Source organism: Cervus elaphus, chromosome 22, assembly GCF_910594005.1.
Source record: "Cervus elaphus chromosome 22, mCerEla1.1, whole genome shotgun sequence".
NCBI classification, from domain to species: Eukaryota; Metazoa; Chordata; class Mammalia; order Artiodactyla; family Cervidae; genus Cervus; species Cervus elaphus.
In genome coordinates, this window is record NC_057836.1 from 1,035,396 (window position 1) to 1,104,089 (window position 68,694).

The 68,694-nt window shown below is 59.1% G+C and overlaps 1 protein-coding gene across 6 annotated transcripts; it reads left to right on the forward strand.

The window, feature by feature from the left end:
- Positions 1 to 2,669: 2,669 nt before the first annotated feature.
- On the forward strand, positions 2,670 to 37,361 carry BRD1 (bromodomain containing 1). 6 transcript variants are annotated; one of them, XM_043881291.1, is made up of 13 exons: positions 2,671 to 2,800; positions 5,761 to 7,138; positions 16,921 to 17,077; positions 21,399 to 21,530; positions 21,877 to 22,005; positions 22,240 to 22,552; positions 23,950 to 24,210; positions 28,545 to 29,024; positions 33,739 to 33,880; positions 34,233 to 34,360; positions 34,616 to 34,725; positions 35,042 to 35,196; positions 35,969 to 37,361. In XM_043881291.1, the coding sequence occupies exons 2-13, from the start codon at positions 5,775 to 5,777 to the stop codon at positions 36,150 to 36,152; spliced, it is 3,555 nt and encodes a 1,184-aa protein (XP_043737226.1). In that variant the 5' UTR covers positions 2,671 to 2,800; positions 5,761 to 5,774; the 3' UTR covers positions 36,153 to 37,361. The 6 variants fall into 6 exon arrangements, 5 of the variants coding, with proteins under 5 accessions (XP_043737231.1, XP_043737230.1, XP_043737226.1 ...); XM_043881292.1 differs by having other exon boundaries at positions 28,920 to 29,024; XR_006336653.1 differs by lacking the exons at positions 35,042 to 35,196; positions 35,969 to 37,361 and having other exon boundaries at positions 2,670 to 2,800; positions 28,545 to 28,837; positions 28,920 to 29,024.
- Positions 37,362 to 68,694: the final 31,333 nt, after the last annotated feature.

Here is a 68,694-nt window from a genome sequence, read left to right on the forward strand (position 1 = left end):
CAGCATGCCAGGCTTCCCTGTCCTTCACTGTCTCCTGGAGTTTGCTTAAACTCATGTCCATTGAGTCAGTGATGCCCTTCAACCATCTGTCACCCCCTTATCCTTTTGCCCTCATTCTTTCCCAGCATCAGGGTCTTTTCCAATGAGTCCCTCTTCGAATCAGGTGGCCGAAGTATCAGAGCTTCAGCTTCAGCATCAGTCCTTCCAGTGGGCACTCAGGGCTGTGATACAAGAGCAGTCGGGTGGGCTTCCTTCCTGCTCCTCCCTCCTCTTCCCATAGTCCCGGTCTCACGTGGGACTTTCTCTCAAGTCGTTGTTTGAGTCTCTCTGAACAGTCTAAGCTGGTTTCTTTGTGGCATCAAGGTCTTACCCTTGGTTTCAGTTTTTATTTTCTAGGGCATATCTTTCAGTCCTTTTTGAGAGACCTGGTGTGTGGATGCTTATAGGTGTGAAGACACCTTTATTTTGCTGTCTCTCTTGAATGCTAGTTTCACTGTGTACGGAATTTTAGGTTCAGTTCTCTGAGAATGTTGACAGGTTCACCCCTTTGCCAACTGACAATCAGGTTCCACCTGATTAAAGAAGACCCTTCCCCACTGAAGCCTTTTGAGCTAGTCTCTTCATCCTTGGAACTCCAGAAGGCCACTAGGACATGCCTTCACTCCTGGCGTCACTCTGGTGGTGGAGAAGCCGTCCTCCCGGGCTCTCTGTTTCCTGTCTGTTCTTTCACAAGATTGTCTCCAGCTTCCTGTTGGCACCTGGCTTGTCCAGGGTGGACAAGGGTGCTTATTCTCCTCTGCTGCTCCCACACATCTGGACCCAGACAGCGGACATTTCTAAGAGAGGAGGACGTGGGTGCGGCTCCTGCATCTGGTGCAAATGTGATCGGGGGCCCACTGCTGGGTCTGCCTCACCTTGGCCCAAGGATGTGTCTGGAGGTTGGAGTTTGCTTAGGAACTTAATCACTGGGTGACATTGCCTGCAGTCCTTAGCCACCCACCAAGCTTTCACTGTTCAATCTGTACACTGGATGCACAAATTCTGGTCAGCAAAAGGCCCCCACCAGCACACGTGGGTGGACAGGGCCAGCCTACTCCCAATAAAGTGTTTGCCGGAAGAACCTAAGCAGTGGTCCCTGCCCTGCCTGCCCACGTGGAAGAAGGTCTCCTGGGGCTTTGAAGAACCCAGGCTCTGCCCTGGGAGCATGTTTCTTCTCTTACACAGGGGCCTCCCTGGCTGCCACAGACTGGGGGCTATTGGCTGCTTGACCCCCTGGCAGGGCTGGGCTCCTTCATGGCCAAATCCTCAGGGAAACAGCCAGGCCTCTTCCCCCTCCCCAAACACTTGGGGACTCATTCTGGAGATGAAAACTATCATGAAACCACTGAATTTTGGAGTTCAAGCCAAGGCCACAGTGGAAGCTGCCAGTGGGGACTAACTGGCTAACCCTCAGGCCTCTGAACTAGCGCTGCTCAGGCCCCTTCTGTCCTACCTGGATCCCGCGGAGGGTGTTCCCATCCCAGGCCCCCCACACCCGCACCCCAGTTCCTCAGGGCTCCCCCGCTGCTTGCCCCTGCCAGTACCCGTGGCCCCTGGTCTCCACCGAGGCCCGGCCGTCCAGCGCAGGGCCCTCCCGGCTGCCTGCAGCTCTGGGCCCGTGTCCATCGGGCGCTCACTCTGGGTTCCCTCCGTCCTGTGGCCCCCCCGTCAGGCACCCCCCCAAGGTTCCCCCAACACACAGCGGGGCCACCCCATCCAGTGCTCCCGACTCCTGGATCGGCCCCCTTCATCCCCTTCCCACTCCCCTCCCAGGCTCCCCCACCCAGCACCCCCTCAGATGCCCCCAGGCCCGGTGTCCGCGCCCCCCCTCCCTTGAAACCCGCGCCCCTCAGATGGCCTCCAGAGGGAATGTCGGGTGCCCCACAGCGGCCCGACGGCCCCTCTCCTGAAGCCCACGCCCCTCAGATGCCCCCGACCCGTGTGCGGTCCCGTCGCCCGCCCGACGGCCCCTCTCCTGAAGCCCGCGCCCCTCAGATGCCCCCGGTCCGTGTGCGGTCCCCGTCGCCCGCCCGACGGCCCCTCTCCTGAAGCCCGCGCCCCTCAGATGCCCCCGGCCCGTGTGCGGTCCCCGTCGCCCGCCCGACGGCCCCTCTCCTGAAGCCCGCGCCCCTCAGATGCCCCCGGCCCGTGTCCGGTCCCCGTCGCCCGCCCGACGGCCCCTCTCCTGAAGCCCGCGCCCCTCAGATGCCCCCGACCCGTGTGCGGTCCCCGTCGCCCGCCCGACGGCCCCTCCACTGAAGCCCGCGCCCCTCAGATGCCCCCGGCCCGAGCGTCGGCGCGCGGCCCTGCCCTCCGTCCCCTCCCCCGGCGGCGGTCGCGCGTCATGGCGGCGGCGGGCGGGGCGCGTCTTGCACGCAGCGCGCCGGGCGGAGCGCTCGCCGCATTGTTTGCTTCGCTGGGGAGCGAGCGGGCGAGCGAGCCGGCCCTGGCGTCCGAGCAGCCCCGCGCCAGCGCCCCGTCGCGCCGCCGCCGCTGCCGCCGCCGCCGCCCGCCGCCCGCCGGCCGGGCTCCCGCGCCGGGCCTCTGCTCGGCCCCGCCGCCCGCGCGAGCCGCCGCCCGCGAGCCCGCGGCCGCCGCGCCGAGCCGGGCCGGGCCGCCGCCGCCAGGAGCCCGCGCCCAGAGCGGCGGCGGGCCGGGCCTGCGCGGCCGTTGGCGGAGGAGCCGCGGGCGCCATTAGCGCCGCCTCGGCCGCGCCGGCCCCCGCGCCCGCCGCCCGGCTCCCGCGGCCGCGGCCCCGAAGGTGAGTGCGCCGGGCGGGCCGGGACTGGGGCCGGGGCCGCCGCCTCGCCCGCCTCGCCCGCGGGCCGCCGCCGCCGCCGGCCTCTCGGTGCTGGGGCCGCCGCCATGTTTGGGGCCGCCGCGGCGACGCATTGTCCGCGGGCGGTGGGGCCGGGGGAGGCCGCGGTGTGGGGGCGGCGGCGGGGAGGCCGGGGCCGGCGGGCGGCAGGCCGGGGAGGGCGGCCCGGAGGCCCGGTCGGGAGGCCGGGTGGCTTGGGAGTTCGACAGGGAGGGAGGCGAGGCCGGCGGGCGGGAGGCTGGACGGGGAGGAACGCCGGCCGGGTTGAGAGGCCGAGGGGCCGGCGGGGAGGGAGGCCGGCCGCCGGAGAGGACGGCCTGGCGAGGCGGGGAGGCCTGGGGGTCCGGTCGGGATGCTGTAAGGCCGGGGAGGGAGGGCGGGCCGGTTGGAGAGGCTGAGCGGCCGGCAGGGAGGGAGGCCGGCCGACGGGGAGGCCCGGAGGTCCGGTCGGGAGGCCGGCCTTGGCGAGGCGGGGAGGCCAGGAGGTCCGGTCGGGAGGCCGGCCTGGCGAGGCGGGGAGGCCTGGGTGGGAGGTCGGGCTGGGGAGGGAGCCCGGGCGGCTTGGGAGCTCGACAGGGAGGGAGGCGAGGCCGGCGGGCAGGAGGTTGGACGGGGAGGGAGGCCGGGCTGTGGAGGCGGCGGGGCCGCCCTGCCCGCCGCGCCTCCCGCCCGGCCGCCCTGCGAGATGGGGGCGGCCCGGGGTTTCGGCTTCCGCGGCCGAGCGTTTGCCCGAGGGTCGCGTTATGTAACGGACGCGCTGGGCTTGTTGAGCCTGGACGGGAAACTTCCTGTTCCAGGGCCGCGCGGACTCGGGCGGCCGCCCCCTCCCGCGCCCGCAGCGGGCGGCCTCCGGGCCCCCAGGAAGAAGTGACCTGGTTGTAATTTACGGGGCACGCGCTGCGGCCGGGCCCCGCTGGAGGAGCCGCCCACCGCCCGGGAAGGGTCGCGGGGGTAGGCGCCGTGTGCCGCCCATGCGCGAGGGTGTTCGTGGCTGTCCCAGGGCCAGGCGGGAAAGGCGGTGATGGGGAAGGTGAACCGGCCCTGGGTGCCGCGTATCCTCTCTCGTGGTCGCATGGCTTTTCAAAGGGCATTTATCAAAAGGGTCTGGAGGGGCTGCCGATGGTCTCCACGTGGGAACCTTTGTCCTGCACGGAAGCTCCAGGTGGAGGGAGGTTGAAGGTTTGGAGCCTGGGGTGTAGGGGAATGGTGGGCTGGTGAGGTGGTCTGCAGAGTGACCAGCGCCTTCTGTCCCTGTCACCGTGGAGCTTTCAGATTGCAGAGGTGCCGTGACCAGTAAGTGCTGTCCTTCTTGTAGCAAGTGGCCAGATACAAAGCCTCAGTCCCTTCAGGAGCATATGGGTTTTGAAGAGCTGGTTATGGTTAGTGCTGTTGGTACTGTGCTCTGGAGGAGAAAATTACACGTTTGCCTTTCATCTGCTGAGTAACCAACTGTGGCTTCTGCCCCACCCTGAAGGACCCCTGAGGCTGCGCGCGGCTGTGTCCCGGCTGCACTGGGGGCCTTCCTGCAGGCTGTGGTGCTGACAGCAGGGGGACTGTCCTCCTCTCCCCCAGAAGGGATGGTAGGGCCAGGGCCAGCCGGGGGGCAGCTTGGCTGACTGCACTCCAGGAATCCAGGGCTGTGTGGGCCCCTGGGACGCGGAGATGCAGGTGGGTTAGGGTTGGTTTGCCCATGGTGGCTCTCATGCTCCCTTTTGTAGGGCATTCTTGTCAGATTTCAGATAAACATTTCTGTTTGACAAAAGAGAAGGAAAACCACAGTCAGAAGGACTTGTCTTAAGGAGTGCATTTCGGGTCTGCTGCGATTTCCTTTCAGGTGTGACAGCGTAGGCCACCGTATGACGGCTTTTCCTGGGTCAACTCCCCAGGGCCTTGTCCAGCGGTGGGCCTTGGGCTCCACCTGGCTTGTGTGTCAGCCAGTCTTGTCAACATCACTCTGCTTCCTGGCAGTGGTGTGTGGTTGTCTGGAGGGAGGAGAGGGCATTGTCATCAGTTCTTAAGGTGTCATTCTGATTGGCGGGTGGTGGACCAGAGTCAGGGACTGTCAGGAGAGGGAGACTAGAAATAGAACTTGCTGGTGGTCGATGGCAGACGTCTGACAAGAGCAAATGCCCGAAAGTCTCCTTGGCGGAGGCTTAAGGCGCCTGAGCGTGTGCTGCGCCTGGTACAGAGGAGGAGCACTCTGTGGGTGGCGAGTCTCCGGGTTGCCCTCGCTGTGGCAGGATTACGGCCCAGCACTGTGGTCAAGCCAGCAGCTGAGAAGGCCCCCGAGGGGCAGGGCAGGTGGCGGACGTGCGGTGGCCACTTCTGAGGCCCTGGAGAGGCTGGGTGGGGTCTCCTAGGGGTGAAGCCTGCCCAGGCCAGCATGGGGTTGCCCTCTTGGGTCCGGGTGCGGCTGGGTGGCCTGTGCCTCCACATGGTGGTGGAGGGTGTGTTCGTGGAGACAGTGACGGGCTGAGGGCTCTCTCCTGGGTAGCAGTGGCCAGAGCCTCCAGGAGTGCAGGTCTGTGCACGTACTATTCTGGGCTTGGGACTACGACCCCGACTTGTGAGGGGTGTGGGTCCAAGGTGATCAGTAAGCAGTAGGTGTCAGCATTCTGGAGGACTTGTTCCTGCATGTGCCTCTGGGGGCCCTCCTGACCACCTCCCTTCTCCTCTGGTCCTGGGAGTCCCTGGGGGGGCAGTGGCCTGGTGGCAATGGTCGTTGATGGTTGTTGAGATATCTTCGTGAGTCCAGGATGAGTGATTTTGGAAACCTCAGAGGCAGGCTGGCTGGGAGTTCTGTTTTGATTTAGTGCAAGTTGGTTAGTTCTGCCCACGTGTGTTGCTGGTTTTCGCCTCTCACGCCTTCTGTGTGGTGCTCACGTGTTCTCTGTCTGTTTCAGGGAGTCAGTGCCAAATGAGGAGGAAAGGCCGCGGTCATCGCGCTGCAGCGAGGCACCCTTCCTCCCCCGGCAGCACCAAGCCCTCCCCGACGCGAGAGACCCTGACCTACGCGCAAGCCCAGAGGATGGTGGAGATCGAGATCGAGGGGCGCCTGCACAGGATCAGCATCTTCGACCCGCTGGAGATCATCCTGGAGGATGACCTCACCGCGCAGGAGATGAGCGAGTGCAACAGCAACAAGGAGAACAGCGAGCGGCCGCCCGTGTGCCTGAGAACTAAGCGGCACAAGAACAACCGGGTCCGGAAGAAGGGCGATGCCCCGCCCAGCACGCACGGCGCGCCCGCCTCCGCCAGCGCCCTGCCCGAGCCCAAGGTGCGGCTGGTGGAGTACAGTCCGCCGTCGGCGCCGCGGCGGCCGCCGGTGTACTACAAGTTCGTGGAGAAGTCGGCCGAGGAGCTGGACAAGGAGGTGGAGTACGACATGGACGAGGAGGACTACGCCTGGCTGGAGATCGTCAACGAGAGGCGCAGGGCCGACTGCGTCTCGGCCGTGTCGCAGAGCGTGTTCGAGTTCCTCATGGACCGCTTCGAGAAGGCCTCGCACTGCGAGAAGCAGAAGCAGGGGGAGCAGCAGTGCCTGATCGACGAGGACGCCGTGTGCTGCGTGTGCATGGACGGCGAGTGCCAGAACAGCAACGCCATCCTCTTCTGCGACATGTGCAACCTGGCCGTGCACCAGGAGTGCTACGGCGTGCCCTACATCCCCGAGGGCCAGTGGCTGTGCCGCCACTGCCTGCAGTCCCGGGCCCGGCCGGCCGACTGCGTGCTCTGCCCCAACAAGGGCGGCGCCTTCAAGAAGACGGACGACGGCCGCTGGGGCCACGTGGTGTGCGCCCTGTGGATCCCCGAGGTGGGCTTCGCCAACACCGTCTTCATCGAGCCCATCGACGGCGTGCGGAACATCCCCCCCGCGCGCTGGAAGCTGACGTGCTACCTCTGCAAGCAGAAGGGCGTGGGCGCCTGCATCCAGTGCCACAAAGCCAACTGCTACACCGCCTTCCACGTGACGTGCGCCCAGCGGGCTGGCCTCTATATGAAGATGGAGCCCGTGAAGGAGCTGGCCGGCGGCGCCGCCACCTTCTCCGTCAGGAAGACCGCTTACTGTGACGTCCACACGCCCCCCGGCTGCACCCGCAGGCCTCTGAACATTTACGGGGACGTGGAGATGAAGAACGGCGTCTGTCGGAAGGAGACTTCGGTCAAAGCGGTCAGGTCCACGTCCAAGGTCAGGAAGAAAGCCAAGAAGGCTAAGAAGACGCCCCGGGAGCCCTGCACGGCCCTGCCGCCTGTGTGCGCGCCTTACATCCCCCCGCAGAGGTGAGCGCTGCAAGGAGGCGCAGGGTCTGTGCGGGCCTGCTGCGTGCCGTCTGCCGGGCCTTGTTCCCGCTCCACTTGGCGGGAGCACGGATGTTGTCAGAGACTCGAGTCTGAGACGGAGGCGTGTGTGTGTCTGGTTTCCTCGGGGCCTGGGGCCGAGCCTGCCCTGGCCGCAGTCCCGACTCAGGTGTCCCAGGAGTCGTTGCCCTCTTTGCCCTTCCTCACTGTGCTCACACCAACGTTTCGGGGTGTCGTGGGATGTTAAAAAACGCATTCATTTATTTGGCTGCGTCAGATCTTAACTGCGGTGCACGGGATCCTCTGTGGCGTGTGGCTCCGAGCACGCGGGCTCTGTTGCCCTGCAGCATATCGGGGCCCAGGTCCCCGACCAGCGACTGAACCCATGTTCCCTGCACTGGGAGGTGGACTATCCCCCGCCGGATCAGCAAGGAGTCCCCTCGTGGGATGTTTAATTTGCTAGACTTAGGCAGTGTGGCCGGGTGAGGCCGACATGGTGGAGACGAGAGTGGGGCTGACGGGGACCCTGGCGGGAAACTGGCTTCCTTCCTTTCGGGGCTCTGGCTGTCTGGTTTCCCAGCAGTTTCTCTCAGACGAGCGTTGCCTGGTCGGCGTGCGGTTCTCTTTCTAGAGTGGTCCACGGTGGTGGGTCAGGATCCCACCGGCTACCCCCGTCTCTGGACTGTTTCCCCTTCTGCTTGTCTCTCTTGCTACTGACTTTCTGTCTTTATTTCATTGGATTTAAAAATGCTCTTGTTGGGAATACCAAGTAAGTAAGTGGCTTGGTGAATTTCTTACCAGACCTGTGAGTGCCATGTGGTTTGGGAAGACTTAAAACACAGCTTGAGTGTTGAGGGCGTGCCTGCTGCCGGCCCGGGGCCCCGGGAAAGGCAGGGAGAGCGCTTCAGGGGGATGCGTCAGGGTGTCAGGTGTGGTGGGCATGGCCACTGAAGATCCCGCCTTGTGCTAGAGGAGCAGGCAATTCCTGGGTGTTTGTTACAAGTTAGAAGTGTCCAAGAGGAAAAAAGTACATAGAATCAGTAAGTTCAGACAGTGACTAGAAAGCACTCATCATTCCTCTTACCTGGAGAAGACTTCTGGTAAAACCAACAGCGTTTCTTTGCAAATAAGTCGGTCTGACTTTTAAAAGACAGTTTCACTTGCGTTTGGAGAAGGAAATGGCAACCCACTCCAGTACCCTTGCCTGGAAAATCCAATGGAAGGAGGAGCCTGGTGTGCTAGAGTCCATGGGGTCGCAGAGAGTAGGAGATGACTGAGCGACTTCACTTGCATTTCTGCCTGAGGGTTGGAAAGTACAGGATTTGTATCAAGAGGTTTTGTTTAAGACCCCAGGGTTTTTAGGTTTACTAAAATTGAAGTAAATAAAAGTTGTGACTTTATAAATTGAGAATCCAGGAGTCCAAGGTGCTGCCCTCTGTCCAGTCCCATGTGCCCGTTGCCCGTCCGCCCATCCGTCCACCCGTCTGCCCGAGGAGCAGGCACGCGGCTGGGAAGCGCGGGCTTCTGGGGTCGGAGGTGCTGCCTGATGGGGAAGCTGCCCCGGCGGCCGAACGGAGGCGCGACAGGCCCTCGTCGTGCCCTCCCTGCTCAGAGCGGAGGTCAGCGGTGCACCTGGGCCAGAGCGCGCGGACCTGGGCCTTGCCGTTGGTGCTGCCCAGCGTCTCCGGAGACCCTGACATCAGACCAGCGTGTGGGGTGCTGGGGCGGCTGGGAGGCCCAAGCTCACGACCACTGCTCTCTTCTTGAGGCTGTGGTCCACAGGGTGGCCTTAGGATCCAGGCCCCAGTGCGGGTCAGTGGGGCTATAACCCCGCACTCTCTACAGCTGCTGGCGCAGGACAGAGCCGCTGCCAGTACGGTGTTTGGAGCTGGCTCGGGCGCCGGCTGCACGAGGGGCTCTGAAATCTCAGAGGAGGAGGGGCCCCCTCCCTTGGCCGAGGGACAGGTCGGCTGTGAGAAGGCAGGGACTGTGAGGGCTTCTGTGGTTTGCGTAGTTTGAAACGTTGTCTCCAGCTGAAGACGGTAGTTCAGACCGACTGATCTTGAGATCGCCATCTGCTCTCAGCAAGAGGCAGATAGTTGGTTTAGTTTTGCGAATCTTGCCGCGTGTTTACGCTACAAAGGTTGCTTTTTTTTGTATCTGCTAATAGACCCCAGAACAGAGGTGTGGATGCTGTGAGCCTCTGCCCACTCCTGTCTGAGGGCCCCAGGCCAGCCGGCTGTGTGGTCTCGGCCCTGCGGGCTGCTCCGCGTGTGGCCAGGCGTGCCATTGGCACTTTGGGGAACGCCATGCTCTGTCCTGGGTGGGAGGGTGGGTTGGATGGGGTCCTCGTGGCCTCCTGGCCCTGTTGCCGTGAGGGCACAGCCTTCAGCGAGCTTGGGCTGCTCCCGAGAGGTTGTCTGGTGGCCGGGAGCCGTGCACATCTGTCTGCCGCTCCCCTCCCTTCTCTGTTCTTCAGTAAGAGTGACTTTCCCCGACGTAGAAGCAGCGCATTTAAAGTTGGGTCAGCAAAGTCAGGGCGGAAGGAGAGAGCGCGGTCACTCGCCCTCCGCTCCAGCCTGAGCTGGTGCGGCCCTCCTCCTGGTGAAGCGTCCCTTTTTCTCAGTGGCTGCTGTTCTCCTTGGAGCCTGTTTCCTCAGCCGCTTTGTCTGCCTCTTGGGTGAGGGCAGAGCGTGGTGGAGGCAGGCGCGGGACGGCACAGGCCCGGAGAAGGGGTGTGTGGAGTTGGAGCCTCTGGGTCTCTGGGGTCATTAGCTGCATGAAGCTCCTGCGAAGCCGCAGGCTGTCTGCGCTGTGGGCGCAGCTCTGGACGTGGGGAGGGGGGCCTCGGGGAGGGGCTGTCCTGTCGCCTAGACGGCTCATGTGCCGCTGCTCACTGTGGACGCTGCCTCACAAGCTCTGACAGGGCCCTCACAAGGATAGGGGCACGGCGTCTCAGCTCCCTCCCTTCGAGGATGCAGCCGAAACCCCAGGGGAGGCTGGCCGGATGGCGGGGGCTCAGGGGTTGCTGGGCTCACTCGGTTAATGCTCGTTGAATGTAGCAACGAGGAGTCTGGGCCTGAGTCTCGTTTGTCTGCTTTTCATGTTTCTGGCAGCTAGTTTTACCATGATTTCTAAAGTTCTGATGGGCTGCGGCCTGGGGACACGGGGAAGCCTCTTGGCCCCCACAGGTGGGAGCCCGGCTCTAGGTGCCCCATGGGGCTGTTGACAGAGCCCGGGTCGGGGGTGTGGGCTGGACTGTGGCCGTGATGTGGGGAGCTGGCTGCGAGCCCGCCCCTGCCCCGCCGGGGGAGCGCGCGCCGGGGCCTGCGCCACGTGGCCGCCACGCGTCCATGCTGACCCTCCCCTGACCTCGCTGGGCTCCCTGTACGTGAGTTTGGGGTGGGGGCAGGGCACAGGGCTGGCGGCCAGCTCCAGACTCTGCCCCGAGGGCCTCCAGGGGTGGGGTGGGGCCTGGGCACGGGCCGGCCCGTGGGCACTGAGTCAGTGCAGCCCAGCGGGGGAGCCTGGCGCCTCACCGTGGCTGTGCTGCGTCGCGGGCACTTCTGAGCACCTCCCCCAGGGACTCCCGCGTGTCGGGCTGAAGCCAGCGCCGAGCGGGGAGCCACGGGCGGCGTCCCGTGTCCCTCGGGTGTGCGGACGCCTGGCAGGCCGGGGCATCCTGGGGGCGAAGAGTGGGCCCGGCCCCTGGGGTGTCTGTGCAGCCGGCCTGGGGTCTGGCCGTGCTGGCTCACGGCCCCCGCGTCTGCTTCTGCAGAGAGGGGCAGACACGTGGACGTTTTGCTTTGTCTTGCGCTTCAGGTCGCTGCCTGCAGTGGGTCGTGGGATGGGCCTGGTGCCTGTGGAGACCGGCCTTGGCATCCTGTCATGCCTTGTCCTTTTATCAGTTTCAGTTTTTTGTTCTGAAATAACTTCAGATTTATAAAACGTCGCAGAAGTAGGGGGAGGGAAATCTCCCCGTCACCCCCTGACCCCGAGGCCCCCTCGCTCACGGCTCACCCGTGTGCCCTCCCAGGGGCGGTCCATGTGCCCCTATGCACCTTCCGAGGGGGGCCAGCCTCCCCGGGCGCCTTCCTGCCTGCGGCTGGGAGTCCCGCCTGGCCTCCTTGGATTGGGGTCACCCTTAGACCACCTGTGCCTCCCCATGAGGCTGAAGGGCGTGCCCACCCCCTGGGGTTCTCTTCTCCTCAGTGCTGTGGAGGGAGGTGTGGTTTTCAGAGGGTTGGCCCTGCAGGCCTGGGTGCTGAGGTGGGCATCTGGGGGGTCAGTGCTGGTGGGGTTTCTCAGGAAAGGGGGCTCGGACCGGCTGGCTGTCACTCGCCTGCTTGGGCTCCGAGGGGCGGCGCCCGGTGCAGGCAGCTGCCTGGCTCGGGGGGTGGTCCGGCTGGGAGGTGCGCACAGGCCCCCCGGGCTCCCCGGCCGTGGTCTGCGCAGTCGGGCAGGGGGGCGCCCTAGGAACCAGCAAGGCCCAGAACTGCGCCCCTCCAGAGGCTGACTCTGGGCTTTTTGGGTCTGGCGGGTGGCTTCTCGTGTCCCCTGACCTCCACCTCAGCTGTTCTGAAAGCGCGGGGCCTGTTTCGGAGTTACAGCCGGCTGGAGGGGAAGGTGGCCCCGCTCCCTGGGGCGGCCCGGCCCTGCTCCCGCGTCTGTGTGTGTGAGCAGGGGTGGCGTTTTATCTGGCCTTGCAGGCTCGTGGTTGTGGCCTGAGCGGTCCCTGACCTCGGCCTCTGCGTGTGGAGTCTCAGCCACTGGACTGCCGGGAAGTCCCAGGGGATGGTTTTAATGCTGTTTTATCCCTGTTTGTCATGACTTTAATATAGAAAGTTTAAAAAAAAAGAAAAGAGACACTGACAGGGATTTATCCAATGTAGCAAAAAACGTTGACTGACACTTGTTCCTGAGACCCCTCCAGGCCCATCAGCCCCTTGTAGCGGACACGGCTGGGTCCCTCTCAGGCCTGCTTTTTCGTTCTTCCTGCCGTGGCGGCTGCTCGCCTGCTGCGGGTGTGGGCAGGCCTTGACCGCAGGCCACGGCGCGGTCTGGCCCCTTGTCGCCTGGGGCTGGGCTCCGTGTCCGGGGACTGGGTCTCTCCCCGGCTTGGCTTGTGGTGGCAGGGAGTTGGCTCTGCTCATTGAGTGTCTGCCCCTCGGCGTCCCTGCTCTTAACTGTCTTTAAAAGACCTTGTAAAAAGTCTGGATGTTTGTGAGGTCGGAAGCGCCATCCCCGTACCCCAGCTTCGGCAGCACTGGGCTGTCCGCCTCACCCGCTCCTTCCTTTGGGTCACTTGGAAGCACACCCCAGCCCCGTGACTTCCCCCGGGGCCTGGGCAGCGCAGATAACAGACAGCACGCTTCAGAGCCTGGCCATGCCCGGGCTGTGCCCTGCGGCCCTGGAGTGGGTGTGTCTGAACAGCGTGTGTCTGTCTGGTCTGAGGACGCGGCGTCTGACCCTGTGGTCCTGCAGCTCACACACTTGTCTTTCCTGCTGGTGGGCAGGGCCGTCACTGACCTGTTCCTGCACCCCCGACCTGGAGACTGCTCTGTGGGCGCCCCCACCCCCTAGATGTGTGTCTTCTCCTGGAAGCCCGGCTCCTTGCCAGCCTTCAGCCTGACCTGGGCATGGCCCACTTCGTGTTCACTACGACCTCTCCAGTGTGTGTTGAAAGTTCACAGTTTTCTCTGTAAAAATGTCCATGAAAAACTTAGTATTACAAACAGTGTTTTCTCAAATTGGCATGTTTGGGTGTTTGTATAGAGCCAGGGTTTTGTATGTTGATGTCACGCATTGCAGGTTCCCTTAGGTTTTCTCTGGACGTCATCTGTGAAGTTACGGTTTGGGCAGGCTTTTCCATCCTTCGGGTTTTCCTGTCTTTTTTCCGCTAGCCCGAGTGGGTTTGATGGGTGAGAGCGGGCAGCCCCCCCTCGGCTCACATGTCACAGGGATCGCCTCCTGCTTTTAATGTGTGTTTTTGCTCTATTTTATGGCTTGTACTTGTCACGTCTTGCTTAACCGTTCACTCCCTGAGGGCCTTGAGGTTTTCTTCTGAAAGCTTTGCAGCGATCCCTCCGCCCCTGCCCCCTGCCCCGCGGCCTTGGCACTGACGGGACCTCTGGCGCCTGGACTGCTGGCCTCCTGGGCCGTCCCTCACGCGCACACACCGGCGTCCGTGGAGCTGTTTGCCTGCTTTGTCCACGGAGCACCTCCCCCCCGAGACACACACCCACCCAGCCCTGGGGGGCGTCTGTGCGGCCAGCCTCCTGCGCTCCCCCCAGTCGTCCGTCAGGCTCTTGGAATTTCGGGTCAGTTTGGAGGTGACCTGCGTGTCCTTTTTGTCCTCCTCACTGACATTATCATGGGGTGTCTCCACTTCTGGCCTTCCTGTCCCTCGAGAGTGTCTTGTGACCGTCTCCTTTTGGGGTTGGTGGGCCCGCTTGTGTGGTGAGCGCAGCCCTGGCAGGGGTCCTGGGAGGGGGCTGCTCTCGAGGGGCAGCTCCCAGCGAGCCAGGAGCGAGTCGCAGGGCGCGAGGGCCCCTTTTCTGGTCTTTTGTGGGGATCGCAGTCTGCAGTCTGTTCCCGGCTGTGTGAGTGGTATTTATGGGACTTTGCTCTCTTGACCACTGAGCCCCTGCACGTGCTTGTGGACCCCAGGCCCTGAGGTGTCTCTGTGTACTTGGCATCTGGCCTGACCTCACCCTCCCCGCCTCGTCGGGACACTCACCCAGGACTGGACACGTGTCCTCGCCTCCCCGCAATCAGCGCAGGGCTGGGCTGACCTGACGTTCTTTCTGACAGTGAACCTCCTCTGAAAAACTTGTTCCTTTTAATTTTTTGGAGGGTGGTAAGAAAACTTTTAAACGGTTCATTTAGTTTCTAGAGTAATTGTTAAAGGAATATATTTCAGTTTTCTTTTTTTTTTTTTCCATAATTCAGATTTGGCCAGTTACATTTTTCTACAGGTTTGTTTTGCATCTCAGTTTTCAGGATAACTCTTTTTTTTTTTTTTTAATTGAAGTATGGTTGATTGATTTAGAAAGTGTTAGTTTCTGCTTCATTGGAAGGACTCCTGCTGAAGCTCCAATACCTTGGCCACCTGATGCGAAGAGCTGACTCATTGGAAAAGACCCTGATGCTATGAAAGATTGAAGGCGGGAGGAGAAGGGGGTGCCAGGACGAGATGGTTGGATGGCATCACCGACTCAGTGGACGTGAGTGTGAGCAAACGCCGGGAGGCAGTGAAGGACAGGGAGTTCTGGCTTGCTGCAGCAAGTTCATGGGGTTGCACAGAGTTGGACGTGACTTAGCGACTGAACAGTGGCAAATTTCTGGTGTGCTGCAGGGTGACAAAGGTACACGGTGTTTTTTCATATTCTTTTCCGTTATGATTTATTATGGGATGTTGAATATAATTCCCTGTGCTGTATAGTAGCCACTAGTTATTTATCTGTTTTGCATACAGTCCTGTATATATATTAATCCCAAACTCCAAATTCATCTCTCCCCAAGCCTGTCCCCTTCGGTCACTGTAAGTCTGGTCTCAGCCTGTGAGCCTCTTTCTGTTTTGTAAATAAGTTGACCTGTGTCGTTTGGATTCCACATGTAAGTGGTATGGTGTTATCTTTGGTTTAGTTCACTCAGCACGACAGTCTCCAGGCCATCGGTGTTGCTACTGTGTCGTTCTTTCTTTCTTTTTTATAGCTGAGTAATATTCCATCTCGGAGAAGGCAGTGGCTCCCCACTCCAGTGCTCTTGCCTGGAAAATCCCATGGATGGAGGAGCCTGGTAGGCTGCAGTCCATGGGGTCGCAAGGAGTCGGACACGACTGAGCGACTTCACTTTCACGCGCTGGAGAAGGAAATGGCAATCCACTCCAGTGTTCTTGCCTGGAGAATCCCAGGGACGGGGGAGCCTGGTGGGCTGCCGTCCGTGGAGTCGCAGAGTCGGACACGACTGAGGCGACTTAGCAGCAGCAGTATTCCAGCTCCCTCTGTCACTCACCGCCCCCCCCACCCCGACTTCTCTGTCCGATCCTCTGCGAGGGGCGTTCAGGTCATCTCTGCGTCTTGGCTGTGGGAATAGTGCTGCTTCAAAGGCGTGAGACTCGCTTTCAGCTGGTTTCTGCTCCCATGTGTTTCTTGGCTAGTCTTCAGCTAACACACTCTGGTTTTGTTGAGGTTTTCCTGCGTGTTCTTGTTTCCTGTTTCATTGTGTTTTGCTCCTTGTTCCTCCTCTCCGCCAGTTTATGGAGATTTAGTTGGCGCGTGACACGCCATCGTCCATGTTGCCTTGGATGGGGGGCAGGAAAGGCCGTGGGGAGGCTCTCCACGCTGCTGCCCGCCCTGCCCGGGCTCGGGCCCGTCTCGCGTCCCTTCCTGACGTCTGCAGTCGCCATGAGCACGCTGAGTCCGCCTTTTATCGGCGCTGCCCCTCACCACTGCAGGAACTGAGCGTGTGTGAGCACGTCTGCGTGCGCGCCACGTGTTAAGATGCCTGCTCTTTGCCGCCCCTGAGTCAGGTGGCGGTCACGGGGTGAAGACAGACCCCAGCAGACGGGCACCTGCTAGGTGCCCAGGACGAACACAGCCCTCTGCAGATGAGGGGCCCAGGGGCCCCAGCGCCTTCTGCTGGAGCCATCGAGAGGCCGTGGGGATGCTCTGGCTGCCACTGGAGCCAGCACCATGTGACCGGGCGGGCCTGTGCACACGCTGGGCTGGGGCTCCGTGTCAGCCCGGGCTACGGGCCTGGGTGGAGCGGCTCCTCGGCCGCTGGAAGAGGCCCTGGGTGGGGCCACCCTGAGTGGCATGCGGCCACTGCCTTAGTGAGAAGAAGTGTTGCGGGTCTGGACATGGCGGAGCCGAGGGTGTCAGGACAGTTATGAGTGATTTGGGACTCGCACTCCTCAAGAGACGTCCTTTTAAAATTCCTTAATTTCCGCCCGGAAACACTGGTGTCCGGCGTACCGGGAGGAAGCCCCCTGGCCCTCAGCCTGCATTTGTTGTCTTCCGAGGCATGGTTCCCAAGAGGGGCGATGGCAGGGGCCAGAAGCCAGCCTGGAGGCTGTGAGCCCTTGGTGTCCCCTCGTGTGTTCTTACAAATCCTTCGAGTTTTACAGTCTCTGAAACGATGGTCTTGCCAGGAGGCCTCTTGCTCGTTTTTGTGACAAGGAGCTGACCCCACCCCCAGCAGCTGCTGCCTCCAGCCGTGCCATTGCTTTTTGTCTTGTGGGGACCGGGGCCCCTGAGAGGAGCCATCCTGCAGGGCCACTCACCCCTGGAGAGGTCGGTGTGTGAGCGTGTGCGGCTCAGAGGGGGGCCACCTGGGGTCCTTGGACGCGTGACCCGAGGGCTCAGAGAGGGGGGGACACCCGGGGTCCTTGGACGTGTGACCCAAGGGCTCAGAGAGGGGGGGACACCCGGGGTCCTTGGACGCGTGACCCGAGGGCTCAGAGAGGGGGGGACACCCGGGGTCCTTGGACGTGTGACCCAAGGGCTCAGAGAGGGGGGGACACCCGGGGTCCTTGGACGCGTGACCCGAGGGCTCAGAGAGGGGGGGACACCCGGGGTCCTTGGACGCGTGACCTGAGTGGCAGTGGTGGACACGCGGCCCACAGGCAGGCGGAGCCGGGAGGCAGGTGGCGGCGGGGGGCGCACACGGTTTGTGAACAGTAACGCTGTCATTTCTAGTCTCCGTAAAAATGTGTCCATGTCCTGCTTCATAGCTAAACTGTGAGTTTTTCCGTGTTCTAGATTAAATAGGATTGCGAATCAGGTGGCCATTCAGCGGAAGAAGCAGTTTGTCGAGCGCGCCCACAGCTACTGGCTCCTCAAGCGGCTGTCCAGGAACGGAGCCCCGCTGCTGCGCAGACTCCAGTCCAGCCTGCAGTCCCACAGGAGCTCGCAGCAGGTACGCGGCCCGCTGGGGTGGCAGGCGGAGCCTCCGTCCGAGGTGCCCCAGCCCCGTGGTGTTCTGGCCTTTCCTGGCCCTGCCCGCTGGTGGCGCGCGGGGAAGCCTCTGCCAGCTGACTGCGGGGCGGGCGTGCGGGGGCCTCGGGGCGGGGACCCCTGCACAGGAGGGGTGGCCGGGGCGAGATGGGTGCCTTCCTCTCGGTAGCTGACGCGGGTTCACAGGCCAGCTGACGTTCAGAGCGCTTTTCTGAAAGGCGGGTTTAGGAAGGGAGAAGCTGGCTTCCTGAGCTGTCACAGACAAACGGGGGTCAGCTGCTGCTGCCCGTGCTCAGCAGTGCCGCCTCTGCCAGTTCCCGTTGCTGTTTGTGGGCCGCTTCTGCCGGTTCCCGTCGTCCGGAAGGCTCCGTGAGCCACGATGCCCAAGTGAGTCCAGGGGACGTGGTGCCCCTGGACGGGGGCCCAGGCCCTGCATCTGGCAGGGGTTACCTGGCGTGGGGAGCCCCCCGCTGAGTTCTGGTCGGGGCAGGCCTGCCTGGCTGCCGGAGGCTCCCATCGCTGGTCCCACGTGGAGTGACGCGGCGCTGGTTCCCTCGCGTTCTCCTGAAAGCTGCTGCTTTCCCGCTCTGTGTCCCTTCTTCCCCGAGGTTCCCGTGCGAGTCCCGGGCCGCGTGCCGCCCTGGCCTGAATGGAGCTCTGCCTCTTTGCCTCCTCAGGCCTGCGGCGCTGACGGCAGGTCATCTAGCATCGCGCACACACGCAAATGCTTGTTTAAAAAGAGAAGCTTGGATTCTGGTATCTTGGTAACGCTTTTTGAAATGCAGAGCAGTGTGACGTTTCTGGGCGACTGTGGGGTGGGCCGTGCCTCTGACCCTCCTCTGTCTCCGGGGAAGGAGGCACCACACGCTGCGGGGCTTCTCCTTGGACCTGCCGCTCCTGGGTTGTGATGGGCGGGTCAGGTCCCCCCCACCTGGCGGTCCTCCTGCCTGCGGTGCCGTCTGAGTCCCCTCCCCCGAGGTGGGCACAGCTGTGCAGGCTCACCACCGCCCCCGTCTTGGGAGGCTGACCCCGCGCACCAGGCCGGAGCCGCCCTGGACATGTGCAGAGGGGCTGGCGGGGTCAGCCCGGCTCCCAGCCTCCTACCTGCTCTGTCCAGCGTGAGGACTGCTGACGGCTGTGTCCAGTCCTGCTGCTCACCCTGGGGTGGGGACGCTCATCCTAAACCTTCCGCCCCTCCTGGGCCCTTCTTGGCGATGCCCTGTGCTCCACCCTCACCCCCGCTGGACACAGGGGCTCTGTCTCCGTGAGGCCTGTGTCAGGACCTAGGCCTGTGGGCTGTGAGGGTTGGCCGCAGGGTGGGGGAACGTCCAGGGGGCTGCAGCGCTGGAATCATGGGGACTGAGGGTGGCTGGCTGGCTGGCTTGGTGCTGCCTCGGGAGCTCCAGGAAGGGGGGCAGGGCAGAGCCTGCAAGGCCTTTGGGTGCTGGGCCTTAGGGGTGGCGAGTTAGGCAGAGGGCATCTCGAGATGGGAGCAGGGAGGCCGGATGGGGGCTTTGTCCTCAGCCCGGTGACAGCGGAGCAAAGGGAGGTGCAGAGAGTGCAGAGCTGGGAGTCTGGTCTCCGGGCTGGGCTGGCAGGGGGAGTCACGTGGAGAGCGGGACCTGGGCCGAGGTTGGGGTGTGTGAGGGGCCTGCCCGCACCTGAGGGGAGCACGTGTTCCCTGGGTCAGCATGTGGGTTTGAGAGCAGTCGTGTTCTCCTCACGTCCTGCCACACTTGAGGGAAATTGGTTATGACAGGAGAACTCACGCACGGGAAGCAGCAGGGTCAGTTCTCTTGGCCGAAGGAATTGGCAGGAACCAGAGGTTTAGACTGAGGGGCACCCGGCCTTGACTGGGGTCCGTCCTGACTTGGTTGTAGTGAGCTCAGTGGTGCAGCCTGTGTGGGCAGGGCCATGGGTAGGGGTCTGCCTGCCCCCCGCCACCTTGGAATGGCCGGGAGCTCCCCATCATGGGGTGGGTGCGACGCGGCACTGCCTCTTGCTTCCCACCCCATCTTAGCGGAGGTTGGCTTTTGGGGGCGACCTGTTCATGTCGAAGGCTTGGTGTGATTTTGATGATTTCTGAAACTTTAAAAATGCTTGGTATTTAGAGTTTAACCTGACTCACTAGTCTGAATGTCTGGGCGTCTGCCCTGAGCTGGGCCCTGGGAGAGGGTAGGTGCAGCCCTTCTTTCCCATGGCAGATCTTCCAGGCAGGGACGGACAGATAGATGGGATGAGCTGGGCTGGACAGGATGAGGCGCTTCAGTTGCTGGGTGCTCCTGGCCCCTGCCTCCTCGATGGTCTGTCCTGGGCCCATGGAGCCCTGGCCTCAGTGTAGGTCCCCGTGGTGGTTCCGTCCTGCAGATTGGGGTGGGGGCTTGCGGGTGTGTGCTGGGGGGTGGGGGGCGGCTTCTGTTCCACCTGCCCTTGATTGCTCATGTCCGCCAGCTCCCCCTGACGTGCCTGTGGTGGGAGGGCACCCCCATTCGCTTTCTGGGGGTTTTTGGACAGCTGGTTGTCCTGCTGAGCTGGGGCAGGGCCTCTTGCTGTCCATACCGCTGCTGCTGCTGGCGTCGTGGTGGGAAAGACGGCTGTCCCTCAGGGTCACCCACCCTTGCTTGTGTCCTGGGAGTCGGCCTGATGTACGGGGTCCTCACGCTGCAGAGCTGGCCTGCCCTATCCCCAGCTGGAGTGCTGGTCTGACCCCGTTGGTGTTGACCTTGTGGGGTGGGGGGTTCTGTCCGTCTCACTTCTAGGCACTGCGTGTGCTCTCCTCCGTCTGTGGGTGGATGACGGCTGGGCTGCAGACAGTCTTCTCAGAGCTCTCTTGATAGCTGTTTGAAACCAGAAATGACTGTAGTACTCCCCCAGTGTGTGGAACCTTCCAGGATTGGTTTCATGTAGGAATTAAGACTGCTCATGCAGAGTATGAAAGCCAGGCCCGTCTGTACACAAGAGGCGTGGGGCTGGGTCAGGTCCTCCCTGCAGGTTCCTGCTTGGCGGGGGCGCTGTGTCGGGGGCAGGGCCTGTGGTCCTGCAGCCAGTGGCGGGCACAGCAGGTGGGCATCAGGGGTTTCTGGGGACTTACTGCTTTTCTCTGTCTCATGTCGGCCACCAGGCTATACGTTCTTGGAGCTGATATTTTCCATGTCTGTTTCAAACTGACGAACAAGATGATTTCAGATGCTCTTGGGGAATTTGGTTTTCTGAGCCCACCATTTAATGTATTTACTGGCCTTGTTTATACAGTTGATGTTACTGTTAATTCCTGTTTGATGCCTGAGAATTTCAAATAACATGAAAACAAGCTGGTGATTGGAATCCGGTAGGGCTGGAGGGTGCTGGCGGAGCGGAGGCTCAGGCCCTGCGCCCGGCCTCCTGGGCGGGCCCTTCTGCTGCCTTTCCCAGTAGAGCGAGAAGGGCCTTGTTCCTCTGGCCACGGGTTGTTTGCCTTCAGACCCTGAGGTCCTGGAATGCAGCGTCAGCCTTAGTCAGGGTCGATCCTCTCAGAGCGCAGTGCTCCCTGCTGCTAGGGTGCAGGGTTTGCACTGGGATAGGGGTTGGGGGCCGCGGACTCTGCCAGAAGGCTGCACTGTTACAGCTCGCTCTGGATGGGAGTGGGCCCCAAGCGGCAGAGGAGGCTGAGGAGAGAAGAGGGCCTGAGGCTTGTGCCGATCCTTCTTGAAAGCAGTGCCGGTGCCCGCAGCCAGAGCAGGCCTACTGCGGCTGCGGCGGCTGGGAAGGGGGAGCCTCGGGCGTGAGGTCGGACTCAGCTTCCGGGTGCCTTGACCAGGAGGGCCCCAGACTCCAGCCTGGAGCCCTGGTGGGAAGTGTGGGAGGAGCTGTGGCGGGACAGCCTTCAGGTGGGCTGTGAGGTGGCGGTGGGGGGTGGGCCCCTGGAGCTGGCGGCGGGCAGGCCTGAGCCCCTCCGGGAGGCGCGCGCTGAGGACCCCAGGCCCTGGGCAGAGCTGGGGGAGCGAGGCCAGGATGCGGGCACTGGCGGCGGGGTGCAGGCGGAAGCGCTGGGTGGCTGGCTGGTGAGGGGGCGCCCTTGGCGAGGCTGCGCCCGGCGGCAGGCCTCTGCGGTAAGGGCGTCCTGGCCCTGCGCTCCCCCTGCCCGGCCCCAGCCCCGCCACAGCGCTGGCCTGGAGGTGAGCCGGCAGCGCGGGTGCGCTTGTGCCAGGAGGAGGCTCCCTGGGGAGGAGGCGAGGGGCTGAGCGTTGAGCCCTCCCCGAGCGTGTCTGTGTGGGGGACAAGGCCGATCCCATTCTTCTTCTCAGAGAGAGAACGATGAGGAGATTCAGGCCGCCAAAGAGAAGCTCAAGTACTGGCAGCGGCTGCGGCACGACCTGGAGCGCGCGCGCCTTCTTATAGAGCTTCTGCGCAAGCGCGAGAAGCTCAAGCGGGAACAGGTGAGGCTGCGGGGGCGGGGCGTCTGGGGAGGGCGGGGCGTCCGGGGAAGGGGCAGCTTGCCCTGGGCCCCGCAGTCCTTGCCCCTGCTTCCTCTGAGCAGTCCTCTCCGGTGAGGGGTGCTGGTGGATTTAGGGGCTGACGTTGATCTCTGCTGTGAAGGAGACTGGCTGGGGTGGGGTCTTTGTGGTGTCCACCGGGTCCCAGGAGGTGAGCAGGAGCCTACCACGTTTGCCTTTAATGTGGACCTCCATCTGCCCCTGGACGGTGCTGCACCCTCGAGGTGGGAGGTGGCTCCTCACAGGGAGCGTGCCCTCGGGCGCTGAGCCCTGGTGCGCTGGCCCCCAGGTGAAGGTGGAGCAGATGGCCTTGGAGCTGCGGCTGACGCCGCTGACCGTGCTGCTGCGCTCCGTGCTGGACCAGCTGCAGGAGAAGGACCCGGCCCGCATATTCGCCCAGCCGGTGAGCCTGAAGGAGGTAGGTATCCTTGCCTCCTGTGCCGTCCTCCTTCGGGCCTGTGGTGACCCAGGGATGTGGAAGGACCCCTCCCAGTGCGTGTGTCCCCGACAGAGGACCTGGGCTACCCCGTGGTCCTGCGTGAGCATGGAGTGCGCTTGTGTGTGTCTGTATGTACATGACGCGTGTCCTGGTTACGTGGAGTGCAAGACTCTGGTTGTGTCTGTAAACGGTTGCTTTGTTCCCTGAAATCAGGTCCCGGATTATCTGGATCACATCAAACGCCCCATGGACTTTGCCACAATGCGGAAGCGGCTGGAAGCACAGGGGTACCGGACACTCAGGGAGCTGGAAGAGGACTTTGACCTCATCGTGGACAACTGCATGAAGTACAACGCCAAGGACACGGTGTTCTACCGGGCCGCCGTGCGGCTGCGCGACCAGGGCGGCGTGGTGCTCAGGCAGGCCCGGCGCCAGGCAGACAGTGTCGGCTTCGACGAGGCCTCGGGGATGCACCTGCCCGAGCGGCCGCCCCCGGCCCCCCGGCGGCCTTTCTCCTGGGATGAGGGTGAGCACGGCCATGTGGGAGCAGCTGGGGGGCACTTTCCCTGACGCTGGAGTGCAGGCTCGGGAGGCGGGATGCGAGCCGCACGCTGGCTTGAGGTTCCCTAGTAGCCTCGTGAGGACTCGTGTTCGCCTCGTGTCTGTAACCCAGTACACCTGAGTGTTGTGGTTTTAATGTGTAAGTGACACAGGAATTGCAGACAGGATTGCCTTCACTGGCTTCTCCTCTGTTTGCCACGTAGCGTGGATCTTACACTCAGCACATTTCTGCTCAGAGCAGCCACGTTTCAGCTGCCCACCGAGAGACACGTGAGCCGTGGCCCTGAGTGGGACAGCCAGGTCGCCCTGATACAGACCGGGGAGCAGTGTTGCTTGGGCTGTGTGTGCCGGTGGGCCTTGGGGGGCACCTGTGAGGACGTCCTGTGGTGGAGGAAGCCCCTGGCAAGGGAGCAGGGAACAGGCAGGCCCTCCCTGCTGGGGTTTGCCCACCTCACGAGGCGGCCTCGGGAGGGACGCCCTTTGTCCGCTGGCTCTCCCGGGTCCTTGGATGCGGACTTACCCCCTCCCCCACCTGAGTGCTCTGGGTTGGGAAGGGGCGCTGGCCTTGCAGGAAATGGCCTGGCGAGTCACCATGAGTCTCTGCATCCATTTCCACACCCAGGTTTTCACGAAGCCTGGACTTGGGGTGAGAAGTGCACTTGTGTCCCCTCTGCGTTTGGGGGCCCCCGGCCCCTCCCCGCGGTGTCCTCTGCCTGAGGGCAGGCCAGATACTGCGAGGCTTTCAGAGACGAGGTTTCTTGCTGTGAACCTTCCTATCTGTGGCCTTCTGTTAGGAGGCATTCTCACTTGATTCCCGGTACTGGCATCTTGTTCTCGTGATTAGGCGGGTGCTTTAGGAGGAGGTTTGCCTGCGGAGCGAGGGGCGTCTCCTTGCCTGGCCTGCTGCCGAGTTTGTGTCCCAGCTCAGCCTGTGGGGGTTCTGTGGACTCGTTTAGTTCCTTAGCTGCCTCACTGATTGAAGGTAGTCTACTTTATACATTTTGTTGTTTGGCTGAAATTGAAATTTTGTTAAGGATTTTTTTGTAAATATACTCCAAACTGTGAATTACCTGTGAACTTTCTAGTCCAGTTTTAAAAGAGCCACATAACAACCTGGGACTGGGACTCCGGCTCAGACGCACGTGGCCCTGAGCGTCAGGACCTCCTTGCAGCCCTGTCTTCGCCTGGGCGCCTGGTCTCGGCGGGAGGGCTCAGTGGCCTCGGCGTGGCCCCGGCTCCCATGTCTGCCAGCGGCGGCCGGCCAGCAGGCGCCACGCGAGGTGGGGCCCTGGGGTCCCTGGTGAGGTGGTCTCAGGTTGGCGGTGCCCGTGTGGCGGCTGATGGCCGTGTCTCTGTCTCCAGTGGACAGGTTGCTGAACCCGGCCAACAGGGCCCACATGGTCCTAGAGGAGCAGCTGAGGGAGCTGCTGGACATGCTGGACCTCACGTGCGCCATGAAGTCCAGCGGGTCGCGGAGCAAGCGGGCCAAGCTGCTGAAGAAGGAGATCGCCGTCCTGCGGAGCAAGCTGAGCCAGCAGCACAGCCAGCCCCCAGCCGCGGAGTCAGGTACTGCAGGCCCGGAAGAGGACGGTGCTCCGCGGGGGCAGGAGGCTGCGGAGGAAGGTAAGCGCTTGGAGGTGCTCCGGGCCGAGGCCGGGGTGTCGTCCTGTCTGCGCCGCATTTGGCCACTTAAAAACGCTGGGGGTAAAGTGAGATCTGTTTCTCAAGCACGGTTCAGGTTATCCATAGCCTTGCAGGGCGGTAGGAGAGTGAGGGGCTGGTGTGCCGGGAGGCACGGCCGTGTGCCGGGGCAGAAACGTGGAGCGGAGTCTCCCAGCAGGTTCCCAGTGACCTGGCGAGGCTGCCCAGGGGAGGACTGTCTCAGCTCCTCTCCCAGGGTGTACACGGCGGCAGGGCCCTCCGACGGCCCCGTGCTCCTGTGGGTGGGACGCGTGCTGTGAGGGCCCTTCCCCGGGGACAGCCACGGGCTCAGCCTGGGCTCCTGGAGGTGCCCTTCGGGTGCCCTTCGGGCGGGTGGAGGGTCCCTGCCCTTCTCGCCTCACTTGAGAGGCAGCAGTACAGGCTGTGAGGTCAGGCGCTCTCCCTGCACGGCTCTTGGCAGCTGTGTGGTCTTTCTGGTTTTTTACCACTTTCCCTCAATGAGAACGACAAAGCGGTTAATCAAAGGACATAGAAAGCTGTTCTGCAGCTCACCCTTTGAACAGAACCGTGGTCTCTGCGGGTGAGAGCTGGCTTTGCGGGCCTGCCGTGTCCTGGCAGCGATGCCACGTCTCTCTCGGTGGTGGCCGTGAGCGGGTGGGCCGCGCTGGGCCCGTGGTGTCCTGCGGTCCAGCTGCCTGAGGAGCAGCGGGTAGGACCTGGATCCTCAAGCTTTCTCTGCTCGTAGGTGACTGTGTGGTGGGGTGGGTCCCCTCGTGATGCCCTCGCCTGGGTGGCCGTGCGCTCCGCTGCAGGCTTGAGCGTCTTTCCTCGGGGACGGGACTCACGCTTGGCCTGTAGAGTCCGGGGCCTCCGCCATCACCACACTGGCCCGGCCTGTGGGTTTGGTTCCGAGCAGCCCTTGCTCTCGGGGACCTTTGGCAGCTGGGTCCTGCTGGGCGCCCCGGCTCTGCTCTTCTGTGCCCTCGGGGTTCTCAGGACACAGGGTGGCCCTGGTCATTAGGACCTGGAGCGGGGGCCCCGTGGGGACGGTCTCCTCCCAGCCACTCCTGCTGCCCTCACTGCCCCTTGGGGTGAGGGCGTGTGTCTCCCTCCTTTTGCAAGAGTGAGTGAGGGGAGAACGGGGCACCAGCTTGGTTTTCCATCGGCAGAGCAGCTTCTCTGAGCTCTCCCGCTGTGCGGGAGTTCCCGCGGGCCCCTCATGCTGCTTCTGGGGCTGGGCCCACGTTAGAGGAAGCTGGCGCAGTGGTCTGAGCGGGGCGGGCTGGAAGGATGTTTTGGGAGGAGCGGTGTGGTGGAGGTGGCTGGCCGGCAGCGTGGGTGGGGGTGCCCCCTGTGAGGCCACAGACGGCAGCGCTGGGGGGCGTCTGTGGGAACAGTGGTTGGTGCAGCCCGCGGAGACGGCCGTGTGTGGAGGAGGGCAGGAACGTGCGTGGGGATGTGGTCTTGGGGCAGAGAGCAATGTCGTCAGCACTCCTGAAGGGCAGTGTTTCTAAGCATCTTAGTTGTGATTTGACGCTCAACGGGGTTTCCACTGGAAACCCTGACGAGGAGGAGACTCGGGGCAGGCTGGAGGGGCAGCGGCTGTGACCTCCCCGTGGTCAGAGGTGAGCCTTGCAGGCAGGGCTTCAGTTTCCAGGTTGGTTTCCTTGAGCAGTGGGGGCCCGAACAGTCAGGAGGGTGTGGCTGTGGGCCTGAGAGTCCGGAGGGGTGTCTGCCTCCCGCGGCCGCACTTCGGTCCAGTCTCAGGTTGAGGCTCTGTCTTCACTGCTCAGGACTGGGCCCTCTCCTTCCCCAGAGGGGAGGGGATGCCGGGCGCAGCACAGCTGAGGCTGGATGATGAGGTCACGCCTGAGTTGGGGGCGGGGGGTGCCCCGACTCCAGAGAGATGGTGGCACCGTGTCCAGTGAGGCACCAGGCTGGGTCCCTGGTCCATGTGTAGCTTTGGTTTGGAAGCCTCTCATGGGAGGTCAGGGCCCGGGGCGTGGGTGGTGGTGCGGGGTGGTCTGGGCAGGGCCCATGCTGATCTGCACGTTGTGAGTTCCCTTGAGTGGGACTCCAGATGCCAGGGTTCACGCTGACAAGTCCTGAGGCTCTGCGTTCGTCTATGCTGCGAACACATCATTCACTTCAGACGTTCCTGGAGCATTTCTCCCGAGGAGCTGGGTGGTGTGTTAGCAACCAGTGACCGCGGGGATGGTCAGTCTAATGTGTGGACCCGGAGGGCAGACCCCAGAGCCAGTGACCGTGGGGATGTGGGTCTAGTGTGTGGTCCCCGAGGGCAGACCCCAGAGCCAGTAACCATGGGGATGGTCAGTCTAATGTGTGGACCCCGAGGGCAGACCCCAGAGCCAGTGACCGTGGGGTTGTGGGTCTAGTGTGTGCACCCCGAGGGCAGACCCCAGGAGCCCTGGCTGGCACCTGCTCTGTGGGCCACTGGATGGCGGGCACTGTCCTGTCTGTTCCCGTTTGACGGATGAGAATACTGAGGCTTGGAGTCCGCGGCCCATGAGAGGCCTGCAGCTGGTGGCGGGGGGTGGTTTGCACTGGGTCACCTGAGCACCTTCTGCTGTGACCCCTGCCATCCGTGAGGCTGTGGAAGCTGGGACACATCTGTGAGCCGCCCTGGCAGATGCAGAGCCCTGAGCCGTAGCGTCATCTTCGGGAGGAGTAGTGAGGCGCCCCTCTGACGAGCCCACTGCGTGGCTGGTGCGGGCAGAGGGTGGGCACAGTGAGGGCCGTGGGCCACGGGGTTCACTGCCTGTGTGCCGGGGGCAGCTGCCCTGGCAGGCGCGCATCAGGCCTGGGATGGGGCCGCCGTCTTGGCCCGCTGCTGAGTGGGGCCCGGGAGGGGCATCCTCACGAAGGGCAGCTCCGGGGCAGCGCGGTCCCCTGCCGAGGCAGATGCCGGGATGCTGGTGGCAGCTCGCGTGTCAGGTCAGCACGAGAACCCCTGTGGGGCCCCGGGTCGGGGGGCGAGGAGGCCTCTCCAGGGAAGGAGGGGGGCCCGCTTCCGGGGAGTGGCCCGCGCTCACTCTGCCTGCCCCCAGCTCCCCCACGGGTCAGTGCTCCGCGTGGCAGCGGGTGGGCGCTCCGTCGCCAGCCGCCCGCCGTCAGCAGGGCGTGAGCCCTGCCAGCCACACACGTGTTTCCCATGTGCACGCGTGTTTGCTCTGGCGTTTGCTTTGGTCAAGGAAAGGCGGTCTCCTCGTTTTCTGAGCCGTGTCACAAGCCTTCACAGGCTTGAGTGGCGTCTGAAAGCTCTGGGCGGAGCCTGACCGCGGCCGCCCTCCTGGGGCCAAGCCTGGCTAGCCTATCTCACCATTAGTGGGGAGAAGTCACAAAATGTGCTTGGAGACATAAGTGAGCCTCAGAAGTTGTGTAGTTTTTCACTTTCCAAGTGACTTTGAGTTTGAAACGTTAACCTTGCATTGTTTCAGACAGCTCTGGGGAGGTTTGCAGGCTCGTCCAGCAGAGACGGCTGTGTGAGCGGACATGCTGCTTAGTCACTTGTTAGGTGTCGCATGTCTTGCCGCCAGCCTCGGCCTTGATGGAGGGAAACCTCAGTGGCTCATCCCAGAGGACGTGCCCACCCCGTCCTCCAAGGACGGGTCTCTCCAGCTCCCCAGGGCCCAGGGCTAATGCACTGGCTCTCAGGCTTCTTGTTTTTTTGTAATTTGTAAAAGTGTCTCTAACGAGGCTAAGATAGTCTTTGTCCAAAGATTGTGTTTTTATCTTTCAAGTCAGATTTAAAATGACGAACTTGGATTATAATGTTTCTGAAGGTGGCACGGTCTGAGAACCGATGGGGGGTTTTCTGGAGCGTTCTCAGCCACTCACCGCTCCCTGTTCTTGACGTTGACGTAGAATGCCCTGGTCAGAAACCAGATTCACACGCTTGTTTCCTTCTGTCTGCTAACCTTGTGGACCAGGTCAGGACTGTGGGGATGCCCGCTTAGACCCCCTTAGTTACCTGGCATATTTTTCTTCCTCAAGGTAAGTGAATGTCGGTTGCAGCGACTGTCATGAACTCGAATGATGTCTTGGGCTGGCGCATGTGCGGAGGTCTCAGGGAGCCTCTGGGCCCTGGGTGCAGGCGCCGGCCGGGCGTCAGGGACGCGCGCAGTGTGAGCGCGGCTGCTTGTAGACAGTTATGTGTGATGCTGTGTTTCCTTGATTGAATTAGTATTTTGGTGGACTTCACAATTACAGTAAGTTTTATGATAGCTTTGATAATTATCAGCTTTCAAAAATCACTTTATTTATAATTTTTTCAGGAGATAAATCTCCCCCTAAACTTGAACCATCAGATGCATTACCTCTTCCTTCAAACTCGGAGCCTAACTCAGAACCACCAACCCTCAACCCAGTAGAACTCCACCCAGAGCAGAGTAAACTGCCCAAAAGAGTCACATTTGGTAATGAGTCACATAGCACTTGCACTCACAGCGCGCTGCTAAGCGGACACTCTCCAGAGCCCACCCTCGCCCGTAGTGGCGCTGCGCCGGGGGCGGAGCCATCGAGCGATGTAAACAGACGCACCTCTGTTCTCTTCTGCAAATCGAAAAGTGTAAGCCCCCCAAAGTCTGCCAAGAACACTGAAACCCAGCCAACTTCTCCTCAGCTAGGGACCAAAACCTTTTTGTCTGTAGTCCTTCCGAGGTTGGAGACTCTTCTGCAGCCAAGAAAAAGGTCGCGAAGCACCTGCGGCGACTCTGAGGTGGAGGAGGGGTCCCCGGGAAAGCGCCTGGACACAGGTAAATCACGCTGCCCGTGTGCTCCCAGTCTCGGGCAGAGTCGGGCGGGGGGGTGGGTGCCTCCAGGGCCGGTGTGCGGCCTTTGTGGTCCACGTGAGGAGACAGACGCTGTTTCTCTTTGAAAAGCGCCCAGTTGCAGGCCTGAGGTGGTGCCACATCAGGGTGGCCGAGGGCCGGGGTCGGCTTGGCCTGGGGGCCCTGCTGGTCCCTTCCCGGGAGGCCCCCGACTGGTGGGTGTGTGGGTGCGGGCGGCGGGCCCCGCTTCTGAAGCCTGCGGGCCCGGGTGGACGCGGCGTGCCGTCCGCCTGCTGTCACTGTGCTGCGTGGCGTGGTTGATTCCCGTGTGCTGAGCTGTCTGCTGCTGAGACAGCCTGACGTGCTGCTGGCTACCACGAAGGTCTCAGGGCCGAGGTCTGTCTGATGGACTCACATCCGCGTGCCTGCACTCCTCAGGGGTCCCCCAGGCTGTGTTTACACCGGGCGCCTGGGCTCTCCTGCGCTCAGCCTGTTTGCGGCCCTCCCGGCGGGGGCGCGGGGCTTCCGTGTTGGTGAATTAGCCGTCGGTCACCCTCGCGTCCCCTCCACGGTGGCTGTGCTGTGGGGTCTCTGGAGGCGTGCTGGCCGTGGATCGGAGCCGTGGCGTGAGCTGTCGGTGCGTCGGTCACAGCCACGCGGAGAAGTGCGTCCTCCCCTCTGCTGCTTGGATTTGAGTCGCGGGTCCGCGGGGTGGGCGAGCGCTCGGCTTTCACGGAGGTGTGTCTCCTGCACCTTGACGGACAGACCAGTCTTCTTGTTGCCAGAGTGAACTTGTGCACGTTAACTAGTTTTATTAGATAATACACTTTCCAGTAAGTACAGTGGTTTTATTTTGATGGGTTGATATCAAGTTGGTAATTTTTGGTAACTTGTTAGAGTTCTGTGGGCTGCGTGAGTGTCCAGGATACAGGTTCAGATGGGTCCCTTCATGGCAGGGGCCTTTCTCAGCTAGGCTTAGTGGGAGACTCTCAGCTTGGTGTTATGTTGCTGGGATTCTCCTTGCAGTTCCCCCGCTGCCGGGAGGCGAGTCAGACAGCGCCCTGTGGTTGGGGCCCTGGCGAAGCTGGGGGCGGGACTGCCAGGTCCTGAGTGCCCTAAGCGTCCGAGCCTCGGACCTGTGGCCTTGTGGGTCTCTGGCTGCTGGACTTTTGGGGCCTCTGGGCTCCCTCCGCAGAGGTCTCTGTAGAAACCACGTCGCTCCTTTGCTGCCAGCCCTGAGCCAAGGATGCTGTAGGTTTTCAGGGGTGGTGGCAACTCTGGAAGGTGGTTCCGGAGGCCTTGCGAGTTGGCTGGGCACGTCAGAGGTGCCCACCATGCGGCCTGGCTCAGGCAGAGCCCTTTCTTCCTCTCCAGACAGCGGCGTTTTCTGTCTTCCGTGCGCGGTTTGGCACCGACGGGCATGGCCCCTGGCCCCGGCGTGGCCTTGCCCGGGCGTCTGGCGGGCTCCGTGGCCCCAAGCCACAGACTTCATGGTCTCGGGACGTGGGCATTCCCAGCCTTCTGCTTTTCCCAGAGAGCCATCTGTGTGCCTCGTAGGAAGTCCTCGGTGTCCACTGCGTGTGGCAAGGCCTCCCTTCTTCCGGGCATGTGGGCCTCTTGTTGGAGGTGCCCCTGGGGGTCATCGCGCTGGCTGTTGCTCCCGGAGCCGCATCTCCGGGGCCCGCGCTGTCTGCCCGCCGAGTCTTGGCCCGGGCCGGGCTCCGTGTTGCCGCCCGGCCTCTCGCGACACCTGCTGCGTGGCTCCCGGTGTGCGCGCTGCTCAGGGCGGAGTCTGGTGTGCGGGGCCTTCAGTCAGACTAAACGGCTTTTTCGCTGTCTTCCAGGTTCTCATTTTAACTACTAACATGCGGGGTAGTTCACTCTTTGGACCCTAGTTGTTCTCTCTTGCTCACCTTGGACTGGAGAAGGCGGAAGGACCCTGCATCCTTGCATGTCGCCCAGTCCTTGTGGATGGCTTTGGAAGCGCCACACAAAACCCACACGCGGCCCTGGAGGAGCCGGGCCGCCCGCCCTGCCCGCCCGCAGGCGCTCAAGCTGGCTGAGACGTCGCGTGGCCTCCCTGCGCACGGGCTGCCTGTGCAGACGCTCGGGCCGAGGTGCCCGCGGAGCCGCTGCCTCCACAGACGACTGCCGTGGACAGAGACCTGGCCTGCCCTCGGCCGGCACCGGACCGGCTGAGAGGACCGGGGCGGAGCTGGGGCTGGGCTCGGGAAGGACCGCGCGGCCACCCCGCCCTGGCCCACGTGCGCCGGCACCGTCCGCCCTGGCTGTCTGCTGTTAGCGCTGGCCTCCTGGCTTCTGCTGCCCCCTTGCTTCTCCTCCGGCTCCTTGCTCAGCCCCCGGTCTCCAGGTGGTACGACTCTGTCTCTGTCACCACGCCGAGTGCCTGCTGCCGGGAGCGGACGGCCTGTCCCCGGGCCTGGGGGCATCCCCTGCCGGGGCCCGCCGGCCTTCCTGCTGCTGCGTCTTCTTGGAGCCGGTCTGGGCACGAGCAGGGCATCAGGATCCGACTTGCTGTGCATCTGTGTTTTCATTGAAAGGTGGAGAAACCCCCAAAATGCAATTCCATTGCCAACACTAAAAATAAAAACTTGTAACCAAAATACCCAGCACTTGACACCGCTGCTCCGAGAGGCTGGCTGCGGCCCCGTGCCCGGGGCGCCCTGCGTGTGGGCAGCGGGCGTGGCAGGTGGAGCTTGGCGCCCAGCACGCCTGCCGGAGCACCTGGAGGCCTCCTGTTCCCATGGAGCGAGGGTTCAGGATGGTCGCTGTGCCCCCGCTGACCGGCGTCTCCAGTTGGGCCAGGGCTCCCCACTCGGCCTGTCCGTTTTTGGGGCGGAGAAGGGGGTTTGAGATCCTGGGTGCCTGTCATCTGGGGCATTGGCTCTGATTCCCAGGGACCCTGGGGGCTTTGGCCTGTCCCCGAAGCCACCTCTGACTGGGCCCTGACCTGACTGCTGGTGTCTCAGAGGGACCCTGTGTGGGCGCCTGCCGTGTCACTTCCGCCCCTGCGAGGTCTCTGGGCCGCGTGGGGCAGCCTGCGGAGCCTGGCCCTGCTCCAGCCACGCGGCCTCGTGCCCTTGGGCTTGTCTGCTGCTCAGCGGGCAGCGTGTGGAAGACGGTGTGGCTTGCTCGCTGCCCTGGGCGGGGGAGGCGTGCATGTGCCCGTGCCTCCCAGCGGGGCCGCCCCCTCTGGTGTCACTTGTCACCGCATGCACGCGGGCAGGGCGGTCAGCGCCGTCTCCCCGGGATGTGCTCGGTGTCCTGGGGCTGGGTCCGTCTCCCCGCTTTCCCGCCCTCGGGAGACCTGGCCTTCCTGGCTGCTGTCTCCCGCTGTGCGCTGGGGCTGTGGACGGCAGGCCCCACTCACCCCTTGCCAAGCCCTTCCCAGGGGCCGGGTGCCTGTCAGGTGGTGAGGCTGCCCGTCACCCACTTGGGGTCCTCCTCCTGTCTGCCAGGAAAGGCAGCTGAGCAGCTCGGGGGGCGGGGGGAGGCGGCCCCCTGGCTCCGCTTCAGCAGCTCCACGGCTGAGCACCCTTGACCCTGGCCTGGCCCTGCGTCAGGGGCCGTCCGGGGGCCTCCCGGGGTGCGGGTGGGGTCTTGGAGCCCCCGCTGCACAGCTTGCGCCCAGGGACCTGGCCCCTGAGCTGAGACGAATGCTCGCTTTCTCAGGGTGGTTTGGTCCAGGTTCCAAAAATGAGTGTAACACCCTTGTCTCCTTGCGGTTACTACTTATAAATAAGACTTGGGTTGAAAAGAGAACGTGCTAGGCTTGGTGTAAGTCCGGCAGAGGGGCAGGCCGTCTGACTGGGTCACTGCGGGCGGGCCTTCGTTCTGTTGGGAGTGGAAAGCGTGCTCTGCTTCTGCATCTTTGCTGCTGTCTGGTAAAGGGTCTCCTCATCTCCCTTTATTTACAGAGAAGTATGTAGAGCAGATGAAAAAACTGGTAATCAGCCAACTCCTTCAAAACATTTTTAAAGAAATGGATTTTTAAGTTTTCGAAGTGTGAGGAGTGGGATTCTTCTGGGGGACGAGTCACGTCCCCCTTGCAGCCGTCGCCCAGAGGGTCTGGGCCGGGCCGGGCAGCGCCAGGCACCCTCAGGCTCCCGGCCCGTCGTGACCCGGCAGGTGGGGCTCAGTGCCCTCCCTCCCTCCTGCTGGCGTGGACTTCTGGGGGCAGGATCTGAGGTTGGCTTCCAGGGCCGCCTCGACCTACTGCGTGATGCTGTGGGCTTGTGGACCACTTGCTGTTGGGCCTCCTGGCCTCCTGTGTACTGTGGAAGGGTCGGTTTCAGTGGCTTCCGGACACAAGGGTCCCACATGGACCAGATGCTCATCTTGAGTCTCAGAGGCTCTGAAGGGCTGGGGACCCTGCTTGTGCTTTGTTTTGGAAGAAGGTTTTCCTTCGCTGGGGATGTGCAGATCCCCTGGAAGCCTCCGCCGTCCCCTCGCAGGCTCAGGGCCTTGGTTGGTGTGGCTGGAGCGACCAGGAAGGAATAGCCGGTGTCTCTCTTTGCCTTTGTGGGATCTGTGTTTCCACTCGGTTTCCCCTCTTCCGTGCGTCTGTCTGTCTCCACATACCGGGCACGCTGGGTGTGGGTTGCAGGGCATGTTTGTCTGCGTTGTCCCAATTTAGAGAGCTGGTGAGCTCAGGGCCACGTGCACGCCTGTTTTCCAGGTCTCACCAATGGCTTTGGGGCCGCGCGGGGCGAGCAGGAGCCGGAGCTGGGCGGCGCTCCAGGGAGGACCGCCGCGCCCCGCCGCCGCTGCGCCTCCGAGTCCAGCATCTCCTCCAGCAGCAGCCCGCTCTGCGACGCCAGGTGGGCCCCCGGGGTGTGCCTGCTCCCCGCCACCTGCGCTGTGGAGCTCACACGTGGGGAAGACATGGCGTGAGAGTTGAGCGCAGCTTGCGAACGTATCGGCCACGTCTGTGCGGGGCCTCTTCCCCCAGTCCTGGTCGGTCACGGTGATGGCCGGGAGTCCCTGCTGGTCCCGTGGTTAGGACCTGGCACTCTCACTGCCTGGCCCGGGCTGGTCCTTGGTTCGGAAACTGAGATCCCACGTGGTGGAGCCAAAAAAAAGTGGCTATAGCCCACACTGCCTCCCCTAAACACCCCCACGCCCTGCACCCCCATGCTCTGGGTGCTGACAGTCTGTCCGCTTCCCCCGAAGCTTCAGTGCTCCGAAGTGCGGCCGCGGCAAGCCGGCCCTGGTGCGCAGGCACACGCTGGAGGGCCGCAGCGAGCTGATCTCCTGCATCGAGAACGGGAACTATGCCAAGGCGGCGCGCATCGCCGCTGGTGAGTCCGCGCCTGCCAGCCCCGCGCGGAGGGGGAGGTGCCGGAACCCAGAGGCCTGGGTGGGGCTGCGGAGCGGGGAAGGGGCGCAGCTGCAGAGGCCCCCCGCCATCCAGACACCGCCCCGGGCCATCCATGTCCCCTGGGCTCCTGAGCCCTCAAGCTGGGCCGGTCCTGGTGCCCAGGGGATCTTAGGCGCAGCCCAGCGGGTCCTGAGGGCCCTGCCGTGACTCCCCTCTTCCCCACCTTTCTCCCCAGAGGTCGGTCAGAATAGCATGTGGATTTCCACCGACGCGGCCGCCTCCGTCCTCGAGCCCCTGAAGGTCGTGTGGGCCAAGTGCAGCGGCTACCCCTCGTACCCGGCCCTGGTGAGCGCGGGTGGGCGGGTTGCGGTGTGCAGGCGCTGAGCCTTGGGGCTGTGTCTCCCTGTTGCCGGGCCTGGGGCCACCCCAGTACCTCTGGGACACGTGTCCCGGGAGACCCCGTGCGGTGTCGGGGTGTCAGAGTCGGGGTCTCAGAGTGTTGGGGAGTCGGGGTGTCGGGGCCTCAGGGAGTCAGGGTGTGGGTCTCAGAGTTGGGATCGGGGTGTCGGGGTCTCGGGGTCGGGGTGTGGCTGGCGTCCCTTCCCGCCCAGCGCTCCTCTGTCTGCGGCCTGCGCCGTGACCTCGCGCCTTCCCTCTGCAGATCATCGACCCTAAGATGCCGCGCGTGCCCGGCCACCACAACGGGGTCACCATCCCGGCCCCGCCGCTGGACGTGCTGAAGATCGGGGAGCACATGCAGACGAAGGCCGACGAGAAGCTCTTCCTCGTGCTCTTCTTCGACAACAAGCGGAGCTGGTGAGCGCGGCCCCGCTGCGCGCGCGGGGCCCTGGGCCACCACTGCGGCGGGCGGGGCCCCCAGACCCTGTCTCTGCAAAGGCTGCTCCCGCCGAGGCCGCATGGCCTTCCGGCTCCAGGCTCCTCCGCAGCCCCCACCCCGAGGCCCGTCTGAGGCCAGACCACCCTGTGCGCGGGGGCCAGCGGTCCCCAGGTGGTGGCGGCGTGCTGCTGACCCTGCGTCCCCCAGCCGCCGCCCCTGCTGGGTTCCGCTGGGCAGCCCTGACCTCCTCTGCCTGCTGGGGAGCGGTGTTGTGTGCCGTGTGCCTGGCGGTCGGGCGGGGGCGGTGGGTGGCCCCTGGCGGTCAGGCAGCGGCGGCGGGGGCCGGGTGTGTGAGGGGCCGGCGGGGGCCGGGTGTGTGCGGGGTTGGCGGGGGCCGGGTGTGTGCGGGGCCGGCGGGGCCGGCGGGGCCGGCGGGGGCCGGGTGTGTGCGGGGCCGGGTGTGTGCGGGGCCGGCGGGGGCCGGGTGGCTGGCGGGGGCTGGGTGTGTGTGGGGCCGGCGGGGGCCGGGGGCGCGCGGGGCCGGCGGGGGCCGGGCGTGTGCGCGGGGCCGGCGGGGGGCCGGGCGTGTGCGGGGGCCGGCGGGGGCCGGGTGGCCGGCGGGGGCCGGGGTGTGTGTGGGGCCGGCGGGGGCCGGGGGCGTGCGGGGCCGGCGGGGGCCGGGCGTGTGCGTGGGGCCGGCGCGGGCAGGTTGGCGTGGTCGGGGCTCACAGTCCATTTTCTTCCTTAAAGGCAGTGGCTTCCGAAGTCCAAGATGGTCCCTCTGGGTATCGACGAGACGATAGACAAGCTGAAGATGATGGAGGGCAGGAACTCGAGCATCCGCAAGGCCGTGCGGGTCGCCTTCGACCGCGCCATGAGCCACCTGAGCCGCGTGCACGGGGAGCCGGCCAGCGACCTCAGCGACATAGACTGAGTGCGGCCGCCGTGCGCAGTGCGCATGCTCACAGCCCCACGTAACTTACTCTGCGTCTTAGGTGTGGTTGAGTCCTTTCTCCAAGGAGGGCGAGGTTTTCTTTCCCGGTCGTCTATGACCCATCCCCGTCTGGGCGCCCTGACGGCGTGGGCGCGTCCCGGGCGCCGCTCCGCTCCGTGCCCCTCACAGGGCGCCGGGGGGCGCTGCTGCCGTCCTTTCTTCCATCTCTAGCTCTTTTTTTTTTTTTTTTAAGACTTTTGAATGTTTAATAATTTTGTAAATCATACTCTTTACACAGAGTACCACTTATTTAATAGACGGGATGTACATTTACAATGACAAATGTGTATTTTAAGAAAGAAAATGACATTATTTTGAATGGTACTTTGTGGAAAGAAGTGGAGAATAAATTTATGCCGCGTGCATCACTCGCAAATCACCAAAAACACTCCGCCGCCTCCGTGAGGGCCGGGCCGGGCCCCTTGGTCCTCTCCCGCCGCCTTGTCCACCTGCCAGCCTCCCACGGTGTGCCTCCCAGCGGATTATTTATTGTAGAAAGTGTATTCATTTGCTTTATAATGAAAAATAAATTTGCAGAAGTATATTGATATGCATTTTTATACAGGCACATAAAAATTCAACTTGCTTTGGGAGCAGGATGTTGGTTATTGTATAAATGACTCTGGCTGTGTGTGCTTTGATTTTGTAACTTGTAATCTTTTGTTTACAATGAGGGGCTTTCTGTAACTTGTTTTAATTTAGAACACTTTGGTAGCAATAGAAACTTTGGATACATTTTTGTATGGTACATGTGATGTATATAGAATTAGTACTTTATTTTTATTTTTAAGAGGTAAAAGCATTATGTTAGGGGAAAAGGTAGGGTGGGTTTCCAAAATTGCATTTTTTATATTAAAAAAAATAAAGTCAAGATTTGGATGGTGTGGCCCTCTCATTCCTGCCTCCCTAGAACGCCGAGCGGGCACGGGCCGGCAGCCCTCGGGGAGGGTGCCCCCGGCCTAGGCCTGCCCTTGGCCCGTGCCCCCCCTTCACCTCATAGTGTTCTGGGGTGTCGTTATTTATTATTTCACCTAATCATATTCTTTATTTTAAAATGTTAGTTTGAAATTTTAAATGTTTTTTTTCTTTTCAGTTTCCATTGTTTGTAACATTTCCATAGAAACTTGAAAATAAAACATCTTCCTTGGATAGCTCTGTCCCGTGTCTGACGGCCGCCTTCTCTCTGCTGGCATCCGGGGTCCTTGTGGATGGCCCGCTGGGACTGCCTCGCCGCCGGGCGGCCTTGGTCATGATCCGAGGCAGACGAGAGGGACAGAGCCCTCCCGCCCGGGGCCTGTGCTTGTGGGGGGTGGGGGGCTCCCGCACCCCTGCTCTGCCCCGTCTGGGGCTGGCCCTCACCTCCCGGGGCCGCCCGCTTGGCCCTGCCTGCGTGCAGCCTGCCCATCTGCCCAGGTTTTCGGTATTGGCACGGACGTTGGCATCGCCGCTCCTCACCCTGCCAGGAGTGCCCAGCCCGGCACCGGCTCCTCTGACGGAGGGCAGCCCCAGGGAGCCCCCGTCTCGGAAGCTCGGCCTGGCCCCTGGCCCTGGGCAGGGCCGTGGTGGGTGGGGCTGCTGGCGGACCCTGCCCGGGCCTGAGGGCGCCTGTGTCCTTAGCTTGGGTCGCGCCCCGAGGGCCCTGGGGCTCCAGGCTGCAGACGTGTTACAGTTGGGAGGATTTGTCCAAAGTCCAGTCTCGGGGGCCAGACTCCAGGCTGTGCCGCTCTCACTGCTTCCAGCTCGTCTTCCTTCCCCATCTCTGTGTCAGACATGAGTGCAGAGCCGGGTGGATGAGAGCTTGGAGCGGGTGCAGGGTGGTGTGTGCCCGCTGGGGGTGTTGGCCAGCTTGGGCACGCTGCTCACTGGGTCCTGCTCTTCGTCTCTTAGCAGGGTGGAACATCTCGTAGAGACTCTGAATTCTGTCCTTCGCAGGGCGGTTTAAAGTGGGGCCACCTGTGTTCGGGGTCTCGGCCCTGGGTCATGTGGAGGTGTCCTGGGCCCGGTGCAGACAGGGCCTTGGGTGGGCAGTGTGGGGGCTGGTGGAGGGGAGCAGGTTTTCCCAGGGGCTGTGTGGGGAGGGGCCGAGTCTCGGGGGACCGGCGTGTGGGGATCCGCAGGGGCGGCTGGGGGCCCTTGGACTGGTCTCGGGCCCTGCAGTTAACCCTGTGTGTTCCTGCTTGGGGCCCTGGCCCCACCACCTTGAGGCCACAGGGCCAGAGACTGGACACGGGTCTCCTGGTCCAGGTGGTGGAGCCTGAGCCCCCCAAGTGCGGCCCGGGCATCCAGCTCCCAGCCTGTCCTGGGGCATTCTGTGTTCAAGGCAGTGTAGACGGTGCTCGTTACAGGGCTGGGGCTCCTGACCTGTCCCCTCACAGGGTCCCCGATGGTGCGGCTCCCCCTCGGTCCCGTGGGCAGCACAGAAGCGGGCAGGGATCCTTGCGCCCCCCTTCACGCCCTCTGCGGGGCCCTCCATCCCAGATGTGTCTTCCTGGCCCCCTTCCAGGCCTGCTCTGTGGGTAGGGTGGACGCCCCACTCCTGGACCAGGTACATCTGGCATCTCAGAGGAGGAAGCAGCAGTCTCCCCCAAACCCTTCCCTGCAAACCATGGGCTGACCCCAGGCTGGGGAGACTGTTCACACCCCCCACACCCCAAGAACTTGTGGGGTCAGGTCTTGCCACCCTCACTCAGACCCCGGCCCCTCCTGGGACCCCCCAGGGAACACCATCGCTGGGCAGTTGAGGCCCCCAGCTTCGTCCTTGAGCCCCAGGCTTCCAGAACCCAGTTCTGTGGGGTGGGGAGTGGCCTCTGCTACAGCATCTGCTGCTGAGATGCCAGCCAGCCTCCCCCACTGCACTCTGCTTGTGTGTTGTAATGAAGCCTCTTGAAATAAAGGCCACACCTCCAGGCTCCCTTGCAGCTCAGTGAGGCCTGGGGACCAGATAGACGGTAAGTAACTGGAAGCACCACTTCAGGAAATGTCCTCCAGGTGGGAGGAGTTTCCTCTTGCTGGCTGGAATGTGGATGTGGTGGTTGGAGCCAGAGCAGCCATTCTGGGTCATGTGGAGAGCGGCAGAGCCACAGGATTGATGGAGCAAGCACAGAGTTTTCCTGTTGTGAAATGCAATTCATATTTTATGGCAAGACAAAAGTTTGTACAAAAAATGTTCTCTACCCTTTGGGCCCTTTCTTCCCCTACTGTGCTTGTGTATGGTGTGTCTGCAGTAGGCATCAACCAAACTTTCCCCACTGGCAGAAATACCTGCTCAACCATGAAAACCGATACTCTCCCAGCATCAGCAAGACAACTCCTTAAAGATAAATCCCTTCTTAATCTCCTGAGGGGCCATGATGACACTTAGATCTGGGTTGTGTAAATTGTCAATAAGTCATTTGATGTCCAACCCTCAAGGTTGAGATATAAGGTCTCAAAAACCTTGTATCACTGTGCCTTGACATATATTGGGCAGAACAGTTCTCAGAGCTTACTGACATATCCTTCCCGGGTTATAATCCTCAAATTTGGCTCAAATAAAATGTTCCATTTCTTTTGTAGCTTGACTGATTAATTTTTCATCAACACCATGAACCCTGAAGACTTTATGTGATGTGTGTGTGGTAAGTCACTTCAGTTGTGTCTGATTCTTTGACACCCTCATCAACTGTAGCCCACCAGGCCCCTCTGTCCATGGGGTTCTCCAGGCAAGAATACTGGAGTGGGTTGACATTTCCTTCTCCAGGGGATCTTCCCGACCCAAGGATGGAACCTGAGTTCCCTGTATTCTCCTCCTGCATTGCAGGTGGATTCTTGACCACGAGCGCCACCTGGGAAGCCCAATAGTTCACCAATAGGACAGAAAAAAATGGGCAAACACTAGACTCGTTCCACAGTTAAGTAAATACAATTAGCTCTACACATGTTGAAAAAATGCTGAATTTCACGCACAGTAGTAGAAATGCAAATTACAGTGGCGCCATAGAGGCGATTTTAAACCGTCGGAGGGCAGAGAAGCAAGACGGGGCGCGGGGACGAGCGCCCCTGGCGGCTGGAGGACGCGAGGCCGAGCCGGTCGGACCCCACGCCCGTCATCTGGCCGGAGCCCTTCCGGCCCCGACGCTGCCTGATCGCCGAGCAGAGCCGTGCCCACCGCGAGAAGCGATCTGTCAGGCGGCAGAATCTGGGACGAGCCGCCGTTGGCAGCGCCCTCGGCGTCCGCCGGCAGGGGAGGGCCGGGGCGGACGGAGACGCAGTGCACGGGGGTCCTCGCGGCCTCGCCCCCTGACGCGGGAGGGGGACGCTGTGTGCCCTGCTAGTCAGAGGGGGCGCCCGCGTGCATCTGCGGGGACTACGCGCAGAGACCCGATCCCCGGAGCGGACCCGGAGCCGGGCAGCCCAGGGGCTCCCTCCAGGCCAGACCGGGTGGGCGGGAGTCCAGCCTGGGGTCCGACAAGGACCAATGAGCGTCCAGCCGCTCCTGGTTCCCGTATAAAAGGTGGGGCACGCGGAGCGGACGGTCGGTCTCCGCTCCACGGCCGGGCAGCAGGGGCTGCGGGAACGGCCTCGGGTCGGGGGACACTGGGCTGGCTGGGGGGGCCCCTCGGGGCTCCGTGTGCTTCCTCCCCCGTTGGGGGCCCCGCTGTTTATAACGCAGACTCTCACTTTAAGATGCCTCATGTCACTGTTGCGTTGACTTCTGCCATAAAGAACCTGAATGAGCTGCAAGAACACACGTCCCCTCCGTCCCAACCTACCCCCCACCCCACGTTCCAACCTCTAGTTTGTCACAGAGCGCCCTTCCAGCAGCTTCCACTGGCTGGCTGTTTTACACACATCCTCCAATTAAAACACACACACACACACACACACACGCACGCACAACAAAATCCGTAAAAAAAAAGCATCAGTCGATAAAAGCACAGTCCCAGTGTGTGGTCACAGCACATGCTGACTGCTGAGCGGAGGCTAGGTGTGGGCGCAGTTCCATGGTTATCACCCCACTTCACACATGACACTGTGTTTAAAAATAAATGCTCAGCTATCCCGGAGGACTTATTTTATTTGGTCTTAAAAGCGATATACACAAAGATATTGAAAATTAAAAATTCATCAGTGTTCCAAGACTCCATCGGGCTACCCAGACACAAGGGGGTGATTTGTCAAGGTGGCTAGGAGTGGGGGGCCCGGGCTCTTTGCTGCAGATTTGGGGAGACACCGTGGAGGGCAGAGGCTCCTTGGGAAATCCATCTGATGGCGTTCTGTTGCCTTATCTCATTAACGTACTTCTTCAGTTGCAAATGAGAAGCGTCTCTCGTGGTACCAGCTCCCACCCTGGTGCCTAGACCCTCCAGAACCCCACATGTCCCTCCACCTGCCCAACCAGAAGAGGCCCCCAGGGCAGAGACACAGAGAGTCTGAGGGCCGTGGTCGTGTCTGGGGTGGTGGGTGGCCCTGGTGCTCAGGACCTGGGCTGGGAGGGGGTGTCGGGAGGGCAGGAGCCCTAGGTCCTCCTGCTGCTGTTAACCAGTTCAGCTCAGCCTGTCCGATTCTTTGCAACCCCATGGGCTGCAGCCCACCAGGCCTCCCTGTCCTTTACCAACTCCCGCAGTTTATTCAAACTCATGTCCATCGAGTCGGATAAAACAGCCATAGTTGGAAATGTTCCCTTGGTATCTCGTGATTTTCTTGAAGAGATCTCTAGTCTTTCCCATTCGATTGTTTTCCTCTATTTCTTTGCATTGATCGCTGAGGAAGGCTTTCTTATCTCTCCTTGCTATTCTTTGGAACTCTGCATTCAAATGGGTATATCTTTCCTTTTCTCCTTTGCTTTTCGCTTCTCTTCTTTTCATAGGTTTTTGTAAGGCCTCCTCAGACAGCCATTTTGCTTTTTTGCATTTCTTTTTCTTGGGGATGGTCTTGATACCTGTCTCCTGTACAATGTCACAAACCTCCATCCATAGTTCATCAGGCACTCTCTCTATCAGATCTAGTCCCTTAAATCTATTTCTCACTCCCACTGTATAATCATAAGGGATTTGATTTAGGTCATACCTTGAACCTCTAGTGGTTTTCCCTACTTTCTTCAATTTAAGTCTGAATTTGGCAATAAGGAATTCATGATCTGAGCCATAGTCAGCTCCCAGTCTTATTTTTGCTGACTGTATAGAGCTTCTCCATCTTTGGCTGCAAAGAATATAATCAATCTGATTTTGGTGTCGACCATCTGGTGATGTCCAAGTGTAGAGTCTTCTCTTGTGTTGTTGGAAAAGGGTGTTTGCTATGACCAGTGCGTTCTCTTGGCAAAACTCTATTAGCCTTTGCCCTGCTTCATTCTGTATCCAAGGCCAAATTTGCCTGTTACTCCAGGTGTTTCTTGACTTCCTACTTTGGCATTCCAGTACCCTATAATGAAAAGGACATCTTTTTTGGGTGTTAGTTCTAAAAGGTCTTGTAGGTCTTCACAGAACCGTTCAACTTCAGCTTCTTCAGCGTTACTGGTTGGGGCATAGACTTGGATTACCATGATATTGAATGGTTTGCCTTGGAAATGAATAGAGATCATCCTGTCGTTTTTGAGATTGTATCCAAGTACTGCATTTCAGACTCTTGTTGACTATGATGGCTACTCCATTTCTCCTAAGGGATTCCTGCTCACAGTAGTAGATCTAATGGTCATCTGAGTTAAATTCACCCATTCCAGTCCATTTTAGTTCACTGATTCCTATAATGTTGATGTTCACTCTTGCCATCTCCTGTTTGACCACTTCCAGTTTGCCTTGATTCATGGATCTAACATTCCAGGTTCCTATGCAATATTGCTCTTTACAGCATCGGATCTTGCTTCTATCACCAGTCACATCCACAACTGGGTATTGTTTTTGCTTTGGCTCCATCCCTTCATTCTTTCTGGAGTTATTTCTCCACGGATCTCCAGTAGCATATTGGGCACCTACTGACCTGGGGAGTTCCTCTTTCAGTATCCTATCATTTTGCCTTTTCATGCTGTTCATGGGGTTCTCAAGGCAAGAATACTGAAGTGGTTTGCCATTCCCTTATCCAGTGGACCACATTCTGTCAGACCTCTCCACCATGACCCAACCATCTTGGGAGGCCCTACACGGCATGGCTTAGTTTCATTGAGTTAGACAAGGCTGTGGTCTATGTGATTAGATTGGTTAGTTTTCTGTGATTGTGGTTTCAGTCTGTCTGCCCTCTGATGCCCTCTCTCAGCGCCTACTGTCTTACTGGGGCTTCTCTGACCTTGGACATGGGGTATCTCCTCTCGGCCGCTCCAGTGCCATGCAACCAGCAGAAGATATTAAGAAGAGGTGGCAAGAATACACAGAAGAACTGTACAAAAAAAGATCTTCATGACCCAGATAACCATGATGGTGTGAACACTCACCTAGAGCCAGACATCCTGGAATGTGAGGTCAAATGGGCCTTAGGAAGCATCACAACAGACAAAGCTAGTGGAGGTGATGGAATTCCAGTTGAGCTATTTCAAATCCTAAAAGATGATGCTGTGAAAGTGCTGCACTCAATATGTCAGCAAATTTGGAAAACTCAGCAGTGGCCGCAGGACTGGAAAAGGTCAGTTTTCGTTCTAATCCCAAAGAAAGGCAATGCCAAAGAATGCTCAAACTACTGCACAATTGCACTCATTTCACACGCTAGTAAAGTAATGCTCAAAATTCTCCAAGCCAGGCTTCAACAGTGTGTGAACCGTGAACTTCCAGGTGTTCAAGCTGCATTTAGAAAAGGCAGAGGAAAAATAAAAAAAAAAGAAAAGGCAGAGGAACCAGAGATCAATTTGCCGACATCTGCTGGATCATTGAAAAAGCAAGAGAGTTCCTAAAGAGCATCTACTTCTGTTTTACTGACTATGCCAAAGCCTTTGTGTGGATCACAACAATCTGTGGAAAATTCTTCAAGAGATGGGAATATCAGACAACCTAACCTGCCTCCTGAGAAATCTGTATGCAGGTCAGGAGGCAACAGTTAGAACTGGACATGGAACAACAGACTGGTTCCAAATTGGGAAAGGAATACGTCAAGGCTGTATATTGTCACCCTGTTTATTTAACTTATATGCAGAGTAGATCATGAGAAATGCTGGGCTGGATGAAGCACAAGCTGGAATCAAGATTGCCGGGAGAAATATCAATAACCTCAGATATGCAGATGACACCACCCTTATGGCAGAAAGTGAAGAAGAACTAAAGAGCCTCTTGATGAAAGTGAAAGAGGAGAGTGAAAAAGCTGGCTTAAAGCTCAACATTCAGAAAACTAAGATCATGGCATCTGGTCCTACCACTTCATGGCAAATAGATAGGGAAACAGTGGCTGACTTTATCTTTTTGGGCTCCAAAATCACTGCAGATGGTGACTGCAGCCATGAAATTAAAAGATGCTTACTTCTTGGAAGGAAAGCTATGACCAACCTAGACAGCATATTAAAAAGCAGAGACATTACTTTGCCAACAAAGGTCCGTCTAGTGAAGGCTATGGTTTTTCCAGTGATCATGTATGGATGTGAGAGTTGGACTATAAAGAAAGCTGAGCGCTGAAGAATTGATGCTTTTGAACTGTGGCATTGGAGAAGACTCTTGACAGTCCCTTGGACTGCAAGGAGATCCAACCAGTCCATCCTCAAGGAGATCAGTCCTGGGTGTTCATTGGAAGGACTGATGCTGAAGCTGCAACTCCAATACTTTGGCCACCTGATGCGAAGATCTGACTCATTTGAAAAGACCCTGATGCTGGGAGAGATTAAAGATGGGAGAAGGGGACAACAGAGGATGAGATGGCTGGATGGCATCACCAACTCAATGGACATGAGTTTGAGTAAACTCCGCGAGTTGGCTATGGACAGGGAGGCCTGGCGTGCTGCAGTCCATGGGATCAGAGAGTCGGACACGACTGAACGACTTAACTGAATTGAACTGAGTTGCAAAGTGACGCTGTCCATTCCTCTTCCCTCTGCCCCTCTGCGTCCTCTGTGAGCCTGGCTTCTATGACTTGTCCTGGTGGGGGTGGGCCTCAGTGGGTGAGTGCCAAGGTCTGAGGACAGGCCGATCCTGCTCTGCTCTGCCGGGGTTGAGGCTGGTGGTCCTGGGGTGGGGCTACAGGTGGGGGGCAGCCTGGCCCGTGGCCCCCGCAGCATGGCTTCCTGGTTGTGTTGGTGATTCTGCACTTTCTGCACATAAATCACCGTGTGTCATGTGCTGACCGCGCCTGTGACGGCCGCGTGTCCTTAGAGAGCCAGCGGATTTGTTTTAATTTATACGTAGCAGATGCTGCAACCTTGCTGGGCACCCAGTGGATCATGGCCTTGCTTGCTGGCCTCTGTGAATATTAAGCAGTCTGGAGCCCAGAAGGTGCTCAGAGCTGTGGGTGCGGCCGTTGGACCTGGGCTTCCCAGGGCTGCGGGCTGGTGTGGACCCAGGAGCTTGGCTCCCTGCACTCAGCCGCCCACCCTGGCCTGGGAGCCCCATGTGCCCCTGGCCCACGGTGCTGTGGCCCCGAGCAAGGCCTCCCCCACTGGACTCCCCATGCCTCTGTGAGCGCCCGGCCAGCAGGGGCGCCCAGGCAGGAGGCTTGGTCCCCAGGGGACGATGGCCGGACTCCACGGCCAGCGCTGCTGAGGGGGGCCCTGGGGAGCCGATGGCCTCCCGGGAGGGAGATGCCTCTGGTTTGGGTGTGCTGGGGCCCCATCATGGTTCCCCCCAGAGCTGCCACCAGACCCAGGCTGTGTCTGTCCTCTGCCCAGAGACAACCCTCACAGCACATCTGGGTCTGAGGGCAGCCCTGCTGGGCACACACCAGCTCCCTGTCTGCCCCTGCCAGCCACCCCCTCTCCCCGGCCCCCCTGCAGCCCACACCCCTTTCCAGACCTCAGGGCTTTGTCTCCTGGGCTTCAAGCCTGGCAGGGCCCTCCTCGGGCCGTGCCCCCCAGCCCGGCCTCCTTGGCCTCCCTTCTCCCTTCAGCCTCCTCCTCTGGTTCTTCCTTGAGCCCCCTGGTTACTGAGCCTCCTTCCTCCGGCCCATCTGTTCTCCCCACCTTTCTGCATGTGTCCACTTGGGTCCACAGCTGTTTCCTGGGACCTACTGTGTGTCAGGCTCTGTGTCAGAACAAGAGATAGGTGAGGGCCCAGTGCCCCCTTCCAGGCAGGAGCTGGGCAGCGCCCAAAACGAGTGTGGAGTTGCCTGGAGGAGGCGTCTCACAGCGTTGCTCCAGATGGGGTGCTCCTGGGTGCACGGCAGGAAGGCATCAGTTCAAGGTGGGGGGGGGGAGGGCTGGGAAGGAGGAACCCCTGAGAAGCCCAGGAGGCGGGGAAGACCACCACCTGGACAGGGGTACCAGGTTAGCTAGCTAGGGTACCACCATGCTAGTTGTGCACGCTGAAGGGTGAAGCGGAGGTCGTGAGGTGGCTGGGCTGAGCTGTGGAGGAGGCAGGTCTGAGGCTGCGGACAGAGTCTCGCCCCCGGGGGTTTCTGGGCAGAGGGGCTCTGGGGACACACCACGGAAGCACAAGGTGTCAGGGGGAGCGGGGTCTCCGGCTGGCAGTTCTGAGCCGGGGCCTTTGTGCTCTGCAGGCTCTCCTCATCGTTACATGGCCGGTCCTGGGCGGAGGGCAAGGGAATGGCAGGGGCCGCGAGGCCAGCGCCCACGTGGAGGCGGAGGCTGGGGGCTGTGCTCCTTGGCGGGGTCGCCCGGTGGTGACGCCATCCGAGCTACGTGGGGCCCTCGAGGCTGCGGCTCTGAGCGCGGGGCCTGGGGCTGCCCGGGGCGGCTCTACTGCGGGAAGGTGACGGAGAGGCCTGCAGGTCAGCGACAGGCGTGCTGATGGTGGGGTCTGCGGGCAGGGGAACCGCAGAACGCCTGAGCGTGCTGACCCCTGAGGTGGGGGTCCTGGGGAGTCCTCGGGAGCTGGAGAAGCGGGGGAAGGAATTCCTCAGAAAGAAGGAGGGTCCCCAGAGAGTGGGTGTGTTCAGAGCAGAGGGGTCTGGAGAGGGAGGGGCGACAGGAGGGTCCAGGGAGGGAGGCGTCCCGGACACCACGTGGAGAAGCTTCTAGAAGGTGGAGGGTGACCGAGGGGGTTGGAGGGGAGCCGGAGGCCCCTGGGGCCCTGGCGAGGTGTCTCGATGCCGATGCCAGTGGCCGGTGGAGCCGCCAAGGAGGGGGGGCCGGTGGGGGACGGGGGAGGTGGGGGGCCCGGGGGGGGGGGGGGCCGGGGGCGGGCCGGGGGCGGGCTGGGGTGGGGCCAGGGCGGGGCCAGGGCTGGGGCGGGGTGGTTGCCTGCTCTCAGGCCCACCCTCTCGTCCCACCCTCTCGTCCTACCCCTGCGTCTGGGACACGCCCCTTTAGGCTGGGCTCCCCAGGCTGTGGACACGGAGGCCTCAAAGGGCCGGTCAGGCTTCTGCGGCCTTGCTGAGCACAGGTGCCCGGTCAGAGGGGACCCGGGACGCAGGCGAGGTCACGTCCAGAGAGACAGTAGGACAGGCCACGCGGGCAGACAGCCCACCCCCAGGCCCCACTGGACGCCCCCGGGACGGGGACGGGAAGCCTCGCGGCGACTTTACGTCCAGTCTTGCCAGGGGGCCGGGGGGGGGGGGGGGGGCAGACCCCTGCCGGCAGCCCCCCCGGGGTCTGGGAGCCGCCCTCCGGGTGGGCGGCCAGGGCCCAAGTCCTGCCAGCGAGGTTCATGGGCGCCCTGAGTGGCTCTGGCGATGGGGGCCCTGCCTCCCACTCTTCGGGGCACGCCGCAGCCCCGACCTAGACTTGGGGGTGCGTGTGCCCCCCTGGGGTGACCCCCAGGCCCACCCTGCTTCGCCTCTCCGGGCTCCTGGCAGTTTGAGAAATTGGATTGTGAATGATGAGGTTCGGCTGGATTACTCCTGATGGATTCCTGCAAGTTAATTGAAAATAAAATGCATGATCTTTTCTTTTGATGAGAAAAGGCAGATTTAGCTGGAACTAATCAGCAATGGGGCTGGAGAAACTTGGGGACCGTGGAAGGAAAATAAGTTTGAAGGCATTTGAAAAATATGGTAATTCTCCCCAAACTGTGTGAATTATGATGTATTAAACTGGGCCGCCAGGCGCCGCCCCTCCCGCGACACGGCTCCAGGTCCGCTGTCAACACTGCATCACACTCGTTACGGATGCCATCAGCTTCCTCACTTCCGCTGACCGTCCCCAGGGAACTGGACTGGGAGCCAGGAGCCGGAGCGGGGTCTGGCTGGGGTGGGGGGCCGTGCACCTCAGCCTCTCGGGCCCCCCTGGCCCCCTGCCCACCCGCGTCTGCTCCCCACTTTCTGCCCTGCTTCCTTCCTGCACAGCCTCAGAACTGAGCTCGGCTCTCAGCGCTGTGGGCGCGGGGCCGCTGGTGACGTCCCCTGGGCTCCTGGGCCCGGCCTGGGAAACAGCTGCGACGGCCCCTGTGCTGCCGAGCTCTGCCGGGAGCTCAGGCCTCACACGGGCGTCGCCTGCGGTTTCTGCGGGTGGGCCGGTGCCGCGGGGCACCAGCGGTTTCTGCGGGTGGACCCAGGCCGTGGCGCTTCACACTCAGTCGGGCGGCTGGCCCAGTCCAGCTTCCTTTGGTGTAGGACTGAGGCTCCCCTTTCTGCTGCTGTTCGTTGTCCAGAGGCACCCCCATCCTGGTGTGTGTTTGTCCTAACGTGGCTGCTTTGCCCCGATCCACGGAGGCGCTTCCCACGTGAGGAGGTCTTGGGCACCTTCACTCGTGATGTGCTCTCTTGTTCAAAAGCAAGTCACGGGTCCTGCCCACACTCATGGGGGCCACATACAGGGTGGACACCAGGACGTGGGCGGCCTGGGACCGCCCCGTGTCTGTCTGCCGTGTTAGCATGCAGGGGTCTGAGCCTCCGGTACCCGATGCACACGCTTTCTGGGGAAGGCGAGTCTAGGCTCCCCTCGCTGGGTTCCCTGAACTGGCCTGGACCTGGCTCCCTCCCCCTGGTGTGGCCCCCCTCCCTGCCCAGACAAGCCCCCAGTGCCTTTGCCCTTCCCCCTCATCCCTGGCCCCCCACGACCGCCTGGCAGAGGCAGACGTGTCTGCCCCTGACAACAGAGCATCTGAATAGCGGGTAAGGATCGCTAGACCTGCGAGGAGAAATGCCAAATCCACTGACAGTGGACCTGGGCTCCTGTTAGTAAGGGGCAGGGACGATCATTAAGGCGGAGCTGAGCTCATGGCACCGCCCACCGACTGCCTGTGACTGACGGCTTCCCGCAGCACAGCCGCGCACGTTCTTCTCAGGCTCACAGCACTCTGGGCCGTAAAACGCACCTTCACAAGTTCAAAAGCCTTGTAATCTTACAAAGCAGGCTCTCAGAACACAATGGAATTACACGGGAAATCCGTGAGAGAGAGATGGCTGGAAAACCTCCAACTTTCTGCAGGAGAAGCAGCGCGAAGGTCAAAGGAAAGGCTCAAGAGAAGCTGAAAAATATTATGAATTAAATGAAAATGAAACTGTTATCAAAATGGGTTGGATGCAGCAAAAGTAGTGCTTACAGAGAAATTTACAGAAGAATGGATATATGAGAAAAGAAGAAAGATCTGGAACTGATAATTAAGCTCTTACTTTAGGCAACTAGGGAAAGAAGGACAGCTTGAATCCAAAGAAAGAAGAAGAAAAAGAGGAATAAAAAGCGGTAGATGTTAATGAAGTGGGAAACAGGGAAACAAAACTGAAGGTCATTGAAGCTAACAGCTGGTTCATTGAAAAGAGCAATAAAATTGATAAACCTCTATCTAGGCCAAAAAAACAGAGAGAGAGAATACACAAATTAATAATATCAGAAAGGTGGGCCACCACCATAGATCCCATGGATGCTGAAAGGGCAATAAAGGATACTGTGAGCAACTCTATGCCACCAATTTTATAACCTAGGTGAGATGGACCAGTTCCTTCAAGGACACAATCTGCCAAAGCTCATGCAAGGAACAGGCGATCTGAATAGGCCCATATCTTCAGTAACCTTCCCAAGCGGGGCTTCCCAGATGGCACTGGTGGTAAAGAAACTGCCTACCGATGCAAGAGATGCAAGAGACATGGGTTCAAACCATGGGTCGGGAAGATCCCCTGGAAGAGGAAATGGACACCCACTCCAGTATTCTTGCCTGAAAAGTCCCATGGACAGAGGAGCCTGGTGGGGGACAGTCCATGGGGTCGCCAAGAGTCGGACATGACTGAGTGGCTGAGCATGCACACAACAACCTTCCCAAACAGAGGGCACCCGGCCCAGACGGCTTCACCAGTGAATTCTGCCAAACATTTAAGGGGGCGGTTATACCAATTCTCTACAAGCTGTTCCAGGAAACAGCGGAGGGACTATCTCGTAACTCATTCTGTTAAGCTCCATCGCTCGAGTGCCAAGACAAAGATATTAATTACAAGAAAAGGAAACCATAGGCTAGTATTTCTCACGAATGTAGGATGCAAAAGCTCTCAACAAAATATTAGTAAATCGAATCCGACAGTGTATAAAAAGAATGAACTGTGGCTACAAACAAGTCAGATTTGTTTCAGGTATGCAAGTTTGCTTCAGCATTTAAAGATCAATTAATGTAATCCATCAACAGGCTAGAGAAAAAGTTTCACAGAATTATATCAATAGAAACAAAGAAAGCATTTGATAAAATATGATACTCCTTCCTGATAACAGTTCTTAGCAAAATAGGGATTGAGTGGAACTTCCTCAGCTTGTACATCCACAAAAACCTACAGGGAACATCATACTCAATGATGAGAAGCTAGATGTTTTCCCGCTCATTTTTGACGGATGGGTGGAGGCACCTCCTCCAGGCAGCCTTCTGGACTGCTCCCTCCCTCTCCTGAGTGAGGGACCTCCTCTCTGGGGTCCTTGGGCAGCCTCAGCTTGCCGTCCGTGTGTCTGCTGCTCGTCTGCCTGGGCAGAGGAGCTGCACAGAGCAAACGTGTGCTGAAGGCAGACGAAACAACCCAAGAGGAGATGAGTAAGTTTTGCAGTGAGAACACCCCTCAGGGGCTTTTGGAGAGAGGAGGTGGATTTGAGTGAGGGGCCACATTGCGAGTGCAGTCCCCGGGTGTGGGGCGGGTGTGAGCGGGGCCATGACGAGGCACGTGCGGAGTCCAGGCCGGTGACTGACCGCGGTCCTCAGGACTGCCGTCTCCACTCTAGGCGACTGTGTGTGACGGGTGGGTGGGCGGAACCGCGTCTCAGGGAGCTGGTGATCTTGTGGACTGAGTCTTCAAAGGTGGCTAATCAGCTGCCCGGGAGTATTCATGGCACACCTGCCAGGAGAGAGGAGGCTCAGGGCTGAGCAGGGTCACAATGAGCTCTGGGAACTCTCTGGTGATGTTGAGGGTCACCCATCTCTCCTTCTGTTTGTTTATCCACTTACCCATCCACCCAACGATCCATCCACATCCATCTATCCACCCATACATTCATCTGTCCATCCGTCTACCCACTCACTTATCCGTCTATCCATCCATCACCCATCCATCCATCCATCCATCCCTCCATTTGTCTATCCACTTAGCCATCAACCCAATGATCCATCCATCATCTATCTATCCACCCATCCATCCATCTATCTATCCACTCATCCACTTTTCCATCTATCCACCCATCCATTCATCCATCCATCTATCCACCCACACATCTAAGAAGCTTGATAAACTCCAAACACATGAGGAAAAGGACACAAGTACATTAAAATGAGTGCTAAGAGAACCTCAGATCTGCAGATGACACCACCCTTATGGCAGAAAGTAAAGAAGAACTAATGACCCTCTTAATGAAGGTGAAAGAGGAGAGTCAAAAAGTTGGCTTAAAACTCAACATTCGGAAAACTAAGATCATGGCATCCAGTCCCATCACTTCATGGCAAATAGATGGGGAAACAGTGGAAACAGTGTCAGACTTTATTTTTTTGGGGGCTCCAAAATCACTGCAGATGGTGGTTGCAGCCATGAAATTAAAAGACGCTTACTCCTTGGAAGGAAAGTTATGACCAACCTAGACAGCATATTTAAGAGCAGAGACATTACTTTGCCAACAAAGGTCCATCTAGTGAAGGCTATGGTTTTTCCAGTGGTCATGTATGGGGGTGAGAGTTGGACTGTAAAGAAAGCTGAGTGCTGAAGAATTGATGCTTTTAAACTGTGGTGTTGGAGAAGACTCTTGAGAGTCCCTTGGACTGCAAGGAGATCCAACCAGTCCATCCTAAAGGAGATGAGTCCTGGGTGTTCATTGGAAGGACTGATGCTGAAGCTGCAACTCCAATACTTTGGCCACCTGATGTGAAGAACTGACTCATTTGAAAAGACCCTGATGCTGGGAAAGATTGAGGGCATGAGGAGAAGGGGACGGCAGAGGATGAGATGGTTGGATGATATCACCGACTCAATGGACATGAGTTTGGGTAAACTCCGTGAGTTGGTGATGGACAGGGAGACCTGGTGTGCTGCGGTTCATGGGGTTGCAAAGAGTTGGACACGACTGAGTGACTGAACTGAACTGAAAGAGGACATCCTCTATGCAGGGAGAGGAACAAAGATAAGAATGACAGCTGAATCATCCTCAGAAATAAGCAAGCAGGACTTGGTGGCCCAACATTATGAAAGTATTGCAATAAGATACTGGAACCAAGAGCTCTTTACATGAAAACATCTTCAAAATTGAAGACGGAATAAAGACTCCCAGACATTCGAACCTGAGAGAACTTGTCCCCAGGAGATGCAAAGCAGCCTTGAGGTCTGTTTTTCCGCTTCTGCTGCAGCTCAGACCAGAATCTTGGTATCCAGCCGGGGGCAGGTGGAGACAGGGGCACAGTGGCCTGTGGCTATGCTCCTGGGCATGGAGACCCTCCTGAGCCACCGGCGCCTGGCTGATCAGAAGTAGGGCCCCTTCTTGGGGGAGCCAAGCTGGGCAGGGAGGATCCTGAGAGGGTCCACTCTGAGATCCCACCCCACCCTGACACTGGCAGATCCTGAGGTGCAAGCCGTGTCGATCGACCCTCTGCATCCAGGGCCCCAGGGACCATGGGCCGTGGCATCCCAGTCCTGTCCCGCTGGTCACCCTGAGCACCCAGCCATCCACCTGCATATCTAGGCATCCTGGTCATGTCCCAGGGGTCTGCCTGAACACCCAGCCATCCACCCAGGATCCAGTCATCCAGCTGGTCCTTACTTGTGTCCAGCATCTTAGCTGGCTTCACTCTGCCATGCATGCTCCATGCCCATGCTCCCCAGATTCTGGGGATGATCTGGGGTGCCGGCCAGCCCCCTCTGAGGAGGTGGGTGCCGTGTTGAGCCTCTCCCCACTTCGGGGCAGCCCTCGCATGTCCCGAGGCCACAGCCTCATATGAAGGCGTGGCCTCCATTCTTCTCGCTCTTGGTGTGAAACCCAGCGCTCAAGCTGAGGTGTGTTCGAGTCTTGTCCGCTTCTCCAAGGAGCTCCTGCCAGCTCATCTGCAGGCCCTGTGCTGTGCACGATCCACATGGGGCACGTACAGCCTGGAGGGGTAGGACAGGAGGAGGCCGGCACGGCTTCCTGCGCACAAGCTTTTTGGGCAATTTCCTCCTGGAGCCTTGGTCACCACCCGACCGTCAGCATTGCTCCTCGGAAGCCAATGCTACCTGTCAGGCTAAAAGCCCAAATGCGCAACATTCATGTGTATTAAAATCATTTGTTTCTGGTTGTTCTGGGCCTGCTTGCTGTGCGGCTGTCCTCTAGCTGTGGCGCGCGGGGCCGCTCTCTAGCTGCGGTGGGCGGGCTTCTCTTGCTGCCGAGCAGGGGTCCCGGGGCACAGGCTCAGCAGCTGCAGCGCACGGGCTTGGTTGCCCCCCATCATGTGACACCTTCCCAGACCAGGGGTCGAACCTGTGTCACCTGTGTTGGCAGGCGGACTCCACCTCTGAGCCAGCAGGGAAGCCCCAACATTCACCTTTAAAACAGTGTCAGCAGAGCCCGGCTCTGGGGTCTCTCCAGTTACACGTTTAACCTGCAGATCTTCATCTCCGAGGAGGTGGAGAAATTTGCCTCCCTTCGAGTTCACACCCGTCACCCCGATCCACCCCCAGGGGGTGGCCTCAGCAGGGGCCCCTCGCTCATCCCAAGAAAATGCCTGGAAGGGACTTAAAAGAAGGCATCTGACTCCATCATAAATGAGAGCCCAGTAAGTGGTCCCGGTCCAGCTTTATAGACAAGCCACTGTCTCGGTTTCCCAGCTCCTCTGCAGTGACCGCAGGTACACGATGGCGCTCACCTGTCCTTGTCAGAAGCACACCACCATGCTGAGTGACCCCGCGGCGACGGTGGGGTCCGAGGGAAGCGGGGCGCTCCTCAGATCCCCTCAGGATGTCGCGTGACACCCCAGGGCCCTGAGTCCTGCGGTTGGGCCGTGCGGCAGGTGTCCTCTCAGGCCTGGACTTGAGGGGCCTCTGCAGCTCCCCCGTCCTCCCGGCCCCTTGGGGGCCCCTCAGGTGTGTGCAGCCCTCAGAAGCTGCCCCTACCGAGGTCTCACCGTCCAGCTGCTCCTGGGGCCCAGGTCAGCCGGGGACTCCGTGAGGACTGGCCCTCCGAGGACACTCCTGCCCACTTCAGCCTGCCTCCCACGGACACACATTAGTCACCTACCGCATACGTGCGTGGAGGCGGGGTGTCAAGAGGGCAGGGCTTCTCTGAGCTCCGGGTGGGACCCCCTGGGCCATTTACTATCAGATGTGGGTTTCCCAGAACAAACTGTAAAATTGCTCAGGGTCTATTTATAAGGAGGGTTTTCTTAATTGCAGTGCATATGCAGTGATTTTTATTAATAAAAATAAATTTTGCTTAAAAGCAAGAAAATGCATTAAATAATACTTAGGATCTTGAATTTACGTGAAGTGGCTGATCTAAGAATAAACGAGAGAAGAAAATCTGGGTGAATGCTGCAGGGAGCGCAGGTTGAGCAGAGGGTGGGGGCAGCCGTCTGCCTGGGCCCCTCACCTCCTCCCACCGGGTGGGCCCCCCTCCTCCGGCCCCAGGCCCCTCCCGCTGGATCTGACCTGGCGTCCGGACCCTGCTCTCCAGCTCGGCCCCTGGGCTGGCTCTGGCCTCAGGCCCGCGGAGAGGTGCTGTCTGCGGGCACTGCGCTCACCCTCGCTCATCCTCGCTGGGACCTGGGGCCTTCAGGGGAGGCTGGAAGCGGAGGTGGGTGCTGACGGTGGCCCTGCCCACGGAACAGCCGAGACCGCTCCCTTCCAGCCCTTTGGCCTGGGGGTCTCGGCGGCCCAGGCTCCTCCCTGCCAACGCGGCGGGGGGCCCAGGGTCCTGTTCTCTGGGATCTGCCCCGTGCCCACCGGAATCAGGGGGGCAGCGGGCAGGCTGAGGGGGGACCGGCTGCAGACCGTGTCCTCGGCCCCAGGAGGGCGTGGTAGCCAGCAGGTGTTTCCTGCAGCGTCTAAGCTCTCTGGTCTGCAGGGCTCCGGTTCCGTGGCGTGGCGGGGCTTTCCCGCGCGTGGCGTCATCCCCGGTACGGCCACCAGGGGGCAGAAGTGCTCTTTGCTGGCCAGGCCGCTCCGGCTGTCACCAACCTCAGCTCGTTTCTTTCTTGTTAAAAATTTTATGGATTTACTATTTTTCGTTCTCTGGGCCCTCGCCGCTGCACCCGGGCTTTCTCCCGTTGCGGTGAGCGGGCTTGCGGCTCCTGGGCTTCAGCAGCTGTGGCACCCAGGCGTCGGTGCCCCTTGGCATGCGGGATCTTCCGAGATCGGGCATCAAACCCCTGCCCCCTGCGCTGGCAGGTGGATTCCTACCCACGGAGCCAGCCGGGCTGTGCCCGCGACCCGCTCCTGTGAACTCAGCTTCTGGGGGAGAACGTGAGGTGTACAGCAGGAAAAGTTTAAGTAGTGGTTCACTTCAGTTCAGTCGCTCAGTCGTGTCTGACTCTTTGCGACCCCATGGACCGCAGCACGCCAGGCCTCCCTGTCCATCGCCAGCTCATGGAGCTTGCTCAAACCCATGTCCATCGAGTCGGTGATGCCATCCAGCCATCTCATCCTCTGTCATCCCCTTCTCCTCCTGCCCCCAATACCTCCCAGCATCAGGGTCTTTTCAGATGAGTCAGCTCTTCGCATGAGGTGGCCAAAGTACTGGAGTTGCAGCTTCAGCATCAGTCCTTCCAATGAACACCCAGGACTGATCTCCTTTAGGATGGACTGGTTGGATCTCCTTGCAGTCCAGGGGACTCTCAAGAGTCTTCTCCAACACCACAGTTCAAAAGCATCAGTTCTTTGGCGCTCAGCTTTCTCTATAGTCCGGCTCTCGCGTCCACGCCCCATGTTAATTAACGGCATGTTTGGGAGCGGGTGGGGGACCTGCTCCGGGCGGGTGTGGGGCCCACGGGCTCCGCGGTTCTTCACACAGAGTGTGTTCTGCGTGTGATCTCTAACCAGGCAGGTGGGCAGGGCGCTGTGGACCCAGGAGACCCTCACACCGAGCTGATGGGTGGGACCCAGACCGTGGGGCGGGGGTGCAGGCGGGCCTGAGTCTGCTGAGACCCTGTGGAGCTGCCTCCCCCGCCTGATGTCAGGAAGCCCCTCTTCAAGTCTAGGCTGCGGAGCCTGGAGCAGGGAGGGCCCCGTGTCTGGAGCAGAGCAGGGCTGGCCCTGGGAGGTGATCCTGACCAGCCGGCAGGCACCTGGACCCCCGCCACGACCTGCGGATTCCCTGCCCCCCAGGGCAACCTCGGGGCCCCTCAGGGGATGGGCCACTGCCCGCCCTCCCCTAGACTACGGCCCCCGAGGGTGGCCACCCTGGCCCTGTCCCCAGACCCCCGGCACCGGGGGTGGGACCCAGCTCCAAGGAGGGTGACCCCTGTGTGTGCAGGGACCTCGGGCGGCTGGTGTGGGGTGCTCCCACCTGCTCGAGTGGCTGGGGGTCTGAGGCCGTAGCTGGACGTGGAGCGAGCGTCCCCGGATATTGAGGCGGAGAGGACGTCTGGCCTGTGTCCTGGTCCCCAGGGCCCCTGAGGTTCCCAGGGCCTCGGGACAGGTGGGGCGGTGAGGAGCAGGCTGGGCCCCCCCACCCTTGCCCCAGATAAGGGGTGTGAAGACAGAGGCTGCTGAGGACCTCACATTCCTTGGGGGCACAGGAAGCTTATGGACAGAGAGCCTGGGCAGCGTCACGTTAGGAGATGTTTGGACCTTAAAGAACCAAAGGGCGGGGTGTCCAAGAGGCAGCTGCGTGCACAGGCGGGGTCTGAGCCGGAACCGGGAATCTGGAAGCTGATGCTGGTGGGAGCTCCATTCCCACGATGACAGCTGGAGGAGCTCGACGGACGGCCCACATCAGAGCAGGCCAAGCTTGCAAGGACTCTGTAGAAAGCCCACTTAGAGTGTGTTGAAACTGTCCTCAGGGCGTACAGCGAATGAAGAAATATTTACTCAGGAAACTTTACTAAAACTTGGTGAGAATTCCGAGAGCTGGGGCTCCAGCCCGGCCTGATGGAGGCTCCGCTCCGGGGGTGAAGCCAGGGATGCAGGGGCTCCCCCTTGCTGCTCCAGGCCCCTGCAGCTCACCAGCCCCCATGCCCGCCCCTCAGCTCCAGGACGCCCCATGATCCACTCCTGGAGGGCGGCCAGGAGGCGGGAAGGAGGGTCACCCCCAGCTGTGGAAGGCTAACTGGCGGGGACCGGACCGCTCCTGCCCCTGCTTCCAGGAGAAGCCAGCCTGAAGCCCACAGGCCACGCCGTGCCCAGAGTGTGGCTCAGAGACTGGCCAGGGGAGAGTGGTCCCTCGAGAAGACCGCACCAAAGGCTCCCCCAGGGAACCGGCTTCACCTGAAACAGAGTGAGTGACGGCTCAAGCCTCCGGAAAGATCCGTTCAGTTCAGTCGCTCAGTCATCCGACTCTTTGAGACCCCATGAATCACAGCATGCCAGGCCTCCCTGTCCATCACCAACTCCCAGAGTTTACCCAAACTCATGTCCATCGAGTTGGTGATGCCATCCAACCATCTTATCGTCCCCTTCTCCTCCTTCTTTCAATCTTTCCCAACATCAGGGTCTTTTCAAATGAGTCAGATCTTCGTATCAGGTGGCTAAAGTATTGGAGATTCAGCTTCAGCATCAGTCCTTCCAATGAACACCCAGGACTGATCTCCTTTAGGATGGACTGGTTGGATCTCCTTGCAGTCCAAGGGACTCTCAAGAGTCTTCTCCAACACCACAGTTCAAAAGTATCAATTCTTTGGCGCTCAGCTTTCTTTACAGTCCAACTCTCACAAACACACATGACTACTGGAAATATAATAGCCTTCACTAGATGGACCTTTGTTGGCAAAGTAATGTCTCTGCTTTTTAATATGCAGAGTTTGGTCATAACTTTCCTTCAAAGGACTAAGCATCTTTTAATTTCATGACTACAGTCACCATCCGCAGTGATTTGGAGTCCAAGAAAATAGTCTCTCACTGTTTCCACTGTATCACATCTGTTTCCCATGATGTGATGGGACCAGATGCCATGATCTTAGTTTTCTGAATGTTGAGTTTTAAGCCAACTTTTTCACTCTCCTCTTTCACTTTCATCAAGAGGCTCTTTAGTTCTTCTTCACTTTCTGTCATAAGGGTGGTGTCATCTGCATATCTGAGGTTATTCATATTTCTCCTGGCAATCTTGATTCCAGCTTGTGCTTCCTCCAGCCCAGCATTTCTCATGAAGTACTCTGCATATAAGTTAAATAAGCAGGGTGACAATATACAGCCTTGACATACTCCTTTTCCTATATGGAACCAGTCTGTTGTTCCATGTCCAGTTCTAAGTGTTGCTTCCTGACCTGCATACAGGTTTCTCAAGAGGCGGATCACGTGGTCTGGTATTCCCACCTCTTGAAGAATTTTCCACAGTTTATTGTGGTCCACACAGTCAAAGGCTTTGGCATAGTCAATAAAGCAGAAATAGATGTTTGTCTGGAACTCTCTTGCTTTTTCGATGATCCAGCGGATGTTGGCAATTTGACCTCTGGTTCCTCTGTCTTTCCTAAAACCAGCTTGAACATCTGGAAGTTCACGGATCACGTATTGCTGAAGCCTGGCTTGGAGAATTTTGAGCATTGCTGTGCTAGCATGTGAGATGAGTGCAATTGTGTGGTAGTTTGAGCATTCTTTGTCATTGCCTTTCTTTGGGATTGGAATGAAAACTGACCTTTTCCAGTCCTGTGGCCACTGCTGAGTTTTCCAAATTTGCTGGCATATTGAGTGCAGAACTTTCACAGCATCATCTTTCAGGATTTGAAATAGCTCAACTGGAATTCCATCACCTCCTCTAGTTTTGTTCATAGTGATGCTTTCTAAGGCCCACTTGACTTCACATTCCAGGATGTCTGGCTCTAGGTGAGTGATCACATCATCGTGATAATCTGGGTCATGAAGATCTTTTTTTGTACAGTTCTTCTGTGTATTCTTGCCCCCTCTTCTTAATATCTTCTGCTTCTATTAGGTCCATACCATTTCTGTCCTTAAGTGAACCCATCTTTGCATGAAATGTTCCCTTGGTATCTCTAATTTTCTTGAAGAGATCTCTAGTCTTTCCCATTCTATTGTTTTCTTCTATTTCTTGGCACTAATCACTGAGGAAGGCTTTCTTATCTCTCCTTGCTATTCTTTGGAACTCTACATTCAGATGGGAATATCTTTCCTTTTCTCCTTTGCCTTTCACTTCTCTTCTTTTCACAGCTCTTTGTAAGACCTCCTCAGACAACTGGAAAAGAGTAACTCTTCTTAATTAATAGCACTCACTACTCCGTGGGCCACTAGAAGGAACCATGGAAAGAGGTGAGAAGGGCCCCCCCGGGGCAAGAGCAGACCTCAAAGCCTGGCTCAGCATCGCCCCTGCCTGGATTTAGTTGCATTGCCCGCAGAGTGACTTAGGATCCATCATGGAAAGCAGCAGAGCATCAGCTGAGCCTCAGGCTGGGTGTGATGCCTGAGGAGGTGGGCGGCTTGGTAGACAGACAGACAGATAGACGGGGAAGAGACCTATTAGAGCTAACAGACAAGTTCAGAAAGGCTGCGGGATATGGAGCCAAACACAAAAGGAGACTGTATTTCTCCACAGTAGCACTGAGCAGACTGAAGATGAAATCAGGAAGACAATCATACCTGTAATAGTATCAAAATAACAAAACACTTAAGAATAAATCTAACAAAAGAAGAGCAAAACTTGTACTCTGAAAGCTACAAGACATTGTTGAAATAAATTAGATCTAAATAAATGCAAAGACATGTTCACGGGCCAGAAAATTTAATATTATTAAAATGGCAATGTGAAAGTGTTAATTGCTCAGTCATGTCTGACTCTCTGTGACCCCATGGACTATAGCCCGCCAGGCTCCTCCATCCATGGGATTCTCCAGGCAAGGATACTGGAGTGGGTTGCCATGTCGTCCTCCAGGGGATCTTCCCAACCTAGGGATGGAACTCAGGTCTCCCGAATTCCAAGCAGATTCTTTACCTGAGTCACAAGCGAAGCCCAAGATGGCAATACCACCCAGACTGATCTACAGATTGTTATGCTGACCAAAATCTAAGCTGACTTCTTTGTAGAAACAGAAAAGTCATTCTAAAATCCATATGGACTCTCAAGGAACCCTGAATAGCATAAAGCAATCTTGAGACAGGAAGAACAAAGTTGGAGGAGTCGTATTTCCTGATTGGGAAACTTACTAAAAGCTGCATTAAAGGAGCCCGCGTGGGTGCCGTGAGGACAGACACACTGACCCGTGGAAGAGGGCAGAAAGCCGGAAAACAGCAATCGGAGCTCACGCTGGGACTCGCCTGGCCGTCCAGGGTTGAGAGTTTGCCTGCTAATGCAGGGGACACGGGTTCAGTCCCTGGTCTGGGCACATCCCACGTGCTGGGGGAACTAAGCCGTCCAGCAGAGCGACTGAGCCTGGGGCCCTGTGGCCGGTGCTCCCAGCAGGAGGAGCCGCGGCCGGAGAGCAGCCCCGCTCGCCGCAAACAGACAGGGCCCTTTCGCAGTGCCCAGACCCAGCACAGCCAAAAATGAACACGTTAGTTCAAAAAACAGAATGTTAAAAAGACCTTACCCTGGAAGTCAACGGATTTTTGACAGGTGCCAAGACCATTTCTAGGAAGAAAAGAACATTTTTTTCAACTAATAGTGTTGGAACAATAGGACACGCTTATGCAAAAAAAAAAAAATTTGGATTCCTACCTCAGACTACATGCAAAAATTAGACCAGAATGAATCAAGGATCCAACTATAAGAGTGAAAATTATAAAACTCTTAAAAGGAAACAGGTGTAAATCATCATGACCTTGGATTAGGTGATGGTTTCTTAAAAATGACACCAAAGATACAAGTAGCAAAGGAAAACATAGACAAGTTGGACTTCAGCAAAACCAAACAACTTGTGTATCAAAGGACCCCATCAAGAAAATAAAAAGACAACCCAGAGGACGAGAGTAAATATTTACAAATCTTACATCTGATAATGATTTGTGTCTAGAATACGTGAGAATTATACACAGTATCGTCGTTGTTATTCAGTCACCAAGTCGTGTCTGACTCTTTGCGACCCTGTGGACCACAGCACGCCGGGCCTCCCCGCCCTTCACTCTCTCCTGGAGTTTGCTCAAACTCATCTCCATTCAGTCGGTGATGCCATCCAACCATCTCATCCTCTGCTCCTCTTCTCCTTATTATTATTGAGGTACCATTACGATTCAGTAAGAAATGATAACTAATTGAAAAATGAGTGAAGGATCTGAAAGACATTTCTTCAGAGAAGACGTGCAAATGGAGAGTGAGCATATGAGAAGATGCTCAGTGTTATTATATTAGCCATCGGGCAAGTGCAAGTCAAAGCCACAAAGAGACACGACCTCACACCCAGGAGCGTGGCCGGCTCCTAAAGGACAGAGAGTACCAGACTCCGCTTTGCCACCACCAAGTGGTCACACGTAAAGTTACCAGAGGACTGGGATTCCACACCTCGGCTTACATCCCAGAGCAGTGGAAACATGCCCACAGAAACCTGTATGTCGGCATTGTTTGTAACAGCCGAGAAATGGAAACCATCCAAGTGTCTGTCAGAGAATAAATGAATAAACACAACCTGGTGTATCCTTATAATGGAACGTTACTCAACCATGAAAAGTAACGAAATACCGGCACATCACGGTACTGACGAACCTTGAAAATGAGACGCTCACAAAGAAGCCAGGATCCAAGGACCGCGTGTTGTACGATTCATCACACAAACCGTCCGGAGTAGACACGTCCATGAGAGGCAGACGTTAGTGGCTGCCAAGGGCGGGGGGTGGGGTTGGGGTTGATAAAAATACTCTGAAATTGAGGTGGCAGTAGTTGCAGAATTCCATAAATATACTAAAAGGCATTGAATTGTACACTTTAAATGGGCGAGTTGAATAATATGTGCATTATATTTCAATAAAGCCATTAAGTATAAAAATGAGAACTATACTAACAGCTTCTTTACCCACCCCCCCACCCCTTGGAGGCAGGAGCAGAAGGGCACGGACCGGAAGGCATTCAGCGTCTGGGCCCTGGAGATTAAAGGAGGCCTGACGTCCACGGGCCACGCACGTGCTGTTTCTCCTGTGAGCCAAGTTATCATTTTTATGGAGTTGCTTTTCCAATTATGGCCATATTTGTAATTAGTTTGGAAACCATTAAATGTCTTATTACTCTTGTTTTTTTTTTAAGTCAAAATTCTCTGCTAATTACTAACCATAATTTTAAAGACAGAAGGGCTGGAACTGGGGGTGGCGGTGCATCCCTCTCTGACTCCAGCACGTATTTAATTGCTGACTTTTCATTAGCCTGGTGGTGAGGTTGTGCATATGCGTGATCTGGCCATTCTCCTCTCTCCTGGCAGGGATGCCGGCCTCTCACCCCAGGACAAAGACAGAGCAGACAGCCCAGGCCCCATGGGCTGCTGTGTGGGGGGACCAGGCTCTCTGGGTGCCCAGTGCTGTGGAAACCTGGGGCTCACAGGCGAGCTGGCCACCGCGTGCCTCTGAGCAAAGCCCCTCTTCTTGGGGGTGGTGCTGTGATGGGATGGCGGTATGATGGGTGGAGTGCTCTTTCTTCGGTCCATCCCTGATCCATCCACCCACCACCCATCTCTCCATTCATCCCTTCAACTGTCCATCCACCCATCCATCCACCCCCTCACCTCACACATCCATCTATCCATTCTTCCATCTGTCCACCCATCCATCCTTTCTTCCATCCATCCATCCACCCAACCATCCATCCACCTGCTCACCTCACACAGCCATCCATCCACTCTTCCATCCATCCACCCAACCATCCATCCACCCAACTATCCATCCACCCGCTTGCCTCACACATCCATCCATCCACTCTTCCATCTGTCCACCCATCCAACCTTTCTTCCATCCATCCATCCACCATCCATCTCTCCATTCATCCTTTCAACCATCCATCCACCCATCCATCCATCCATCCACCTACCCATCTCTCCACTCTTCACTTCATCTGTCCATCCACCCATCCATCCACCCCCTCGCCTCACACATCCATCCATCCACTCTTCCATCCACCCATCCACCCACCCACCATCCATCATCCTTCATCCTCTCCTTCACTGTCTGATGACCCATCCACGCATCCGCTCATTCCTGCCACATGGCTAGGGGCCGCTGTGTTCCAGACACCTGGCCAACCGACTTCCTTGCAGCCGCTTCTTTTCATAGCAGAGCACAGTGCTGCTGTCCTGACCACTTTCCAGGAGTGGAGTCCGGCCCAGAGAAGCCCAGTGACCTCCCCGGGGTCACACAGTGAGGACTTGGCACAGGAGGGGGTTCAGGGCCCGCGTTTGGCGGCTTTCTCCTGTACACGCTGCTGGTCCTCAAAGGTGCGAGACAAATCCCACGTCGGGTCGCATGCTGACGGGCCCCGAGGGCAAGACCCTGAGGCCAGCAGGAGGGCGTGCAGCTGGGGAGTTCTAGGGGTCCCAGGTCCTGCGAAGGTGGGTCTGACTCTGGGCAGAGAGGTGGGTGGTGGGCGGCTCCACCCTCCTCCAGCCTCGGGCTCTCAGCTGGCCTCTGACTGTCCCTTCGCCTGCCTGGGCCCCAGATGTCTGTCCACGGGGCAGGATGGTCCAGCCTCATGCCCACAGGCCACTGCATCCTGGCCCCACGACTGAGGGGATAGGGTTAGGGTTAGGGTTAGCGTTAGGGTTAGGGTTAGGGTTAGGGTTAGGGTTAGGGGTTAGGGTTAGGGTTAGGGTTAGGGGTTAGGGTTAGGGGTTAGGGTTAGGGGTTAGGGTTAGGGTTAGCGTTAGGGTTAGGGTTAGGGTTAGGGTTAGGGTTAGGGTTAGGGGTTAGGGGTTAGGTTTAGGGTTAGGGTTAGGGTTAGGGTTAGGGTTAAGTTTAGGGTTAGGGTTAGGGTTAGGGTTAGGGTTAGGGTTAGGGGTTAGGGGTTAGGTTTAGGGTTAAGGTTAGGGGTTAGGGTTAGGGTTAGGGTTAGGGTTAGGGTTAGGGTTACGGGTTAGGGTTAGGGGTTAGGGTTAGGGTTAGGGGTTAGGGGTTAGAGTTAGGGTTAAGGTTAGGGGTTAGGGTTAGGGTTAGGGTTAGGGGTTAGGGGTTAGGGTTAGGGTTAGGGGTTAGGGGTTAGGGTTAGGGTTAAGGTTAGGGGTTAGGGTTAGGGTTAGGGGTTAGGGTTAGGGTTAGGGTTAGGGGTTAGGGGTTAGAGTTAGGGTTAAGGTTAGGGGTTAGGGTTAGGGTTAGGGTTAGGGTTAGGGGTTAGGGGTTAGGGTTAGGGTTAGGGTTAGGGTTAGGGGTTAGGGGTTAGGGTTAGGGTTAAGGTTAGGGGTTAGGGTTAGGGTTAGGGGTTAGGGTTAGGGTTAAGGTTAGGGTTAGGGTTAGGGTTAGGGTTAGGTTTAGGGTAAGGGTAGGGTCAGGTTTAGGGTTAGGGTTATGGTTAGGGTTAGGGTTAGTGTTAGGGTTAGGGTTAAGTTAGGTTTAGGGTTAGGGTTAGGGTTAGGGTATAGTTTAGGGTTAGGGTTAGGGTTAGGATTAGGGTTAGGGTTAGGGTTAGGGGTTAGGGTTAGGGGTTAGGGGTTAGGGTTAGGGTTAGGTTTAGGTTTAGGGTTAGATTTAGGGTTAGGGTTAGGTTTAGGGTTAGTGTTAGGGTTAGGGTTAGGCTTAGGTTTAGGCTTAGGGTTATGTTTAGGGTTAGGTTTTGGTTTGAGCTTTAGCCCAGAGGGTGTTCGTTATTTTCATGCTTTTATGTTGTCATGGAAAATGCTGCCTCCAGCGAGTCTTCTTGGGCTGTAGGGTTAGGGTTAGGGTTAGGGTTAGGGTTAGGGTTAGGGTTAGGCTTAGGCTTAGGGTTAGGGTTAGGGTTAGGGTTAGGCTTAGGCTTAGGGTTAGGCTTAGGGTTATGTTTAGGGTTAGGTTTTGGGTTGAGCTTTAGCCCAGAGGGTGTTCGTTATTTTCATGCTTTTATGTTGTCATGGAAAATGCTGCCTCCAGCGAGTCTTCTTGGGCTGTAGCTGGTGCCAGGAGAGGCAGCTGACATGTTGGGGAGATGGCCAGTGTGGAAGCAGTTCCTTGGGCGGGATCCACAGAGGCCAGGGCTGGTGGGTGTGCTGTGTGACCAGGCGCGGTTGTGTCTCAGGAGGCAGACCAGAGCTGTGAGGACGTGACGTTTCAGGAGGGACCACTCGGAATGAGGAGGTGGAGGACGGAGGGCCTTTGTCCCAAGACGAGGAGGAGCCCGTGGACCCCCAGGCCCTCGGGCTTCCTGTGAGGCGGAGGCGGGGCAGGGAGCTGGGATTGCGGGTCTGGAAGAAGGGGGCGGCAGGTGGGTCTGCGGGTGGTGAATGGGACTGCTTGTGCCTGCGTGGGGGGCCGGGGGCTTACTTGTGGGGGACGGGGGCGCTCTCGTGGACCTGACGCTGGACGGGCTGGTCTTCCAAGGGCAGTGGGGGGCTGGAGCGCTCCTTCCCAGCTGCGTGTGACCTGGTGACATCACCCTGAACCAGCCCCGAAGGGGAGAGGGTCCCCGGGGGCGGGAAGCAAGCCCCCAGCTCAAGGTAGGGCCCTGGCTCTGGAAGCTTTAAACCCTCCAGAATTTGAGGCAAATAAATTTGTCAACACGCGGCTTCTTTTCACAAAACAAGAGATTTCCTCTAAATAATATTTGCAGCTAAAAGTGAATGCGATTTTTCAGATCTGTAATTGTGCTCATTCGGAAACCGACTCCCATTTGGCCTCATCCTGTGTTTTATGAAATAAAGACAAAATTGCCAACACATTTCCTTATAGTTCCGTTTGGAAGGGGTTATAAATAGCTGGGCTTGGAGAGCCAATATAGACACACAGCTGCAAACTGTTCCTGTCAACAGCGGCAGAACCTTGGCCCCAGGCCCCAGACGTCCAGGGTGACTTTGGGCTGAGGACACCGTGGCCAACCTGCCTCTCCAGGTGGTGCCCACCCTTCTTTGTGGCCTAACGCGGACATGTCGGCCAGCTCCTGAAGTTGCAGAGCGGACAGGCAGCTCACTCCTTCATGGAAGCACCTGGTCTGTTTCTTTCTGCACAATTCTGTCGTCCAGAAAGTGTCTTTTTTCCCTGAGCTGAAGCCCAGCAAGGCTGCCCAGCGCAGGGGCCCCCCTTCCCTTGCCTACTGCCCTGGGCCCTCTCTGCCACTTCTCATGGACGCACACGGCCCATCTTCCCGTGGTCTTCCTCTCACGTGGCTGGAGGCCCCAGGTGTCCATGCTGGCCCCCTGCTCGGGCTCTGCCCAGCGCTGCAGTGCCCCTGCCGGAGCTCAAGCCTCACGGGCGCCTCGCCCGAGGGGGACGGAAGCCAGGGCCTGGGCTTGGTGGCAGTTTGGTGGCTGTGGGCAGACAGCTGTGTCCCCTCAGTTCCTGGCTGGTGCCTACACTCCTCAGCCCCTGTGACCCCGAGAACGGGGGCTGAGCAGGATCCCCGTCTGCGTGGGCCCCATAGTCCCCCCGTGCCTGCGGAAGCACCCCGCTTTCCCTGCTGGAGTGTCCTTGTGTGCCCCGAGTCCGTCGCTAAACATCCCCAGCCCTGTGTCACCGCGAGGCTTTAGAGAGCGACTGCGCGCGACTTCCTGCGGCCCGAGCTGGGCCGCTCAGCACCGCGGACAGCGCCCCCTCGCTCTCGGGGACCAGACCGGGGAGGAGGGGGGCGGGGCGGGGCGGCGGCGAGATCGCCCCACGTGGCCCTGCTCGGGGCTGGCCACCTCCTTCTCCGGGCCCCCAGGGGCCGGCCCCTCTCAGGACACACCTCCCTCAGCAGTTCAGTTGGAAGTAGTCTTTGCCATGAGACCCTCATCCTGCCCTCTTTCTTGGGTCATCTGTGATCTGATGTCTTCTGGGGTCTCTAGGGGTCCCTGAGGAATGTCTTTAAACTCCACTCATCACCCAACCCGCACATGGGGGTCCACACCTGGGCACGTGTGAGCTCCTGAGATGCCGGAATGCGCCGACCCAGCCTGAGGGTGGAGGGCGGTGGCTGAGGGGGGTGGGTGTGAGCCCCGCTTCTGTGCTCAGCGCTCCGGTGGGGGGGCTGGGGTACAGATGGCTGGGGGTGGAGAGGCTCGGGGGTCTTTCTGCGGCTCCTGCCCTGGACCCGTGGGACGCTTAGCAGGGCTATGTGACCCTGTCTGTGCTCCTCTGGACGTGGACTGACGCTGGTCCTGGCTCCTACTGCCCTGGCCCCACGTCCTCGTTTCTCTGTGGCTTGTTGCTCTGTGCTGCTCTGACCCCTCGACCCCAGAGCTGCAAACACGACTGGTCTTGGAGAAGGGGGCCTCCAGGACCACTGTGCTCTGAGCGTGCCTGTGATGGTGGCGCTGCTCGGGTCCCAGAGGCAAAGCTCACTCGGCCAGTGTTCAGGCGACCCTGCTGTGGAGGAGAGTCAAAATACACCACGTGAGCAGAGTGGAGAAAGAAAAAAGAAGCACATGACCATCTCAACTGATGCAGAAAGTGTTCAGCAAAATTCAGCACACTTTCATGGTGAAAATACTCAACATTCACGATGACCGTCTTGTATGTAAATGTGGAATGCCTATGTTGTACACCTGAAACTAATACAAAACTGTCAGTCAATTATACTTCAGTTTAAAAAAAATCTGAACACTCAACAAACTAAGAATAGAGTTAAACTACTGTGACCCAATAATGGCCACATGAAAAGACCCACAGCAGACATCATAATTGATGGAGAAAGAATAAAAATGTTTCCTTTGGGATCAGGAACAAGTCATGATGCTTAATTTCATCACTTCAATTCAACATAGCACAGGAGTACCAGCCAAAGCAATTAGGGGGAAAAGGAAATAAAAGCCACCCGAGGTGGAAAGGAAGATGTAAAAATTAACCTCTGTTTGCACGTGACATGATTTCAAATGTAGAAAGCTGTAAAGACTCC

Coding starts and splice junctions, on each gene's coding strand:
- BRD1 (XM_043881291.1), top strand. CDS start 5,775: ATGAGGAGGAAAGGCCGCGGTCATCGCGCTGCAGCGAGGCACCCTTCC. Junction 21,531..21,876: donor AGAAGCTCAAGCGGGAACAG/GTGAGGCTGCGG, acceptor GCTGGCCCCCAG/GTGAAGGTGGAGCAGATGGC. Junction 34,361..34,615: donor GGCGGCGCGCATCGCCGCTG/GTGAGTCCGCGC, acceptor CTTTCTCCCCAG/AGGTCGGTCAGAATAGCATG.